This window comes from Alnus glutinosa, chromosome 7 (assembly GCF_958979055.1).
Source record: "Alnus glutinosa chromosome 7, dhAlnGlut1.1, whole genome shotgun sequence".
Lineage (NCBI taxonomy): Eukaryota > Viridiplantae > Streptophyta > Magnoliopsida > Fagales > Betulaceae > Alnus > Alnus glutinosa.
The window spans coordinates 5,735,002-5,788,549 of NC_084892.1; the positions used below are offsets into that span (position 1 = coordinate 5,735,002).

Here is a 53,548-nt window from a genome sequence, read left to right on the forward strand (position 1 = left end):
TAAAGGTTAGGTGCTTTGGATAAGCTAGCTCCACAGATGTGGCCTCCAAAACTAGGTGTCCATTAGATTAGCAAATAACAAGGCTATTTTATGCACTGTGGAGCAAAAAATAACACAAAATATTATTCCCACTGGGGCCCTAAATAAAGATCACTTTCTCTTAAAAAAAAAAAAAAAGAAAGAAAAAAAGATCACTTTAAATGAAGTGATGGTTCTTGTCTAAAAGACATGTAGGTTATCAAAAGTATTATGGTTAGGTAAAGGGTTAATGATTAGCATAATTTTTGCTGCTCATGAGCCTTACTTTTTCTAAACCTTCAATTGGGTGTCATAAAGCAGTTTCTATAATCCAACCCCCCCAAGAGTCAACAAAAAAGAAAAAGAAAACAAATTGGTTACCATGTAAATTTGCAGAAATCAAGCAAATTGATAATTAAAACAAACCTCCGCCTCTGACTTTCGTCGGAAATTAAAATGGGACTTCACTTCCGTCTCCGCCTATCGTCGAAAGCTGGCGTATGTGGTCGAAACACCAAAAATCTACACACCCTTAATCAAGCTCCGGAGATGGTACTTACAAAAAAGAAAAGAAAAGAAAAAGAAGAAGGTGGTCTGGAGATGGTAATTTGGATGTGAAATGATTTTGTTTATTTTACCCTGTTGACTCAAATCATTTGTTTCCACGTAAGAGAAGTGATTTTTGCACATCACTTGTACATCACTCTTTAAATTAATCATTAGATCTGTAGGACTCACAAAGATTCATATGTGGGTCTTACAGATCCAATGATTGATTTAAAAATCACACGTAGGTCTTACAGATCTAATGATTGATTTAAAAAGTGATATACAAATGATGTACATATAATATATCCCTTTCTTAGCAGAGTGGCAGTAGAAGCCTAAAACTAAAAGGCCACTTGCAGAGATAAGTTGAGGAGGCACATGGACCACAGCATGTTCATAAACATACAAAAAAGGAATAGGAATGTTGCGCTTTGTTTGGGTGTGAACCTTTCCTTCCAAAATACAAATCAGGGTGGTCCATGAAAGATTATACCGGTTTTTTTTTGTGAAGGGGTGTTGTACATTTGTTGTACACTTGGTGTACAACTATCACTATTCTTTTTTTTGGGGGGTATCTTCCAAAAATAGTAGTTTACAAAGGAAATATCCTGAAATTTCAAATCCTATTGCTTCACCCGATAAAATCCTGAAATTTCAAATCCTAACTGACCCTAATGCGCCACTTCTACCTTTTCACAATGCCCCCTTCCACCACGCATGCGTCCCACGCACTGCCATGGCGACCATGACCTGCACGCACCGTTTTCCTTTTTTTGGTTCTCACGGCATCTCTTACTCTCTCCTCTAGCTCTCCATAATTGGTACCCTTCTTTTGCCTATGAAGGTCTCCAGATCTAATTGCATATCTAAATGCGGTGTCCACTTTGCCTTCATCACTGGATACTTCTATTGTCAGACATCGTGGTGGTGCTCCTCTTTGGTATCCAGTTATTATCAGTGCTCCCCTCTATCATGTGGTTCTCAAATTTGCTTGCCGTTGTAGTATGAGTTACTAATGGCAGCTCCTCCTCTAGACTACCCCCAAAAATTGCCGTTTCAAGGGCCCTTTCTTTGGCTGCTGTGCCAAGATTCTAATGGGCTGAACAATTTATTTGGCCAATTTCTAGTAGTTTTTAGGTTTTTATTTCACTGTAACGGTTGTATTAGGGTTTAATGTACTCAATCTCTTCTGTCCCCTTTGTATTTGAAATTGAACGAGGATAATATACTAAAAGGAATTAGAAGTTTGTGAGCTACTTGGTAATGCAAGGATACATATCAAAATATAAGTTTAAATTCCTTCAAAGCCAAAAAAAAAAAGATAAAAAAAAAAAAGAAGAAAAAAAGGTGATAAATGGCAACCAACAAACAAATTTCCATTCCATATATTAGAATCGAGTATAAATGCAATACATATTACATATACACCCCCCCCCCCCCCCTTTTGACAAAATAAAAGATGACTGACAGTCAAATAACCACAAAAAGAAATACATAACTGACCAAATAAAAGAATTTGACATGCCTAAAGTCTTTAAACTAGAATCTGTGTGACCATTACAAAAGGCAGCAGCAGTTAAAAAAAGGATAAAAATAAAAGAATCACTCTTCAGATGCCATCACAATCAATACCGATGCTATCACAGCTATTTCAACAAGGGCAGATAGCAAAATGCTAACACATTGCAAACCAGGAATGTTCTACCAATCAACATAATTGGGGAACAAAGAAGCAAAAGGTGGAAGATTCACTCTTTCAGTGAGTTTGGTCTCTAAAATAAATCAAATTTCCTCTTATGCATGTCTTGCTTCCACTTGGGCAATTTATAGAATGCTTCTTTGGTTATCCCAAATATAGTCTGGAACTCCTCGTCTGACAGATAGAACTGGATATTCAGAAAAAAAAAAAAAAAAAAAAAAAAAAAAAAAAAAAACATTAATACCAATTCCGCGTATGAACTAAAATGAAAACATTTATAAGAGAACCAACCTCCCTCCGTTTAAAATCAATTCCAGTCGCTGGATTATCAGATTTTGCCTTCAGTTGATCATAACTGAATGTTTTACTACTTCCACTATCATGCTGCTCCTGCCCTTGCTTTGGTTCAGAATCCTCTCCATTGCTTTCAGATACAGCTGCAACTTCCTGTGTCTCCTTGACTTCTGCAACTTCTTCAGGAACCTCTGTTTCAGAATGCACATTTTCACTTTTTGCTTCTGCTGCAAGTGCTCAAAATTTTTGGATACAATTGAACAAACATGAGGCTATTTGCTTGTCAAGGAAAAACAGATGTGAGGTGGTGGTTACAGTATTTTTTTTTTATTATTATTATTAATAAATAATCTTCTAAGAGAATAGGTTAACCTAAGTTCGTGGTTACTACATGTTTTGAAAAACATTTTAAACATCTTTTTTCAATTAATGAGATTAACACGAGAACTACCCATCCCTCTACCACCTGAGCTAAACCATGAACTGAAAGGGGGAAAAGGAATTTAAAAAGGCTGTTTTTTTGGGTAGGAGAGGGGGGTTCCTTGATGGGAAACATTGTAAAATAGCACATTTGGATGACTTTATGCAAACAATTCAGAGGTTTAATGTACTTCCACAATGTATTCCATACCAGGAGCATTACTTTCTGGGGGAGGACTGCTACTGGATCGAGTAGGAGAAGCATCAGGTGATCGCTTTTTTTCAGCAGTAAGGACTGATGAAAGAGCAGCTACTGCTGCTGCTCTTTGTGATCCTTGACCTGCGGCGGATGCCTTGGGAGCAGCAGTTTTGGCTCCAGAGGATGAATTAAATGCAGAGTTTAGGGCAGCCAGAGCTTCGGCCCTTTGCCTAGGTCCTTGATTTGACCCATTGGATTTGTCCTGACCATAAGTTAGCACAGAAGTTGATCAAGTATAAAAACGTCTCAAAGATGTGTAGAAACATATAATAAGAACAAAAACAATTCAAAAGGACGAAAAGATATAGCAAGACAGCAACGACAACTATAATTGCACCAAAAACCATGAGCTGAATGCTATCATCGGATTTTCGTAAAAACCAACAAGACCGCATAGTACACAGCTGAAGTTGATCTAGTATAAGAACATCTCAAAGAAATGCAGACACATTGCCACAATCATCATCATCAGCTATAAACTTGATACCACTTTGCTGTAAATTAAGAACAAAGCAATGCAGAAGCACGAAAAATATAGCAATGCAACAACGACAACAGTAATTGCACCAAAATCATGAGTGAGCTTTAGGTTACAACTAAGAGTGCAGATTAAATGTAACCATTGGATGATTGCAAAAACCAACAACACCACATTGTACACTGAGCTGAAGTAGGTTTAGTATAAGACATACAAACACATTGCCATGATCATCATCATAAGCTATAAACTTGATACAACTTGGCGTGTATAATAAGAACAAAACAATGCAGGAATAGGAAAGATGAAGCATAATTGCACCAAAATTATTAGGCTACAACTTGCAGTGCAGATTCAATGCTACCATCAGATGTTCTGAAAACCAACAAGACCACATTGTACAAGAGCTGTCACAATTGAACCGTCCACAGAGAAAGAGGGAAGAGCAATGACCTTTCCAATTAACTAAAGCGTGCCTTAGGTTTCCTTACTAGTACCCCATTTTGACCACTCTCATATTACCCAAGTATATTGCTGATAGAAAGAAAGCAACAACTAACATGCATGGAATACAAGTCAAATATCTTATCTCAGAAATCACAGCTATTTTCAAGGAAAATGCTTTTGTTACAAATAAATTTGTGAAACTTCTCATACTTGCTAACAATAGAATTTTTTTTGATGACGAGAAATCCAAGGCAGGGTTACTTCGTGTACCCACCCCTGTCGGGTAAACCTCAGACCCATGCAAAACGCTCCCTCCACACAGATCGGGTAATACTCTGACTTCGCCGGTAGGCTGTCCCAAGGAATTGTTTGCACCCAATGGGGATTCAAACCTTAGAGCTGATGGAAATGCCACCAAGTCCAAGGCCCTTTCCACTTGAGACAACCCCTTGGGGTTTACTAATAATAGAATATTACAAGTAATAAATGATTTGGGAGAAATATTTTCAGGTCACGTGTAATAGATGGCTCCAACGTGTGCATCCAACACCCGGAGCATACTCCCACATAATTTCCTAAGAACTTTTTGTACAAATGTTTGGTATGTATAGCATTCCTCTATTTCCAAAGGCCCAAAACTGCTGGCCTCACCACTAATAGGATTAAATTACTTCCTTGCAGAGTTACAAACTGGAGATCTTGTTTCCCCTCAAACTCATACACAGTATCGCTAAACAAATCCTTTCTTGTTCTGTTTCCATTGAGCTAAAAAGATTTTCCTTCAAAACTTTCAAATACAATCAGACAAATTAATTTAACCCCTCCAAATAGAATGGTGGCTTCTGATCCCTTTGACATCAGATATATTTCAGAAAGTGAGACCAGTGAAACAGACATCTCTAAAGATGAAAATCCCTCGAACGGAATGCTGACTACCCATTTAAGTATTGCTTGCTATCCATTTATTTTATTATTTTGGCAAAGAAATTGAAGCTAAGACCAACCTGCACCCCACTTCTCCCCTTACCACCTGACCTAAGGTTCAAGGGCACAATATAGCTTGCTATTACTTTCAACCAGGATGTAACATTAAGTGGCACATGCACAAAGCTTCCTCCACAGTTCCACAGAGAGGGGATCATTATTGTCATGATAATAATAATAATAATAATATATTTTTTTTCCTTTGAAATTGCAATTTTGACGAGTAAGAATTATTTAAGTACATGAGACATGCAAAAGTGATTAACGAAATACTATATTATTCTAGTGACAGTTTTCATGCCACAGGAAGCAACATGAAGACATTACACTACCAGTTTACATTTCTCCAAGGCATGCATCTCCTACTTTCGACTAAAGAGTATACAAATGCACCCTTTTCCACAATGCTTCAAGAACTTCCAGAAGTGGGCCTGCTGGGCCCACATTCCTCAAACTATCAAATAACAAGAGATATCCAACTAATCCTTAAATTTCAAACCTCTTGATACCCCAATTTAATTCAAATTCGCTGCCTTTACACTAGATTGCTCACATTATTCTACAATGGCTGCTTGTTTAAACAGATTCAATTGAGCCTCCTCAGACTACCGTCAAGACACCATTATTTATACAGCTAAAAGAAAAGGTGAAAAGAATTTTAGTGAACCAATAGAGGCATTTGCAGTTTTTTTACCACATAGCCTGATTTCCCAGAGGATGGATGGAATGCAGAAGATAAGGCAGCTAAAGCTGAAGCCCTTTGAGTTGGTCCTCCTTGATTTCCGGGGGATTTATCCTGGCCCAGTAGCATAGAATATCATACCGTCACTTCATTAGCAAAGAATTTGATTTAACAAAGTATCAATAGAACCCACATATGCACAAACTTGGAGACACAAACATAGAAACAGTTTATCATTTTATCACATCAGCAGCAAGAAAATTTACATCATATATGAGGCTATATGCATCCAAGTTAACTTGTTGGAATGAATGATACACAAAGAAACAAGGATAACCAGTAAAGATAAAAATAATAACAACAACAACAGCAACAATAAAAATAAGAATAGCAATGGCGTGTGTAATAACAATAGAGTGGTAAAAGTTATAGTTAATCGTGAAAGTTGTCAAGGTTTAGATTAGAACCATGAATGCGAATCTCAAGATAACACATATACTTAATTGATTTGCATTTGCATTGACATAAGGTTCTACCTCAAAGACACTCTAAATGCAGCTGAATAATGATCTAAGGGAAAGAAATTTTCAATAGTAACAGCATAGGAAATAATAGTACCTCACATGTAAGGCATCAAGTAATAAATTGTCACATTATATTACTTAAAAAAGATACAGTATGAGTTAAACCCCTACATTTTAATTTCTAACACACACCAAAAAAAAAAAAAAAAGATCTCTAGTATAAGTAACTCTTAAATTTTTCAAAAAAATAGTCTTCCACATTGTCTTGTGTACACGTCACTCATTTCAGTTTCCAAGGTCCATGTGCCCAAACAGGGGGGGAAAGGAAGATTAAAGTCCTACCACTTTCATACCATATTGAAGAAACAAAAATACTTTACTCAGATAACAAAACATGGTGTAGCTTTGGATTATCATAGTGCTCACAGATATTATAAAATCTAACATCATTAAGGGGGTGTTTGGCAAATCAAGAAGTTGGTATGGTCTAGTACTTAACCCAACTTTGAAATGGTCTGAGTTCAGATGCAGTTTGTCTTAGCGACTTAGTTAACATAATGTTTAAAAAACAAATGCTTTGGTTCAGTCTGGTTCTAATTTTAAACATAAAACATCAAATTAAGAACCAGGTCTTTGGTATAAAATTTTTACCAAACAGTAAAAGTTAAGAACTAGTCCCACAATTCATAGCTGGAAAAATTCATGGTTTGCCAAACACCTCCTAATACACAAGAATTTATCAAAACACATCATTAGAAAGCCAGGAAAAAAAAAAATTATAATGCAATATTGTAATAAAAGTAAGAAAAATTATATGGAGATAAAAAGAACCTAGAAAGTCAAATACTAATTTGAAAGGTACGATAACAAAGGATCTTTGCCACTAAAGAGACTATGGTTACAATTTATAGGCAGTCAAAATGAACTTCTGACCACGTGTTGTATGAATTAGATCAAGTTCATTTCACAAACAGAATACTGAATACCAGTTAGAGGAGGTTAAGTTAAATCGGCAAATACCTCCACAGCATGGCCAATCCCAAGCAACTGCGCCACCTTCTTCTGGAATGAGTTTCCTTGAACCTGTATTTCATGAAGAGATATTCCCAGGACAATTTTTAAATGAAAGTAATCAAACCGATACAAATGTGAAAAGAAAGACTAAAAACAGATTGATGACCTCTAAATCAAAACAAAAATAGGAAAGTTTTTAACTTGCAACCATGTCATCATAAGTTTGTTTCAAACATAATACTATTCCTTTTATCATTTATTTTTTAGCAAGTTATTCGTTTTCTCATTTTTCACACCTTAAGTAACTGTTAATACTTCTGAATATGCAGTCGTAACTCTAACAAGTTTAGCATTTGGAAATGTACTTCCAAGATTTTTAAAAGCTAATTTGTCCTTTTATAAGGAAAATCATTCTTAAGATTAGTTGATTAATCATTACATTGTACAAATGGCAACTGGTAATATTAGTATGTAAATACCATACCCTAGTTTCACTTATATACTACCACTTCAGTGAGGATGTCACGAATTCTTACAATTAGCAAACTGTGTTTTCAATTATTTCCTACTTGACAGAAAGATGCCACATAATTTCATCCATATGGGGTATATAAAGTGTGTTATTCTCAACTTTGCATATACATGCAAAATTAATTTCATCCACATGGCGTGTACAGAGTGTTCTATTCTCAACTTTCAAATATATATATTTGCCTTCATTGTCAACAAAGAAAACAGAGGATTCCAAGATTTTTTATTTTAAAGAAAAAAAGTGTAAAAAATAATGCTAAAAGAGAGAGATCTGTCTTTCAACACATACAACAGCTTTTGTGTGATCCCACTGAAAGTAAGTTGTGAAAAAGCATGGTTCATTTCCTTCAGTAACTTTGTATAGTGGTACTTGTGGAGACAACCCCTCGAGAGAAGTAGCCACCTCTATATATTTCTGGAAAGAACAAAAAAAAGAAGAAAGAAACATTCCGACTCTTGAGTACATAATAAAAGGGGGAAAATGACAAAAGCATAAACAGTATAAAAGCAGAACCTGGCCAATTTCGAAAGTATTTTGCTTTTCTTTTGAGTCTACTGACCAACCGACCCAAACAAAGACTTCAGCATGTGTGTCGAGTATCAAGATATCCTCTGTCAACAAATCGTCCTGACAAAAGTTGTAAACTTCCTCTACCTGCCCAACAATAATTAAAAATGAATATAGAAATCAATGAAAACCTGAGCCAAGATATAAGGAAGTCTAAAACTCACCTGAAACTTTCCTGGGTGGTTCCACATGACAACAAAAATGATCAAAATAAGAAGAGTTAGAATGGATGATGAGCGCTATCAACAATGTATTAAACTTGGATTGGTCATGTCAGTTAATGGGAGAAGAAAATTTAACGTGCAAGCATCAATTTAACTTATGGAAAAGAAATGTTACCTTTGTTGACTGAGAATGTGAACAAGTGGGGATCTCTGACAATCTCCTGAGCAACTTTTTTGCTGGTGTAACTTTGTTTGCCTCCAAGGGCAAACCAGAAGGATGAGCTCTCTGTTCCTTCTTTGGCATGTTTCAGAGCAACTCCTGGCTGAATAAGGAAAATAATTGTTAAGTTGATTATCAAGGATTTATAAGGAAACAGAAGAAACTGATGTCTGTAATAAGCTCAAAAAATTCAGCTTAAGACTGCTAGAAACTATGTCAAGCATGAGTATACTATGATGCCGTCCAACAAATAAATTCCAAATGCACAACCATTTGGTTTTTTGTGTACCTATCATCAAATTGTCCTACCGAGGGAAGCAATGCCAAGACTCTGGTGAAGTGTTGAAAATATCTAGACATCTTCAATAAATTAATTAAAAAGTTGTAATGTATTCTAGATTCAACCATAACAATCTATTCAGTTGAAAATAACTTGGAACAGCATATAGTAGACATCTAATACTATTATCGTCTATTGGGAACATAAAAGAAATCAGTTTCAAAATTATGTCAACGTCATAGGTCTAGTTCTGCCAGCTAACATTCATAAACTACGGACTTCAAAAGAAGGAGCCATGAATTCTCACTATAACCTTCAATTTCTCACAACACAAACTTAAAAATAGTAGGGGAAGAAAGGAAAAAAAAAAAAAAAAAGAAGCAGGGAAAAGACGACTAAACCAACCCAAACCACCCAATGCTGTGTCTGGCAGCCAAGAAAAGGTAGAAACATGTAAATATATTAGTCTGGTTAATTTTCTTCTGGGAAAAGAAAGTTAAATCCAAACCTAAAAACACATGAATACTTAAATAGAAAAGTTTTGACATTAGAAAATTCATTCTTTATTCATTCTCTTATAAAAAATCGAAAAAACAAAAGATCAGTTCATTCAAATTAGTAGTTTGTTTGGGGCTTTACTGAACCATGTTCAAGTTATTAACAGATTGGCCCAGGTTGGCCATGCTTCAAAATGATGCATCTACATTTCAAACCCACAATATGTTCGAGAAAAGCCAAATAGAGAACACTTTTCAGTCAGAAGTATACCTTCAAAAACTCTGCAACTTTTGCAGCTAGCTGTTGCTGCTCAAAGGTACATTGATTTCCGTGCCAGGTGAAAATCGAAGACCCAGATTGCAGAATAAAACACTCCATAGAGTTCAAAGATGTTGCGACCTAAACAAGATAAATAATTTATGTATGTACATTTCTGTTATAATAACAACTAGATGACTCAAATGATGATCAATGTCTTGCAAATGACGTAACTTAAGAATGTTTTGCATTCGCAGGAGAAGGGAAAAGGGAGTTAATAAAAAAATAGTATTTCTTTTGCTGTTAGCCTGTTCATGCCACAATTATATCTACTCCACTTACCATTTATAATTATATTTCAAAAAGCTCAAATAAATTTATATTATCATTCTTAAGAAATTCTACATTGATGGGTGTATGCTAGACTCCACATGCTAAACCTGTTTGTCCTTGTTTCAGTTTCAGGTGGGTCATCGAACCCATTTGTGTTGGTTGTGGTTTCTGTTGGGCCTGGACATAAAGAGGGGTGTAAAGGAATCTCACGTTGGATGGGTGTTAACTTGATTATAGTTATATGTATTTATTTGACCTCTCCACCTGATAACTTAAGCATTTGGGTTGGATACTCCAATAATCATGCCATAGTATGCCAATAGAACAGAATAAGAGATGAAAATTCTAGATGTTATATAATGTTAATAAAAGAAAAAATTTACGAAGTAACATGACCAATGATATTCAACAATCAAAACACTGACCACAGTAATCAAAACAACAGGCAATTACAGTTTCCAAGTTGCTAAGATGCAAACCAACATCAAAGAAGCCAGTATATTCGAGACTTGACCATTATTATAATATGTTAAAAGCATATAAAATCAAATTAAAGTATAATGAAGAAGAAACCCAATGAGCACATACTGCATCAACTTGCATTGCTTTATTGTTATGAACAGAAGTTCCAGATATCTGAATGAGTGCAACAGAATCTGCCGTGTAAGTTTCATCCGCCAAACCTTTGTCAGCTATAAATTTTTTGTAACCAGAGCTCAGACCACCCTAAAGATAAACCAATCAATTATAACAGTTAGCTAGAAAACCACTAGTTCAGATAAAACATCTTATCATAACGATTATAATTAAATATTGATGTACATGGTGAATTTCTCACGCAAGCTTAAGCATGATACCTTGAGGACCAACATAGGTTGAAAAAGTGCAACAAATTGTGGTGGTTCTTTACCTTGAAATATGCGACCCTGCAAGAAGCATTCATTATATGCAGGTTTCAGGTCACATTCCCCAACTTGAAGAAAAACAATATTTTACCTGAACAGGTCTCCCCTTTAATGAGTTGAACATTGTACTAGCCAAACGAGTAGCCATTTTTTGGTCCTCCTGAATTTTGTAATATAATCAAGTCATCATTCTTATAGCCGTAAAAGCTAAAAAGAAAACATAATAAAAAAACCATCTAAAAATGTCCAGCAAAGGAGAGTCAGAGAACCAAATGCAAGTATAGCACTCTTTTCTTGCATCAGTAAAATGTAATGGATGAAAGTTAAGAGATGAATAACAAATGATTATGCAGATAACCATCTAAAATGTGTAGACAACCTTAGATTATTCAGATAACATATTCTTAGTTGAGGATACACAAAATTTACCTTAGTGGAGGATAAATCATCTAAACCCCAAACAGTGTACTATATCTTTGGTAGGAATAAAAATACAGAAATAATGAAATCTGACAAAGAAGTATGTAAATCCAAACTTAGACAAGAAAAACAACTGCCTTTGTTTCTCTGTCCAATAAAATAGTACTTGTATTGGTCTATGACCTCTAGACCAAATGGCACCTTCTCCTTCTTGTAAGAACGGGGTAGAAGGTGAAGTCTTGGTTTTAAGATCTATTGGTACTTGTGTAACTTACCGAGTAAAAAAAGAATCTTGCATAGTGAATTACTTATAACACAAGAAAGGGTTTGAGGATACAACTCTCTGCAGAGTATATTACAAGAACTGTATAAAGCAATTCTTTAAAAAAAAATTCAAATACAAACTAGAACGATGTAATTTACCTCGATGCTATCCTTTCCAAACCAACAGCACAAAAGGTAATCTTCTTTCCTGTCCCCGGAGTGGTAGGTATAGAGAACAATGTAGCAATCTCCGCTATAAAATTTACCAATATCCTCTCTGGGCAATGGAGTCTTTGCACTGCCATTGATGCGCCATACCTGGGGAAAAAGCAATGGCCAATATTTTGAAAGATACTTGATTTGAACCAACTTAATTAATCAACTCATTTCCAAAAGCAATGATGAAAAGTTATCAACTAGACCTCCATCTTTCCACCTCCCTCAAGCAAAGGCGGGACTTCCTCGTTTACGGGAGCACTTTTTGTCATGCCCTTGACACCAACCCCTTGTTGCTTCAACAAAGCTAGTAGTGCACAAAATACAATACTTCATAAGGTTTACCAGAAAAGAAATTCCTGTTTAATTTACACACAAGAATATGAAGACTACCTGCTACTTTGCCTCTTCCTTCCTCGTTGCCAGGAGTAGCAGAGCCCAAGGGCCAAGAATCAAAGTTGGACTTAAATGAATGCGTCTCATAACCTTGAATAACCCGAGTAATACGAGTAGATTTTGGCCTATTTTGACTAGCAACAAATTCCTGGAGATAAAATCTGAAGTTAAGAATCCCTGTTTTTATTAAAGATATGACTAACTGGATGCTACGACACTACCTCAGCCATTTGGATGGCGGTTTTTCTCTCCTCCACTTGCGTCACCCGGCCAACCCAAATAAATACCTCAGAACCGCAGTCTAGTAGATAGCACCTGTTGTTTTCCAACAGGGATTTGGATAGTTCACCTTCCATTATCTTCACCTGTCCATCAGTAATGCTGTAGAAACCAGCAAAAACAAGTTAACATTATGTTGATAATGGGAGACATCATGAAACACGGCTGTGCAAAATAACATGCACTATCTTTCAAACCAGAACAAAAACCTCAATGAGGAGAGAAACATATAGCTTTAGAAATCATACTCCCTCGATCTTAGTTTGAAATGACATGATGGTTAATGAAGAAGAAAAAGTATACCACCCTTACAGAAATGGTCAAAGGTGGCACAACTTCTAATGAGTGTCTTGATTGGCTTTTTGAAATAGGATGGGGAATATATGGTAAGATGTAGGTATAAATGCTTTTACTTTCTGTAAGTGTACACGTTTTGGAACATTCCAAAAAGGAAAGCAAGAAACTCAATATGAAAAGGAGTAACAAAATTATTAAAGGAAAAAAAAAAACGAAATTTAACAAGTTGATATATAGAACTATCAGCTTCTTCGTTAGATGTTTGACCGTAAGAACAAGGACACTAATGAAAATGTATGTAGTTTCATTTACCCTAATCCCTTTAAGTCATTAATGCAAGCATATTTATATCCTTGAAGTTGCCTGATCAAATGTTTAAAATCAAAAGGTGATCTTTTTCATTTTTTGAAAAGCTTGATTGAATATTATTTAATGACCAATGATAAGTAAAGATACCAATAAATAATCCTCGAAAACCTCATAGCTTCCAATGGCAGCATAAGGAGGGGGAAAAACACACACACACAAACACACAAACACACAGAGCAACCTCTCCGCAGAATCTGCAACACATTAAGCTAATTACACTATTTTCTCCTTTTAAGAAAGTAATTACAGTATTAGCTAAGCTTTAGAGACCTACGACTTCAGTAGACCTTCTAGAAAGCAGGAAACAGACAATTCCATACAAAATAAATCAACATCCTCCCACTGCTGCCATAGTTATCATCTGTATTAGCAACATAAAACTCTTCATCTATGTATGCAGAACTATATAACGAGAGAAATATGTTTTTTGCTGTCACTTTCTTCACTATTTGTATTCAATAATAATAGTGAGTTAAAGACCCATCTGAAAGTGCTATTTGATAGTTAGGATATATAGTATGTGTATATGTATATATTCATAGACACTTATGTATGTGTATATAAAAATATAAATACGTACATATAAATAAATATTATGTATAGATAGATAGATAGATAGAGAGAGAGAGAGAGAGAGAGAGAGAGAGAGAGAGAGAGAGAGGGCACATAGGGATAGGGATGAAAAGAAGATGAAGATGGAAAATCAACTGGGTGAAAAGAACAGTTAATGATCAAGCTGTCTGTAGATATCCATGCATTTAGGGAGAACACACAGACACGTAGACAGAGATGCAGACTAAAGCCAGTGAGCCAAACTCATTGTATCTTGCACTCAGAATGGTACTACTAACTGCCCTACTCGCAAGAAAAAGGAAACGATTTCCCACCTGGGGTAATACTCACACTTACAAGTAAATTATGGAACTGGCAGATACCACATAAATGCAAAATTACAGTTTCCAAGTGTCTGCTCTCCCAAAGGACCAAAATGATATAAAATGAAATAAGTTACAAATATTTGTTTTTTCCTTTTTTGGGGAGAGTGGGAAGACGTATACATAAGCACCACAAACTCTTAAATTCCAATTCTTGAACCACAGGGCACAAAGTGAAGGATAACAAATTTAGACAAATTAAAATCCGCTTCACATTTCCAAATGTTGCTACCACTACTCACAAAAATAATGCTTTTCAATCGGAAGTAAAAATCAAATAGAAAAGAGGAAATTCATTAAAGAAAGCCTCACTTTTGCACAGAAATAAAATAGTGGAAGAGGAAAATACCTATGAAGTTTTGCAGGAGTGGCCTCAGGAATAATGTCATCTTCACTAGCGACCTTCTTGCCAATTGGAGCAAAACCACCAAAGAGGACCCAGAACTCACCTGAGTCTGACTCAGTATCCAACTTCCCATCATCTGGCATGGCAGTACAATTTAGAAATCAAATGAAGAACCATGGATACAAATACATATGAACGACAAGAAAATATGGTAGGATAACGTAGGCTTGTTGAGAGTAGTAGACAGAAATAAGGCATCATAACAATTTTATATACATGTTCTCTTACCAACAATTGCAACATCACACTTCCCCTCATGATACTTTTCCTTCAAAAACTGAATTACTTCCAATGCTTTGGCCCTCTCCTGGATATTGGAATTTGCACCATTGAACTGATAAATCTTATTCTGAGTGTCCAGGATAAATACATCATCGTGATTCAGTGATGACCGGGCAAAAGGAACCTGCACAAGAAAAATGGAGAGTGATAATTCCTTGATCCATGCAAATCCATTTCTAAAGAATTTTTGTTGAACTCGTGAAGTTAGTTGGCCCTGCCTGTTTCATTCTGACAACTCGTTTTCCTCTACAAACATACAGACGTGTTTCAAATTCTTCTTCCTCGGGTGTTTTAAATCCTGATGCGACACCGCCCTCCAATGGTATAATACAAGGTTTAAAGTATGATAAAAATTTGTCAGATTCATGTCCTTGTAATTCCCTGTGCTGTACTGCACGTCCTCCAAGAACCGCATCAAGTTCAACAGTTTTTATAGCTGCCGTTCCGGATTCATCCTATAAGAAGTTACCAAGTTTAGAACCCATATTTTTAGGCCAATTCTTATCTTTATATGAGCACAAACATTTAAAGTCAAGTCTAAGCGATGATTGACGAAAAATAGAAAAAGGCACACCTGACTCGAATCTTTCCCAATCCAGAAGTGTATGTCAAGGAGATAAGCACCTCCTTTGCCTTGTGTTGTCTACAGAAATGCTTGACAAGTAAGCGCGTGAAGAAATATGAAAGGCATAGAATCTATACATTCCAGAAGAATACAAGGCCTCTTTTTCTCATACGTATCTGTAGTTATTTGCTTTGAATTCCTGACCCCCCCCCTCTTTGGTGGAACAACCAACAAAAGGGCAGACAAAGAAGAATTGAAAATTTAAGTAATTTGGGTCATATGTAATATCATGTACCATATTATGACTCCTAATTGGTGCATACATCCCACCAAACTTTCTATCGAACTTTTTAACCCCAAAACAGAAGCCACTTCGTCCTTATGTCCACTCCAAGTAACTTAGGAGAATAAAAGAAATAGTCCAGAATAATGGCTTAGGACAAACAGTTCTATATGTACTTTTTTCAAGAGAAAATTATAAAGCACAAAGTACATAGACATTGAAGTTTAATTCAGGATTCATGTGAAGTAAAAAATATAAATACCAAATATAAGAATTGAGAGAGAGAGAGAGAGAGAGAGAGAGAGAGAGAGAGAGAGAAGAGCATTGAATACAGTTTGCACAACCTGCAAGACAATGTAGCAATCCCCCATGTAGAATTTTCCATATTCAGACTTTGGCAATGGAACAGGCTGAAAGCTCTCAATTCGCCAAATTTCAGCCCCTCTATAAGATGTTAAGTTCAACATCTAAATGTAAAAAGGCAGCATGTTCAACATATAAAAAAATAACCAGGAAAAGTCAGACATACACACAAGTGAAAGTGAATTATAATCCATAATATTCTGTTTGCAGTGGAAGTAAATCTATATAATGTTTGCTCCTCTCTTGTACCCAAGACTATAAACAAACAGTGTCCACAAGTTCAATTCTTATGTCACAGCTCATAGTAAGGATACACTCTCTGACCCGCTCCCTGAAATGCAGGATCCAACTTTGCAGAGCTAGACATTGCCTCAAAGCCTTCTCTATCACAGTTTCAGGAAAAGCCAAAAAGGATAATCTTTGAACTCCTACGTTCTGGTGTCTAGAAATTCCACAAGAGTCAACTGCATGACAGGAAATATGGGAGATTGAAAAGATGTCAAGACCAAACGCAACAAATCAGGAGCCTACTATCTATGTTGTAGCCATAGCTAACATAATAACTTTATAATGTCAGTTAACCCCATTAGCCGCTTTAGATGATCCCTATGCATTAGATAAGCAGGTTAAAAAAAGACAGAAGTTTACCAATAACAAAAAACAAAAACAAAAGAAAAATTAGAAGACCCTAAATATAATCAGGCAAGAATGTCATTCATTTTGCTTTGAATGGTGCTGCTACATACAGAGAAGTGACAGCTTCACAAAAAATAAAGTCAATTTGTGCAACTGCGTAGTTAAGTAACCTCAAGGTCAACAAAAAAAGAACTGCCCAGACAAAAGTTTAAAATTTTAAAATTTTTTGAATCAGTCATAACTCAATGTGGATCAGCATAGATACTTGGAGAAGATTTCATAGAGATCCTTAAAAGTTATCTTAGCTCTATGACTCTCATTATTATTGGAGTATCTACTCATAATGGTTTACGTGTTTGAATTGCCAGTACTAACTACATCTGGGTTAAGCCTACATCCCCATAAAGCTGAAATATCAAATTACTGATTTTTCAAGTACAGAAAACCTCCATAACAGACACATTTGCCACTATAGCAGATATCTAGTATGCAACAAGCACATGTGTGTGTATGCCTAATGCTTCCATGTATCCGATATATTGTGGTTTGGATTGAAACATCTAAACCCATAGTGTCAGGTCTAGCATTTGCATTGGATTTGGTATCTTGACTCTGCTCTGCACGCTCCATCATATCTTTGTTTCAGTTTTCAAAATCAGAAGCAATGGTGGACCCAAGAATATTTTCCAAGGGGACAGTAGTTAAATATATCAGGTGGTGGATAAGATTCCACAAATATATATATATGGGGAGGGGGGCATTTATGTAAAATTCTGTATGCATACATTTCAACAGAGAAGTATAGAGGGATTTCTAAGACCCAGGGGGAGCATAGCCTCCTGCCCCCTATTCCATTGCCCACTTCACAATTGATCACAAGCCATGCTGCAGTTGGCAATATTAGAGAACCCTTCCCTTACCCTCATCAGATGAGTAGAATTTGACTCACACATGTACTCAGCTTCCATCTCATTGCTTCCTATAGTGCAGAAATTCAGTCCTTTATACTCTTTCAATGAATTTAAAAATAATTGGCTTTCTTACCCCAAATATGCTCCAAGATACTTCTCTTCAAGATTCAGTTGTTGCTTAGATTTTTCAATGGCCTTCCATTCACGGTGATATATCAGCTAGGAAATAATGAAATTCCACCCCTTGACACCCTAAACATGTCCATATAAGTGCTTTTTTTCTTTGTTTCTTTCTTCATGTCAGCATGTGAACATTTGAGAGTGGACATGCATGACAAGATCCCATTGAAATTATCCTTGAGAATGGTCATAGCGTCCTATGATTCCCATTGCTTCTTCACTCCACAGATATATTACCCTTTTTTCAATATGTTACTCCACAGCCGTATTACCTGTTGCTCTACCAATTGAAGCCACTAATCCATTATGAAAATAATAATAATAATAATGGCAATAATTAGAGCAACTGTGTAGATATTATAACTTGAATTCTTAACAATCCAAGTACCATTTCAAATGGTCCTTCCAAAGAGTTCAGACTTAGCTTATCCTGCTTTAATCACTAAAGGCCGGATGAATTCCAGAGGAGAGGTTTTCTTTAGAGTCAATCTCATTGTTGGAATTTCAAATTACTTGCCGCAACCAACTTGTGAACTAGTCCCACTAAAAAACTCGTCAAATACAGTAACATCAGATTTTGTGTGTTTTGTTACCATATCTTGCATGCAAAGCTTACCAAAGCACTAAATTGAAGAAGACACAAGTGCCGGAAAATCAACAATGAGCATTCTCATTCAGTTGCCAAAGTGATGACCCTTTTGAATGTGCATACTGCTTATCCTTGGTAACCTCCATATAGTTCTGCGACCAATCTATTATCCAAACTAAATATCCATATTCCGCATATCAGGTAGACAAGACCTGTCAAAGCATGTACTGAAGTTGCCTACTGTCCCAATCCCAAATTAACACCTCAAACAAAATGCAATAAAACCAAGTTGTAAATTTCATCATGAAATCACTGCAAACACTTAATAGGATGAGCCTCCATCCATTCTTGCACCAAATCACATTATCCCTATAACAAGCTCATTGAAATCAATATGGGAAAGCATTTCATGTCTTCAAAGTCTGGCCAGTACTCCCATCACTTAAAAAACTAACGAAAATCTCTAAAATAATTCGAGTATGCAATACTAAAACAATTTAATGACTATTTACGGCTGAATCGAAACTCTAACCCGCAATCAGATTTTCTTAGTGATTATGTTCAAGACACTGACCTGGAAATTGTCAATCACAATACATCAAGACAACGAAAACCAAAAAATAATAATAAATCACTTGATTTACTCCTAGGCACAGCTCAATATTTTGATCTCCTTGTTTTCTCGACTTAGTTTTGAATTGATTCACCCTTTAACAAAGACAAAAGCTTCGAAACAAATTTAAGTGAAGAAAAAATTAAATATAAAATGAAAGATCAGACAACTAACAGACGAACAACAAACTCAGACACACGATCAGGCAAGTAGCCAATGACAAACAATCCACGAACCCACATACCCATCACACCAAAGCTCAAATTCAATACAAAAGATGAAAACAATCAAAACCCATTAGAATGAGCAGAATATCGCATAGACCCAGATCAAGAAACACAATTCTAAATCACAATAACGATCCGATAAAGGGATCGGAACACAAACATGGAGAGAAAGAGATCTCCTAAATTGCAGTAATGGTAGGATTGAAAAGGCTGATCAGAGTATGAGAATTGCGGGAGTGATGGTCAGAGGTAATCGACGTACCTGAGATCGGTCTCTCTGTGAAGGTAATGATGGGGTTGAGAAAGATGAAAAATGGGTGTTAAGGGAAGGACGAGCTCGCAGAGCTGGCAATAAAGAGAGAAAGAGAGAGAGAGAGAGAGAGAGAAGGAGATACTTGGAAAGAAAAAGTGAATTATTGCTCTGTGCGTGTGTTTCTCTCTCTAACTTTTTAGGCTTTTGAGATTTGTATTTCAGAGAGAGGGAGAAAAGAGAAGGGTGTGAATGAAATGAATGAATTATGAGGATGAAGATGAAGATGACGATGAAGATGGCAGGAGAAAAGAAGAAAAGGAGTGTTGTAAAGGGTATGGCCAGACAAAGTCGTTATTTTAAGGCAAAGATCCGGTGACGATGGCACCGGCCATGAAATGTTGGCCTTCTCTTTGCTTATATGGATTTTTGTTTCTTTTTTTTTTTTGGATTTGCCTTTCATTTCACTCAATTCTTCAGCACTTATAATTTTTTTTTATTAAATTCCTCTAATGCCTTGCGTCCCGAAAAGTTAATTTTATATATATATATAAATAATATATTCTAAATTTTTGAGTTTAAAAATGTATAAAGGAAAATTTCCACTAAACGGCACATAAATCTAAGAAATAATGGAAATTATTTCGATATTTTCCTATTTTCAGAATTTTTAAATTGATATTCTGTCGTTGATTGAGATTCCTTCTGTGTAAGCCTGCTTAATTGTAGGAAAAACTGTTAAGGGTGTTCCCTCGTAACATGTCTTATACTACAGTCTACAGATATATAATGGGCCACCTTATCTACTTTGTTCTTCTAGATACTTTGTACCGCACCTATACATTTACAGATTACGATTTTCTGTTTTTATTAGTCTTATCTAGATTTTATAGAAATTCAAAAAAATCCAAGAAAAAGGATATGCAGTTTTATCTACGGAGATTTTTGTTTCCTTTCTTGTCCTTATAAAGATGACATAATTTTTAAAATTATTATTTGATGAAAATATAATAGTGACTCATACTAAATTCGATAGTAATTTTAAAAGTCACATCATCTTTATAGGGATAAAAAATGGACAAAAATTTTCATTTTAGCATTACTCGATATGCAACCCAATGCCCAAATTTCAAATAATGTTACACTTCATACCCATTTTATCACGCTTACTTTACACCGGAGACGTAGCATGAGCCGAATAAAAATAGAAAGTTTTTTTTTTTAAGCAGTCGTTCAACCCATATCATGTCGAGAAATGATTGTTGTACAATTCTTGACACAACTCTTATCTAACTTTGCCTAGTTTTTTCATTTTTTTTTTTTCAAAAAATGATGAAACCACTATGGGAAAAATGCTAGGTCATTTTCTTTGAAAAAAAATGAAAAAAATAAAATAAAATGCCACGTAGATAAAGTTGGACAAGAATTATGTTAAGAGTTGTACAACAATCATTTATCTATCATGTGAGCCAATGTGAAGTGTGTGTAAAGATTAGATTTATTTCATACCACTTTATCTACTCCATTGAGGCCCTTAAGTTATAAAGAGTAATATTATAGATTACACTTTTATTTAATCATTGTCATATCTTATTTATATGGTATTATCAATTAATTATTAATTTTTTTTTTTGTTAAAAAAAAAAAAAGCATGGCAAATTCAATGGCCTATTAATACTGTCATATCAGTTAAAAAAATTTAAAAAGTATAATTTTTAGACTTATATAGCATAATTTACTAGGATGCAAATAGGGAAGTTTTTGGCTCTCTCTAATGGATAATCTTTTTCCTCTTGATTTTTAGTCCAGCACGAGTTTATCAAAAGCGTACTAAAAAGTAGTTGTAGGAGTCATATCTTTGTTGACACTTTATAGGACGAATTGACCTATCTAGTTTGGGCTGGTCCCAACCCCACTGACCCAACCTTGCCTTATTTAATTTACGAGATAATTGTAATATTGGTCCTCGTAGTATGTTGTAATTATTTTTTATTTTTTATGGTTTAAAAAATTCATGGAAGGTCCTTATAGTAAACAATAATTACAAATCGATCACTGACGTCAAATTCCGTTAAAATTTTTAACAGGTTTTGTTAAATGCCACGTCAGACCAATAAAAATAAGTTTATTTATTTATTTTTTAATAATATATTTTTTTATTAAGATGGACACGTGTCGCATTCTTATTGGTCTGACGTGGCATTTAACAGAATCTGTCAAAGAATTTAACTAAATTTGACGCCATTGATCGATTTGTAATTATTGCTTACCACAAAGACCTCCCATGAACTTTTTAAACTATAGGGAGTGAAAAATAATTATGGCATACCACAGGGACCAGTGGTGCAATTATCTCTTAATTCATTGAGTTCTGAACCACGCTACATTTTAATCTTATAATTATTTGTGATTGCAATTTCGTAAGCAAAAAGTACGATTTTAAACCAACTTCGTAAAAAATAAACAGTTTGAAAATTGTGTTTTTAAAAAATTACGATTTGAAAACGCAAAAAACTACTTTTTCAAATCGTGGGCAAAGGTTTTTTTTTTTTTGAAAACGCAAAATTCTAAAGGTTAAACTCATATTTTACCGAACGCTTGATTGCGTTTTTAAAAACTACTTTTTCAAATCGTATGTTTTAAAATCGTTATTTTTAAATCACACTTTTTAAAATCGCAAGCTTAAACAGACCTTTAAGCTCTTAGTATATTCAGTTAATGTGGCATGATCAAGCAACACTTGGTTTTTTTTTTTAATTAATATTGATTTAAATGTGCATCGAGCATGTTACGGTATGTTGAAAAAATACAAAATAATACTTTTAACAAAAAAAAAAAAAAATAATAATAATAATAATAATAATAATAATAATAATTAACACTATTAAATTAACAAGGTAAAATAGCAATAAAATAAAATAAAAGTGTAGTTTCTCGGGTTTGGAAAATCAATGAAGGAAGATCAGTTCGTACAGAGACACGAAATTCTCAAATTCTATTTATCTCTTCCCCAGTTGCATTATATGTCCGAATTCTCTCAAATTGCAAGTAATTTGAGAGAATCCTAATCTGTTATTTTCTTTCTTTCTTTTTTTTTTCTTTTTTTTTTTTTGTGTAGAACGGCTTGAAAAAATTTACTTATAAAAAATGTTGCTTGTTACCAATGAGAATTGAGTATATTTTCAATAGGTTATTGTGCTTTATGTTGTAAAAAAACTTTGAGATAAAAGTTATATTTTGATTTTATAAATAAGAAGCGTCTCTTCAAAAGTTAAAGAAGAAATTAGCCTTTTGAGAGGAAAATTCTTTTTGACTACCTCGATAACAAGTGACCTTTTTAATATATAGTATTTTTCAACCCGTTCAATGTAAGGAACGACCTAAATTCACATCATTTTAGAATATGCAATTTCTTTAAAATTGTAGAGAATTTTGATCCCAATTAGTGAGGAATAAAGTTTATTTTTAAAGTCAGTTAAAGGAATTTTATTTAACTGACATTTGTCTTTAGAGTACGAAATTTAAAAAGGAAAAACCGTAACGAAGATTTAAGACCAATTAACAAACAAATTAAACTTAGGTAGTTAGAGGTTGACTACACTTTATTTCTTACTAATAATTGCATTTTGTGTACAAATCTTGAAGAAATAGATAATCATATTGTTGTTATTTATTGTCTTCTAATTTTATGATTTTCAGTAATTACAAGCTCGTACACCAAACTCGAAGCAGTAGAAACATATGGGTAAAAAATAAATGAAAAATTAATCTATTACTTAGCATCATAATGGCAGTTGTAAAATAGTAGAAAAATTCATAACTTAGAGATATAAAATATATACAACTAAATTCGACGGTTGACTGAAAAAAAAAAAAGAAAAAAAAGAAAAAAAAGCAGGCTTAAGATGCCATTCTTGAACACTAATTCATGTTTAAAAACTAGTAATAAAAGGCTTTAATGGGTCCAGCCTCTCTTGCAACCTCGTTCTCTGAGAACATGTATGCCAACATCGTAGGGCTCAAAGAGAGAGTGAGAAGAGCATTGGTGGGGCACTAGGCCGATTAAAAAATAACCAAGCAACCATGTTCACTTAAATATTCCAAAACCTTTGGTTATTGAGAAATGTTAAACATTCAAATATATATATATATTTTTTTTAAATTTAGTTTTAACATGATGTGTCACAATCTCATGAGATTTATTATTTTGAAAAATATACCACAATCTCATCAGAATTGTGACACATCAGGTTGGAACCAAATTCTAGAAAAATGTGTTGAGAAATCAAGCATTTCTCTTGGTTATTTAATGCTGATTTGGTAAGAAAGAAAAGACCCAAAAATGAAATTGTTATTCCGTTATTTGGTTGTGTTATTATTATTAGAAATATTTCTTCTGATAAAATAGTTATTCCCTTAAAATAGGAATAATTGTTCCTCTAAAACAAGACAAGGAGTAGTTATTCTCTTAAGAATTAAAAAGTTCTATAAGTCATTTCTTTTAGCACCGAAAAAAAAAAAAAAAAAAAAAAAACGTCCCCATTGGTGGTCAACTACCCCCATCACCCTCGATGCCATTGAAAGTGATTGCGACCACCCTCGGGCTCCTTAGAGTGGTGCTCCTAGAGGTTCCGTTGGAGGACGAAGATTTTTTTTTTGTGCCAAAAAAAAGAATGTTTTATAGGGAAATGATTTTTATAGTTAAGGTATTTTATAAAATTTGGTTGAATTTTGATTCAATTCCTAATAGAAAATTATGATATTCATGTATTATCACCAAATAAATATAGCCATTCAATTATAACTTCTTATATTTCTAGTAATATCCATACCTGTTTCTAAGTATTCATCATTTTAGTGTATCAAAAACATTTATTAGATAAGTACGTGAACATAGAAAGTAAAAGGGAAAAGTATACATATCCCCCTCAAATTATTATTCAATTGTCAATATTCTCATAAATTACCAATTGTGTCAATGTCTCTTCTCAAACTACAAAAACATATCAATGTCCTCCCTAAGACCAACGAAAAGAAAAAAATGACCATAAATTTTTTTCAATACGACAAAAATGTCTTTGTAAATTCAGAAAAAAAAAAGAAGCTAAAACTAAAATATAAAAACTAAAAATTAAAAAGAAAAAAGAAAAAAAACTGAAAAATAATAAAACAATTTAAAAAAAAACGAAAAAAGAAGAAGAAAAACCAGATTTTATTTTGTTTGTATAACTTTTTGTTATTTTATTTTTTTAATAATTTTATCAAGGTATATTTGTCATTGGGAAAATATTGTCATTTTTTAGTAGTTTAAGGAGGACATTAACACAATTAATAGTTTGAGGGGGACATGTATTGACAAATTATGTATACTTTTTTCAAAGTAAAATATATTGGTGCCCATGAATTGTGGGAATTATAAATATAAAGCAACGACAAATGGATAAATTTTTTTCTTTAAATTGAATAAGAAGAAATTATTATTTTTTTAAATGATTGGTAGAATTTAATCCAACTCAAGTTTGAAGAAATTTTATTTTTTAATCTAATTAATTTTCAACCGTCCGATTGACCGACTGGAGATATGAATGAATGAGGTCATACTATTGTATGTTAGGTAAGATGTTTGCATCTAAGCCTATAATATTTCAGTTTGCGGACTCCCCAGCTTTTGGTGAAGGGTGATGTTAACATGCATTAGTTGGGAACCACAGACAAACAATCCAACAAGAGGAAATGATTTGGAATTTTGGCATAATTTTAACCAGATTTTCACATCTCTTTATTGTTTGGGATACCTTCACTAAAAGGTATCAAATTTTTATCATTTTAGAGAGAAGGTACCTAAACTTCAAAACGTCCCAATTTAAGGTATCAATTTTTTGAAAAGTTTCAATTAGAGGTCCTCCGTTAGAATTTTCCGTTAAATTTTATCAAATTTTCCAAAATACTCGTGTGTTTGTTTTTTTGTTTTTTTTTTAAATATATATATATATATATATATATATAAATTTTTTCAAAGATTCAGTTAAATTCTAACCATGGGTATTTTTGTAAATTTCGTTAAATTTTAACCAATACTTAAATTCTAGCAATTTTCTTTTTCTTTTTCTTTTTTTCCTAAAAAAAAAATTGATATTTTGAGAATTTTGATAAAATTTAAAGGAAAATCCTAACGGAAGATTCATAATTGAGACTTTTCAAAAAATGAATACCTTAAATTTAGATGTTTTGAAGTTTAAGTATCATCTCAAAAAAGGTAGAAATTTGTTACTCTTAAGTGAAATTTTTACTTATTATTTCAATTTTCTTAGCATTTACATTCCGCTGGCGGCTAAAGGTTTGCTAAGTCATAGTGTAAATTTGGTTGCAAAAATAATTGCATTCCATTAGCTATTTTAACCCAAAAATTTGTGTGCAACTTAATGGAAGAAAAAAGAGTAAATATTTAGCTAAAAAAAAAAAATTAAGCCAAATGTAAATACTCATATGTGAAAAATTAGATTGACTTGGATAATTTTAAAATGTCCCGTATTTTATTATTATTTTTTTTTTTAGTGCACGAATGGTAGAAATTTACACCCCCAAACCACATTATTGTAGGTTGAAGACCAAATTTCAATTCCCAAGAAAAATGAGCCTTAATGGTTCGTTTGGGTGTTAAATTTTTTAAAATCAAAATTCAATTTTAATTTACTATACGAATTTCGAGGTTTGATTTTGTGAGATAAAATTTAAAAAAAATTTAAAAAATTGAATAAAATATGATTTGTTTTAAAAAAAAGTAGAGAAGAATCAATATTCAAGTTGGTTCCTAAACGAACTAGTGATTCCAAATGACAAATTATCCCATGAATTGTTAAGAATTCAATAAGGCCAAATTGATTTCTTCAAATGTGTCAACCGGACAAATTCGTAGTATAAACTCGTGTCTCATTTAAATTGAAGTGTCTATCAAATATGATAATTTGTCGGTGAATAATAAAACATATGGTTTTGGTGGAAAACAAATTATAATTATTTAATTAATGTTTTGTCCAACTAGGAATACCGTCACAGTGTATGGATATGGACAGTGCATGAGCTACAGTGCCAGCATGCCACTGGCAGTATTAATGGAAGCGCCTGTGGATGGGGTTGGCAGGGCCAGGGCCAGGCCCATCCAAAAGTATTGGAATCTTATTTATCGACTTGGGCACCCGCAAGCTAAAAACACCCACGATATTTACCAAAAAAAACAAAACACAAAAATCAGTTTTTGGCCTCAATTGATTTCTAGAATAGTCAAATTTTTTTTTTTGGTTTAGTAGGGTCTATATTTTATAATAATTATTCAAACAGAAATAATTATTCATTTACGAAGATGAATACCTCTTACTCTAAAAAAAAAGGAATAAACTACATTTTCTAGAGAAAATAATTCATTATTTTCTATTTCATCTTTTTTTTTTTTTTTTTTTTTTTTTTGTGTGGAATATATTACATTTTCTAGAAAAAACAACTCATTGTATTTTAGGAAAAGTACACATATCCCCTCAAAGTACCGCTCAATTGTCAATGTCCCTCTAAACTATCAATTGTGTTAATATCCTCCCTCAAACTATCAAAACATGTCAATGTCCCCCCTAATATCAACAAAAAGATAAAAATGACCATAAAAGTTTTTCAATAAGAGTCATAAGACAAAAAAATGTCCTTATAAAATTTTTTAAAAATAAAACTAAAAAATAAAAAACAAAAAAAAACTTTTTAGGTATAATTTTTTGTTATTTTAGATTTTTTTAAATAATTTTTTAGTTTTTTTTTTTAAAAATTTTAATAATTTTATGAAATGTATGTTTGTCATTAGGGGGACATTGACATTTTTCTATAATTTAAGGGGGAATTGACACAATTGATAATTTAGGTGGGCATTGACAATGGTATGGTAGTTTGAGGGGGTTATGTATACTTTTCCCTTATATTTTTTTATTTCCTCTCATTTTTTTATTATTATTTTTTTTTTAAAAAAAAAAAACATACGTTACATCTATGGAGTGGTCGGCTAGTCACGAAAGGAGCCGGGGGTGGTCGCACCATCCTCGGAAAGTCTCGTGGTGGACCCCTGAGGCGTTCCAGGGGTGGCCGGCCACCCACCAGTTTTCAATATATATTTTTTTTAATAATTTGATGTTTTTTTTTAAAAAAAATAAAATAAATAATGTAGGGAGTTTTTAGTAATTTTGATTCGATTCCAATTAAAATATATGTGTTGTTACCAAACTAACGAGTAGGAATAACTATTACATTCCACTCTCTTTTATTATCAGTAATAATTATTATATTTCCTATTGAAATATTCATTTCACAAACCAAAACGAAGCCTTAGGGTTTGCCGCTGCATAATCAGAACATCCAACTCCGGTTTAGTAAATATTTAATTAAAATTTAGTTTTTTTTTTTTTTAAAAAAAAAATACACTAGCTATCTACTTTTTTAAAGTATATACATTCCTCCTCTCATTTACTAAGGAATTATAAGATTTGTGATTCTTTTATGAACCAAAGTTTTTCAATAAATCAGCTTAAATTGATATGTCTTTAAAATGTATGGGATTCTTATACGTATATTTCACATGCATTTGAGATACGTGTCTGTTAATAAACTCGGTTGGAGGAATTAGAAGAAAACTTCATCATTTTATCGATTTTTTTTTTTTTTTTTTTTTTGAGTCACAGATTGATTGAGTTATATTCTATAGGCTTCTACGAATAAGAAAATGACAGAGAAGCACACTTTTTTTGGTAGGCAACTTTGGTCTCGTGGACAGCTTTAAGAGCACCAAATGAACCGATCATGTGGCTTGTGGTATTATATCTCTACAAATCTTGCTTGGTCCCCTATAAAATTGTTATTGGCCCACGCCCTCTCTCATGTGGGAAGTTATCAAATCTATAAACAGGGGAAAATATGCTTACAACTCATTGTCACTAAAATAACAAATTATGGGTCCTCAAAACATAAATGTGGCCACGTGGGCACTATTTTAAGGCCCTCACTAATGTCCCCCAATAGAAATTGTTAGCACCCAATATCTTTTATAATTATTTACAACTTGCTCATATGTGTCAACATTTGATAAAGTCACGTCAATCATTAAAAAAAAATTAACACCATTTAATCACTAAATAACCACGTTAACAAATGGTAAAAAAAGTTATAGGTCTAATATTTTTCATTTCAAGCAATAATAGGGGTGGAGCTATCCAAAATGTTTTTTCAAAATTTTGTAGGATTCAAGCAGAATTCATATACAGGTCTTACAAATTTAATAATTAATTTTTAAAAATAGAAGATAAGAGAAAAATAAGAGAATATGAAATTGAGTAATGAAATACTCTTCTTTAACAAAAAGCTATAACGACATTTTGGTGAAAATTTGGAAACGATATTACAACTGAAGGACATTTTCGTCAACACGGTATTTCAACGGCTCTCTCAGGCCGTTGCGAACTTGCGAGAGTTGCGACTTTCCCGAATCTCCGTCTACGAAGTTCTTCTTCTTCTTCAATTTTTTTTTTTTTTTTCTGAGCATTTACGTAAACCCTCTTGCATTGTTATTAGATCCAATGAAGAACTCTCTCTCTCTCTCTCTCTCCAAACTATTCATTGCTAGAGTCGCTCTTCATTTTTGGTTTTAGCGGCCTGCTCCAATTAACTGTTCAAACACTATGCGCTTGATTTAGATGATCTACAAGCCAGTAATTCATTCGTTTATTTACTTTGCCCTTGAAATTTGTTTCTTGTTATTAGTCTCATTTCTCAACCCTAATCTCTCTCTTTTTCTCTCAGACGACGCACTTCTCCAAAGCGCTCAAAGATCGACGACAACATTCACACCTTTCAATTCTCTCTCTCTCTCTCTCTCTCTCTCTTTACATTTTGTTTCAAAATTATTTTATCTGAAATAGGTGCTATATTTATCTGAAATAGGTGCAACATGAACCGAAGGCGAGAGTTCGCCTTCCAGAACAAGCAGTCTCGGTGCGCACTTCAAGAACAGTATATGCAGAGAAAGAATGCTCGAGAAAACGTAATTTCGTAATTCTTGGCTTTATTTTGCGTATATCTTTGCTATTGCTTCAAATTAGCACTATCTTATTATTATTATTTTTTAATCAGTTTGGTTCCTTAATTAGGGTTTCTTAAGTAGGGATTAAAAAACAATTCTATTGAAATTAGGGATTTGTGATTAAATTGACTGCCAAATGTCATTACGTGTTTTGCACTTGAAACCACATTTGAAAAATTGTGTGAATAATGACTGTTATTGCAAGTGTCTCATACAATTTTCTTCACCTATAAGCAGTTGGATAGATTCATTCCAAACCGATCAGCGATGGACTTCGATTTCGCACATTACATGCTGACAGAAGGGAGGAAAGCCAAGGAGAAGCCGCCTGCAAGCTCACCAGCAGTGGAGGCCTACCGGAAGCGGTTGGCTGAGGTCTTTAACATGAATAGGACTCGAATTTTCGCGTTCAAGAACAAGCCGCCTGCCCCCGTGGAGTTGATCCCACGTGAATTATCCTCTTCTCTCTACAGTGATAAGCCAATGAAGCCCTGGCGACATATTTGTCAGGTGGGTATATGATTTTAGTCTTTCGTCATGGATTCTTGTCTCATAGAAATTATGGACTTGAGTAAATTTAGTACCTAGTTAGGCAGATTATTGTTAATTATGGATTATTAGGGTGGAGCTCTGAATTGAACTGCTGAAATTTTAGCTGAGGAATGAAAAAACATGGAGTCTTTTGGCACTATATTGGAAAGCTTGGGCCATATTCCAAATGCTGTTTGATCACGTACACCTTTGGTTTGCTACTACAATATCCACATTGTGGTCTTAATTGTAGTACCGGCGCGCTAAATTAGTCTATTAAACTGACCCATTTTTCTCCTAAAGATTGCACATTTTTGGCTTTTATAATGCTGCCATTTAAATTTTATTATGTGTGCGAACATCATAAAGAGTTGGGGATTATCTGCATATAGGATATGGCGCCTTTTTAGAATGAGCGTGATTTATGCTCTCAGTTTTTGATTAATTAAATTCATGGAATCATGTTACCTTTCTGGTTTAATCTTATTGCTTTGTTGATTTAATAATTACCTATAGTTCTCCTTCTGTCTTTTGAAAGCTGTGGTCTAATTAATTTGGTTTGATTGTATGCAGGCTTCTGAGAGGACATTAGGTGCTCCTGACCTTGTGGATGATTATTACCTGAATTTACTGGATTGGGGGAGCTGCAACTTTCTCGCAATTGCGCTTGGAAATACAGTTCATCTGTGGGATGCTTCAAATGGTTCAGCTTCTGAACTTGTCAGCATTGATGAGGAAGATGGCCCCGTTACAAGTGTTAGCTGGGCTCCTGATGGCCAGCACATTGCCGTTGGATTGAACAATTCTGAGGTGCAGTTGTGGGATTCAACAACTAATCGACAGGTTCTTCAATTTTTCATTGTTCTTTCATATTCTTTACTAATTTTCTGATATTAAATTTTGTTAATGCTTATAATTGTTGTATTGTTGCTTTTGCAGCTAAGAACCTTGAGAGGTGGTCACAGAATGCGAGTGGGGACGCTGGCATGGAACGATCATATCCTTACAACTGGAGGAATGGACGGTCTGATCATCAACAATGACATAAGAGTCAGAGCACACATTGTTGAAACCTACAGAGGCCACAACCAAGAGGTTTGTGGGCTAAAATGGTCGGCCTCAGGCCAGCAATTGGCGAGTGGAGGTAATGATAATCTCCTCCACATCTGGGACAGATCAATGGCATCTTCACGTTTAGTGACACGGTGGCTTCAGAGGCTTGAGGACCATACATCTGCCGTGAAAGCCCTTGCTTGGTATCCTTTTCAGAGCAATTTGCTAGCTTCTGGTGGAGGAGGAGGTGATAGGTGCATAAAGTTCTGGAACACCCTCACTGGTGCTTGCTTGAACTCGGTTGACACTGGCTCTCAGGTTTGTGCTCTGCTGTGGAGCAAGAATGAGAGAGAGCTGCTTAGCTCTCATGGTTTTACTCAGAATGAGCTCGTTCTTTGGAAATACCCATCAATGGTGAAGATGGCAGAGCTGAAAGGCCATACCTCTAGGGTTCTATTTTTGGCTCAGGTATTGTATCTACTTGAATGAGTTTTTAATCTTCTTACTAAATTTCTCCTGACCACAATTTTTGTCCTTATTCATAGCCTAATATTTTTCATCCTATACTTGCTTCAGAGTCCGGATGGTTGCACCGTAGCATCCGCAGCAGGGGACGAAACACTGAGAATCTGGAATGTTTTTGGAGTCCCGGAAGTTGCTCCCAAACCAAACCCTGAGCCTTTTGCTCATGTGAATCGCATCCGATAATCAGGATAAAGCTGCAGATTTCAAAGCTTCAGTGTGATGAGTACAACAGTTAGTTGTGTCATAATCACTTGGTACTCTAAAGTTGTTGTACTAGATGTTTTTGTTATTAGGATCTGAAGGCAAGTGACAAGCCCAATTATTTGTCCTGTAAAGTCCACTTGATGTGTAGAGTTTTCACATACAAACTTGCTTATTGAGAGTTCATGTACAGGGAATTTGGGAAATCTTTAATTGATAACAATTTTTCACATACAAACGTGCTTCTTGAGAATTCATCAACAGGAAATGAGTTGAATCGTATTTCTAATTCTTTAGAAATAAATTAACCTTGTGAATAGTTTTGGTGTATTGTTATTTATAGTCAGCAGCGACCTCAATCAGAACCATAAATCGCAGAGTTAGACACGGAACAATAGGAATAAATGAGTTAAGTTTCTGTCAACAGTCAATTTGATAATTTAAGTATAAATAATATAAAAAATTCAACTTATTACCAATATTGACAAGACAAAACCTATCAATATCAATATTGATTAGACAAGACCTATCATAATTTATTAAAAATAGAAGACCAATGCATTAGAGATTCAATGAAATACAATACAACGTAGTCAGGTCCGAATTCTCTCACTCTTCTAGTTCTAACTCTTCTCCATCAACTCCTTTTTCTCCTTGCCCTTCTTCAACAACTTGGGCCGGGGCTTCATGGGCTTCAAGTACCGAGCCTGCAATCTCACCATCTCCCTCAAAACCTCGATTAGTTGGCTCTCAATCTCCGGCCCATTGGGCTCCAGCACCCTCAGGGCCCTGGCGACCGCCTCCATGGTACTCACGCACCCGCCGCACGGCTCCTTCCTCAGAATCAACTCCGAGTCGTATATGCTCCCACCACTCACGCTCTCGTCGTAGTCCAAGCAAACCCTAGTCGCGAACCTCGACAGGAACCCCTCGCTCGCGCTCACCATCTCCTTGGCGTGCTTCCAGGTCCCGTCGAAGACGATCAGGACTGGAGGGGTGTGTTGGGGATCTAGGGAGGAGAGGAGGTGGGATAGGGTGACGGCGGGTGAGGAAGGGGTGGGGGGGAAGAGGTAGATGGCAGGAAGGGATTGGTCGAGGAGAGCGGACAGGCCATGGCGGAGGCGGCGGGTGACGATGGTGGTGGAGTTGAGGAGGCATTTGGTGAGGACTGGGACTGTGGAGAGCTTGTGGTGGGCCTCGTGGGGGTGGTGGACGATCACAATCTGGGTCCTGGTTGGAATGGGCCGGGTCGGGAGGCTCTGGCAGAGACAGACTGGGCTGGGCCGCGAGCAGTTCGCGCAGATGGGCCGCCGTGCTGGCTCTGGTTCCGCGGTCGCGGAGAGGTGGTCGGTGGGGTTTTCTGGGTCCATTATCCATGAATGGGGTACGCTGGGGTTAGCCGGTTAGTGTGGTTTTCTTTTAGTACGAGTTACTAGAACTCCTTCAAAACGACGTCGTTTTTTACGGATAGCACATAAAACACACTTGGAATGGTACGCGGCGTCGAAACGTTTCCTGAACGGTGTAAATTGATGTCGTTTGGGGCTTTATTGGATCTAAACGTCACATCAGAAAATGGTGTACTTCAAGTATGTGAGTGAGAGAGCATTTATCGGTCGGGGAATACAAACAGACGGCATTTTGAGAACCCAAAACGGTGTCGTATCCTGTTTGGGGATTTCTTTTTCCGTAACAAAAACATCGTGGCGGCCATCGATGAATGATTGAAGAGCTGAGTTTGATCAAATAAACAAGACTTTGATTGCGTCGAAGAGGAGGAGGAAGGCTGCAACGTTCAAGTGTTTGTTTAGGGACCGAAAGTGGGGGCTAGAACAGCGATGACGACCTTAACGCCCGAAATAAGCAGTTTGGACATTTCTGAGTTCCATCACACTCCTTTTTACTGGTAATTACTAGGCTCCAAAGCGTTTGTGAAATTTCTTGAACGTTTTCTGTGATTAGAGTAGTAATCAGAGTTCTTCACTAAACTAAGCTTACACGCTTTTTTATGATTTTTTCTTTTTTTTTTTTATTTTTTTTTATTTTTTATTTTTTTGGGGTTTTTCAAGTGAGGAGAATGTATTCTTTCTTTGCAAGAAATTATGCACCAGTGGAATAGCAGATGCGAGGGGATCTGATCTTTTTGTTGCTTTCATTTCCAACGAGAAGAAACAGGCATGTATGGTGTTTTGAATGTGCTCTTTGTCTCTCCTTTGAATATTATACTTAATTACTTAATGTGACTTGACAGAAAGCCTTAATGGTAGGTTCCTGGGGTTAATATTGGTTAAAATATTAATTAATTAATTAAATTTACTCCTTTCCTATAACCTCAAGAGACAATTGCCGATTTAACATAGTATCAAAGATTAAGCAAATGTTTTGAGCTTGAACCTTCTCTTTGTAACGAGGGGAGTTTGAGCCCACACGTGACCAAGAGTGTAAGAATATTACTTGAATGATTATATTCATGATTTCTTAAGAACTTAACTTTTGGGATAATTAGTGATTTAACAATGTTTTATTGAGTTCAACTCGTTATTCTTCTTGCTAGTTTCTTGGTGTAATCAACTATTCCTTGTCCAAGAAATATTGTGAAGGACATCCATGGTTTGATGTTAGATTTAGGCCAAGTACTAGTCTGGAGCTACTAGTGAGGAACCGCTTATTAATTGTTATTCTCCTCCACCAGTTGCACACATCACTCTTGGAATACTCGTGAGCTCAATCTGCAGTTTTGGGAATGTTTCATGGATCGCTAATGTCTTCAAACTTGTTGATTGATTTATGGACTTCGTTGGACAAGCATTGATGGTCGTTTCATATTTTGCAGTTGGATTTTACTTTTTCTTATTACTGAGCTTCTTTCTTGCAACTAAAATGCTAGTTTGGCAGGATCCAGATTACTCTTTGTAGCCTTCTTTTAGGACAATGAGAGTGTGTTTTATCATTGCCTGTGTAGATTTTACTTAAGTAAAGAATTTTGTTGTGTGTAAGTTTTCCTGAGAATGGAACCTTTTGTTGATTTTTATCATAGCTTTTTAAGAAAATTTTGTAGACTCCATTGTGGCATCAAAAGGCCAGCAAAAGGGCAGGCGGGGTTATTCTCTGGGACTATCATGTGATTTGCATTCAGGTGAGAGCTAAATCCCCTTTACTGTAATATCGGTTGGTACGGTCTGTATACAAGTAACATTGGAACTTTTATCAACGGTACTACTATTTGATATGTTTCCACAAATAATTTACAGAAAAGAAGAAAAGGTGACACTCCTTGGTTAGTGTGGGATTTAGATTCAAGTCTTCCATTTCCTTCTCCTTTAACGTCCTATGTGTCAGAAACTATCCGGCCATCGTTTGAGCTCTTTTCTGAGTATCAGAGGTGATTTGTAGTTTGCTGCATTACTTATTGTTAATATTTTCTAAAAAAGTTATGGTTCATGCTTTTGCACTTTCTTGACAAGTATGTCAATGCTTCATTGTTAAAAAGATTAGCTGATATTGGTTTTGAATCTCTATATTACCCAAAATTTCTGTACTACATTCCTGGAGCAATGAAACTATATTCTTATGTTGGCCAATGAAGTGTAATATTAAAACCTAGTGTGAAATTATTCGATTTCATTGTAAGAAACTGTTGCTTTTGCTATCAGGTTTTTCCGGATTGTGCATGCTCCAATGTTTCTTCGATGCTTTGCATCTGATAGAAGGCACATGAAAGATTCTGTTGGGAACTGGACTGCTGAACCTCCTGCATATGAACCCATAATTGCTGAAGGTAAATGCTAAGAAGAACTCTTAGAATAGAGAAAGCAGCGTTTCTTTACACCTTTAAGCTAAACTGAAAGGATAGAGAATTTTTTAAGTAAACTAGATATACATAATTATATGCTTTTATATATACTTGCCTATTCCAAAAATATAAAGGGAGATGTCAAAACTTGAAACCTGATGTGTGTGTGTGTGTGTGTGTGAGAGAGAGAGAGAGAGAGAGAGAGAGAGAGAAAGAGAGAGAGTTTCTGTGAGTGTCAGTACTTAGGGTTGACATCAGAGAGAAATTCTGTAGTAGAAGTTTTTGAACAGACTGCTGCCTAATTCAGCGGTGGGACCTGAAGATGAATGAGCTGTGGCATGGAGGATCTCTATCCTTTAATCTATTTGATGATATGGAGAAATGATGTTGTTAATCGTGATAAAAAAGATATAAACTATTTTCCTTGATACCACTTTGCGAATATTATTTCCTCTCTCTCTCTCTCTCTCTCTCTCTCTCTCTCTCTCTCTCTCTATATATATATATATATATATATATATCTTAGTAATTATATCTGTATATTGTTGTTGGTGGTATGTCATACTTAATTTATATAGCTTTTGAGGTAAAATTGAATGACGAGGCTTTCTTTTTCTCTTTCCCTGTATCTGGTGGTGCAGATGGAGCTGTGCACAACTTGAATGAGTACAATGAGATCTGTGCTGCAGATGTCATGACAAATGCAGGAAGCGACTTGATCAATGCGGTCTTCACCCAGAAACTTGGTGTGGTGGCAAACGAAGGTCAGCTGGAGGATTTCTTTTCTCAAATCCCTTGATGTATGGGTGAATCTCTTACCACCTATAACTCACATGTAATGCTTTTTTCTTTGTCAAAGTATATATAAATCACATGTAATGCTAGTTTCCTTTGTTTTAGAAGGAAAGAAAGAATATATGGGATCAATTTGCCAGCATACCCTTGTTAAAAACCAATGCGAAAGCAATATCAGAGAATGGGGTATCTCTCCACTTATGCCCATCTCATTCTCCTACTCATTGCCCCTCTATTCTCTTATACTAAATAGGATAAAATTTCAATTCCCTCTCCCTCATGTTTTCCTTCTTCTCCATCCTTTCTAAAATCTCTTCTACCAAACACAGACGATTGATTATGTTTTTGGTGTAACAGTTGATTAATAAAAGGCAAAGCTTTGGTTACAAAGGGGGATGGCAAGACTTTTTTTTTTTTTTTTTTGGTAATTGATAAGGGGAAAGGGTTACAAAGAGGGATGGAAAGACAGTATTAGCTATGTTCCCAGTTGGATTAAGATTAGCAGCCAATCTAAACCAAGCTTGGAATCCTTATCATTGGGAAGCATCACTGAAACCTATTCAAATGGCCACAAGACAAGTTCCGAACATTCATCTATGTGGTCTAACGTTGGATTTCATTCTTAGGTCGAGAAGCTTTGGTAGATTCAAATTGCACAAGCCTGTGATTAAGAAAAGATATTGCGATGATCATGCTTTATTAGCGACAACCATTGGTCTCATCAGAAATTTTCTTCATTTCCTCAAATATTGTAGATATTATTACTTAGTTTTAAAACCAATTGTATAGTCTCACTTGCATCATTCTTAATGCATGTTGATGCAAATTTCCATACAGCCAGACCGGCAATGGGGCTCCTTCAAAATAAGGTACAAAAAGTCATCAGAACTGTTGTTCTCAAGGAAGCCTCTGATACTTAAGTCAATAAAAATAATTCTACGAGAGAAAACTTTTTAGTGAGAGTAAAAGAGAGAGGGAGGAGAACGTTTGTCGGGAGAATAAAGAGTATACTTGAATTTGGGGATGTGTGCCCCTTTTAATGGGAGGCTATCTAGTCCTTTCTAAATCAATGCATATATTACATAAGGATCTCTTTTTATGAAATGAATAATTTAAAAATTGTTAAAATTCGAGGGATAAAAAAATAGGATAAAGTTTTCTTTAAAATTTGTCCAACTCAATAATGAAATAAAAATTTATTAAAAAAATATAACTGTTATTTACAATTGTTGTGGGGTGGCTAAAACTCAATAATGAAAGAAAGCTTCTATTAAAAATATATCACAACAATTATTTACAATTGTTATGGGGTGGTTAAAACCTTTTCGGTGTATAAATGAACCCTCAAATGATTCTTTTATTACCTAATTTACAATATGACATTTAAAAACTTCATAAATTCTATTTCTAGGTTGGTTCATAAAATTGACTAGATGTAGGTGACCGATCACACCAAAAAAAAAAATCTTTGACTAGTGTCCACTCATAACATGTGCTCATCTGGATAAAGGATTGGTCCTAGATTATTATTAACAGTTAATAGTATATATATATATATATATTATTTCTTTATTTTTGTGTATTTTAACAGTATTGAATTATTTACCACCTTATGGGGGTGAAGTGATCGTACATGTAGGTCACAATGAGCTAACTTATTATCCTTCTCCGAATGCTTACTATGCACATCTAATATTCCCACCATAAATCTAGTGTTCCTCCCACTTGAGTATTTAAAGACTATTGGATTAACCAATGACATTCTATTAATCTAGTGTTTCTTCCACATTACCATTTATAATCATTAAAGTTAATTCGTGACCTTGTGTGATAAGCATCATTGATTCATTTACCAATGGCTAGGACACAGCGTGAAAAGAGCACTTTCAGCATGAGGAAGTGGGATATCTTTAGGATCTACTCCAGCATTTAGAAAGATATTTTAGAGGCTCATAAAGGTCCATTTACAGGCCAGGGCCATAAAGGCCTATATGAGATCCTAACAACATCATGGCATGCTCAATTATCTATTAACCTAGCTATGTTAGGTTCGGGACAATGTTTTTATTCAAATTAGGTTTCAGTCTATTAAACAGATGTACGTAAAAATGCATGTGAGAATTATAAGTTTTAAAAACACGCGATGGCGTGTCGCTACAACTATGAATTCCAAAATGGTAGCGTGGTCAAAACTTAAATCAATGTATGTTATATAGTGCGCACATCCAATATACTCTCCACTGACAGAAGACTATGCAAAGAAGTTTATATAAATGGTGTCCTTGAATCCATCCGATAGCTGAAAATATTTGTCAATCTGCATTTGGAACCTTGATTGCAGTAATATGACAAGGAAGTTCTTTTTCTTAGTTTTAATTGCTGTTGGATCAATCTCTTTTCTATGTCTAGAAGCTGATGCCAAGAAAGTAGTTTCAAAAGTGGGGAGGAAAGAAAAAATTGGCAATCAGCATGTAGTGGTGGCACAAAGCAGCAGAAGGCTAGAAAATGAAGATGAAGAGAAAGTAGGAAAGTTTGGACATGGACCAGGTGTTAGTTGTGAAGAGAATGAAGAAACTGGTGATGATGAAGATGGAGAGAATGACAAAGATGGTGATGGTGAATGCAGCGAAGATGAAGAGTGCGGCAAAGAAGATCATGATGGAGATGATGAAGATGGAAAGTGTGAAGAAGATGAGTGTGACAAAGATGCTGATGATGGAGACAATGAAGATGGAGACAATGAAGACGGAGACAGCGAAGAAGACGGTGACGAAAATGGGGGAGGAGATGAAGACGACGAGGACGAAAATGGGGGAGGAGATGAAGACAACGAGGACGAAAATGGGGGAGGAGATGAAGATCTTGGAGTTGCTAATCTTAAAAGACCTCCATCTTCAAGGGAGGTTCATGGCCCTCCCAAATAAGTTTCTATGAAGAAAGACATCCACTTACAGGAAATGGTACTGTGGTATGTATATGTATCTAGAACTAATAAATTAGCAGTATGGACTGCTCAGACTCACCATGTTACTCCAAATATTCATCGGACTTCCCCACTGAGCTTTTATGAAGAAGAAATGTATCAATGCTATGCTTAAGCCAAAAAGAATAATCTTTCATTGAGTCAAACTTTTTATTTAAATTATATCCACTTCACAAAAATATGTCTCTTTCAATCACAAAGGATTATATAGGTTGGAAACTAGTAAGCATTGCAACCAACCAATAATATCTTTCCAATTCCAAACTTCATATACATAAGATTTAAATCCTAAGTTTGGATTCATCTTGGACTATAAAAAAGCTAATTGATGTCAGCACTTACTTTCAGATCATTGTTTGTTTGTTGCTGCAGTTGAAGCCATCTTTTCGAAGAGTCTAACCGAGCAATATGCCTTAGCACCTCAACACCATACAATGAATTATATGTTTCAAAAATTGAGGACCCAAAGAATGAGCAAGTCAATTCAACTTTCATCTTCACTGTCTGAAATCAAGCAATCTTGTATCTGCTCCCTGAAAAGAACAATTATCACAAAAAAAGGGTTAAGACTTTAAAGAGGTACTGTGAAGCCTGATATATTCCATATAGATAAAATTTAAGGGAACATACTGTAGAAATCATTGTGGTTTGACCTTTTATCAAATTACTCAATATAGTTTAAAACACATCAAATCACTCCTTAAGGTATGCACAATTATCAAATGACTTCCTCTATTATATCTTCTAACGGTTTGTAATAACACAGGCTAATGGCCAAATCATGTTCAATAACATTTTGACACGTGTACATGTCATTTTACAATACCAATTCTTTTCACCAAATCAGGAAAAACAAAACAAATAAAAAATGAGAGAGAGAGAGAGAGAGAGAGAGAGAGATAGAGAGAGAGAGAGAGAGAGAGAGAGAGAGAGAGAGAGGTGCTTGGGGGTGGTTTGGCCACCCCCAACCACTTTCTTTCTTTCTTTTCTTTTCTTTTTTTTTTTTTTTTTTTTTTCCTGATGTGGTGTTTTCAAAATTGCGTGGCGAACTTATTTGGTGCTGACTCAATGACATGTACACGTGTCAAAATGTTACTGAATATGATGTGATCATTAGCCTATGTGTCATTATTCAATGTTTAAACCTTATAGAGTGATTTGATAAGAGGTCAAACCATTACGAGCTCTACAATTTTTTTTTTTTTTTTTTGTTGCAAAATTTAAAGTCATGTTGTACCCATAATTTGGGCGCTGATGCCACTAATTTTATGCTCCTTGAATTGGTACAGGGCCCCTTGTTAAAGTTACCACAACGATGCAATGAGTAGGATACAACCTAAGTAACAAGGAGTTGTAGGGCAGACAAAATTTAGCAAATGTCTTGCATATGATCGCTGCATACAAACTGCAGACAAGTAATGCCCATTCTATAGCAGACCAATAACTAGATTGCCTCCATTAAAAAATTTCCATCTTCATAAATCATTGGGCTTGTTTGGTAAGGGAGTGTGAGTTGGGAGTAGTAGTAAGAAGTGATAGATGTGATATAAAGTAAAAAAAATTTGTATGGAAAAGTGAAAAAATTTTGTATTGTAGTGAATTTTTTTTATTTAAATAATAATAAAAAATTATTGATGTGATATAAAGTTAGAATGTTTTGAAGTCGATTGTTTTTGGGAAAAATAAAGAGGGGGAGGGAGAATTTTCTTTCTTTTACCAAACAAGCCCATTATCTGATGATTATGAATGATCCAATTTTAGAACTTTCTTTCCTCATCTTCTCAAGTGTTGCAGTTAAAAACATCAAAAAGATATAATAAGCTCCAATATTTCTTCTTGATATTTTTTAATTGTTTTAACGTAGTATTAAATCTGCTCCAATTCATCTAACTATCCTACATTATTCTTTCATTTTTCACTTAGCATATCTATATCTATTTGTCTATCTATCCTCTATGGTGCCTAATGCATGGTTTCAATGTGCTTATAAAGGTACCAAGGACTTAGACACAAGTTATCCCCAAAAATCTAAAATAGTTAATGCTGATGGTAAATGAAAATTCTCACCTAAGCAAACTGAGATTTCCATAGCTGCTATGCTTTGCTCTGGCAATCAATGGCTGGGGTAAAAGCGTATAGAAGTGCTCCATTGATGGGGGATTCTTCGGAAGTATCTGAAAGCGACAACTTGAACAGCAGGCAGCACCAAAACTATCAGAACTTGTTTGGCAACTCCCCAGATTGCTCAATCTTAGTAAGTCAGGTTTGTTGAGTGGGCTATTGCAGATAGGACAGAATGACTCTGAGGATATCGCCTCGTTAGGCTTGAGATTAAATCTCTTTTGACGCCTTCGGCTTGCCGAAAGGAGGTTAGAGTCATTGTTCTCAGGAATCCTGTTGAAATGAAATGGAGTAAGCTTTCCAGCTGTTCTCACAATCGTGCACTCTCGAGAAGGATTTTCTTCCTGAAAAAAACAAGTTTTATGAAGACTTGCTAATTAAAAAGAGAAAAAATAAAAATAAAAAAGTAAAAAATGAAAAATAAAAAATAAAATAAAATAAAGGAGCTAGGATGGCTGGCCATATTTATATTTCTAATGGGCTCAAAAGGTGTTTGTTTTCAAAGGTGTAAAAGTTATATACAAGCAAATAGCACTTAACTTAAGCAAGTTATCCATATAACCTCTAAAGCAAAGCTTTGAATACCTACTTTTACAATGACATCCTCTGTTATGTTTAAACAAATAATCTTTTTATTGGTCCTAAGGCAACACCGAATGTTACAGTGGGGTAGCCTCTTTATACCCATAGACCCCTCGCCACCGTGCTGAAGGACACAAGGATAATGCACTTCAACTGGTAACAAGAAGTTAATCTTCCTGTGAGTTTCCGTTAAAGACACACTAACAGATAATTCAGCCTAACAATAAAAGGAATAAGAGATAACCAAGCCCTAGTATCTACCTGCAATAGTGTCACAAACGATGATACCAAGCCATTGATGCCAGCGCAAGAACCTTTAAGCAACTCCACAGTCTTTAGACTGCCCTGTCAAGATGAGATAAAAATCATCAATTAGTAATAGACTAGATTTATCCAAACTCCTGTTTGATGTGTATGTGTGTATTTGCTTGTATTATTCTATTAAATGAAATATATAAGAGCAATAGAACTGAAATACATAGATATGTAGAGCTAATATGAATAGATGATTTCAATTATAATCATATACAGAACGAACTGAAAAGGCAAAAGATTACAAAGAAAAATAGAAAAAGGCATGAATTACAAACCCATCAAGTTGGCAAACCATGTTGAGCTCTTGTGCAAGACAGTCGCGAAGCGGAAGCACTGTTGGGACCTCCCACCTTGAATCAACGTATTGCATATCCGCAGGCAAGGAATATCCTTGGCCCTGTTAGAAGAAAATGTAATTATAAATTTTATAACAGCACAAGATGCCTTCTGACAATGACCTGTATCTTCTAAATGAGCTGAAAATTTAACTAGTGCTTATTAAAGATTCTGTTCTTTTTTCTTTTTCTTTTTCTTTTCCATTTGATATTTGATATTTGGTGAAAAAGCAAAGCAATATATTTTTTTTTTTTAAAAAAATGAAATTAAAATATGATGATGCGGTCTTCCTGAAAAAAGTCAGACAAAAAGAAAAGCCAATTGAAGAGTTTTAAAACAATGCATTACATCATTTCCATGGAAAGAAGGCATTATATTTACATCACTTCTATATAAAATTAATTTCAAAGGTGGTGCTTGCAATGAATCCTCACAAATGTGCCCTCTTAGATGTGTCAATGAATGGAGTTTCTTTCCTAAATGTTAAGTTGAAGTTGAAAATACTGAAAAACATAATTGGCAGGTTATCAATCACCACTGCACTGTAGACAAGATGAAAGTGGAAATATTTGCAATGAGAAAATAGAATCCATGTCTGACAGAAAAATGAAAAAATTGCATTTTTATAGAAAAATGAAAAATGCATCTTACAAAGCGACACTAAACTGCAGTAGTCATATATCAACTGTGAGAGAAGAATGTGTGTTATTCAAGTACCAGTAAATTAACCAGGTCTTTAATTGGTCTCATATGGCATTACAACTTATAATTAGTTCACAGGCTATTTTATCAGTGGAAAATTTAGGAAGGGAAGCCCTAAAGAGATCCTACAGGATGTCGCTTCCTGGAATGACCTATATCACTCCCTTCATTTGAATGCTTTAAGGTGCAATATATATTCAAAATTATACAATCTCATAAATACTCAGAAGAATTCTTTAATTACAGCTATGTGGTTAATAATCCCTGAAGTGATAATTTCTCTGCAGTTTATAGAACATTGCTCGATTAGCCATCCACGTGATACACCCTTCCTGCTTCAAGTAGAAAAGACTAACTGAGGGACGCCAGTGATGAGTGGTTGACAGGGAATAGAGATGATTTAAAATATCATGGTTTACTTAGAATCAGAGACAACCCACGTCAAAACCATAATTACTCTATTGTTTGAGTAGCAATATAGTAACATATGGAAGTGTTCCCATTCACCAAAATAAGAAATATCCTTCTTTTTTTTTTTTCAAGAGAAATGACAAATAAGCAGAAGCGTATATTAAACAAACCTTCACAGTGGCTGAAATAACATGGCAAGCAATCCTTGATGTGCATGATCCTAGTACAAGCCTGTTGTATCCATTCTCAGAGGCAATCTGCACCATAGGAAAAAAATATTGGATGAGTCAACTCTCCTTCCCTTTCTAATATGCTTGTAGTTGAGATATCTAGAAGTGAACCTTTTGCAAGGACAGCATCCGTAGATGCAGCAAAAGATCCTCTTTTCCAGTGGCATCACTAACAACATCCAGTAGACTTTTCAATCTGTCCCTCCCGTCACTGGAATTAGAAGAGCAGATATTTTCAATTGGAACCACATGCAACTCTTTTCTTGGCGGGGCTAGATTGGACACAATCAATCGGATTTCTTGAATTGCTTTGTCAATTTCATGAGAAGGAACTGGAAAAATGGAGCTTTCATCAATAAATGCAACTCCAACACCAAACACTGGTAAAGATCTATCTCTACTTGCATCAAAATTCTTCTGGGACTTATTTTGCATCTCATGCACAAACTGTAGAGCCACCCTGAAACCCAAAATAAAAATCTGCCCGCTTAGAAGATGAATCTACATGCTGTAAGATCATCACAAGTTTTATGACACAGAAACTTCCAATATGAAACCTTTTCGAAGATTTTTTTTTTTTCCATCACAGATAATTGAATGGGCAACAAACAAAAGAGAGCCTAGTCTAGCTATAAACCCAAAGAAACTGATCCACAACTTGATTAAATCAGTTGAAAGTTCATACTATTTGACAGCATCTTGTAAAGTCAAATTATAAATTGTACAGGCTTCTTGTAATTCCTGTTTATCTAGATAGTCTAAGTGAATCCAAACGGGTACGAATTCTCATTGCAAGTCCCTCTATGAGAAGAATTGTCCATGATTACTTGGGGCTTAGGACCAAAGGCCTATTAACGCCCGCGTTCGTACACTCTTGACCAGTAACAAATACATATATAGCTTCCCATAGTTTTCTTTTCAAAACCAAAACCAAACGCTAAAATTCCAAAAAACAAAAAGCAAAAGCAAAGAAAAATTAAACTCAAAATAAGTATATGCATTTTGTCATAACATTTTCTTTCCAAACAAATCACCGGCCATTACTGCTTTTATTCAAAGATACGTTTGTTTTAGTTTACAATTTTGGAGAGAGAGAGAGAGGGGGGGGACCTGGAGGAAGTGCCGCCAGAGAAGGCGACGAGGACGTTATCGGTGGGAGAAATCATGGCGTAGGAGGTGACGGCGAGCCTGAACTTTCCGTAGAGGTTACTCCGGAAGCAGTCGGCGCAGAAGCGCCCATCGTCGCCGCCGGTGGCAGAAATGGGCTCGTTGAACTTGCACTTGACGCACACATTCTGGTTCTGATTATTGTCATCAGCAATTGGATTGGTTGAGCTATCTACTGCTTTTTCTTGTGCTTGTTCTTCGTTTCTGTAGCAATTGGACTGGCAGGTTGATGTGTTGCACGCCATAGCTATTTGCTTCTCGTTCTCAATGTGAAATACTGAAATTGGCACTGGTAGGGTTTTAGGCTTTCGGCTCCTCGCACCGGATTCGCGAGTGTGAGCCTCTTCAAAAGTCTTTCACAAGCACCTTTCGAAAGCGTTTGTTTGACACCACCGCCAAGGTTGTGTGAAAATTAAATTTGACAAACCAAATTTCGATAATACCCTTACTTTACCCGTTGAAAAACCAAAATTACCGTTTGTATTTTAGTTTTTCAATGGTCAAAATAGGAATATTTTTCAAAACTTTATGGTCAAATTTGATTTTTCAAATAAGATAATGGTTAAGACTGACGGATGAGATTAAGTTGCAACGAATTAGTATTTTAAAAGGCCAAATCATAACACTTGTCATTTCGTGATGTTTAATAAAAAATAGTTATTAGCTGAGGGGGTTAAATAATATTTAACCATTTTCTCAAAATTGAGTGAGAGGAATTTTCTCTAATTTCGTCTATAAAATTGTTATATGCTCCGTAAATGTCCAAGGATGATCGAATCACCTCATCAACCACAAATATAGGTTGCTCTAATGCCATTTGGGTAGTTGCTATAAATTGGAAGAAATCAAATGTTGGGAAAACTTTTAAATAATGGAAAAAAAAACATCAATCTTAACACTTCTCTTGAATACTTTGAAAAAGAGGAAACTGTTATATTAATGTCAGATAATTAGAGTGACGTAACAGTAAAAATTAGTTTTTTTTTTTACTAGTATTATCTAAAGGCAGATTTTTTTACCGATACGTCACTCTAATTATATGGCAGATGTATAAAAATCTACTAAATAACATTACTCTTTAAAAAATTGTTTTCAATATTACATTTAAACACTTTTAATTATTATTTTTTTTCCACTTTTAAGACATAGTTATTCAAACAAAATTGACAAAATTGATGATCAGGACATACAGTAGCCAAGTATGATTCCAACTTCACAGGAACATAATTCCATCTAAACGAGTTATTAATTATAGTTAGGGTTGAGCATGGGGCAGGGATGCCCATTTTTTGGCATCGCCCCGCACCCGCGAACCGCACAAAATAGGGAGAACTCGTGATGTGCGGAGTGATGCGGGGCGGGGGGGTGCGGGTTGTGCGGGGATATGCGGGTTTAATTCCTAGATACATGAGAAATCAAACCAAAGCTAGATTTTTCTCATGAACCAAACAAAAAAATCAGATTCAAACAAATCACAAAAGCCAGATTCTAACAAATCACAAAAAATGATGAGAGGTCAAAGGGGAATCATTCAATACCGGTCTTGAAGCGAGCGTCGACGATATTCCCGCCGTTCCCGGTCTCCTCGTCAACCTTGATCTGGAGCTTTATGACGTCCCCACAGGACTGGTGACTCGGCTAGGCCTATCAAGCTCTCCATGGTCATCTCTTCCCAAAGAAGAGATGAGAAGAACTAAAGAAGAATGAAAGAACTAAAGAAGAACGGGGCTCCATGGTTTGGGGCCGGGGATACGGGTTGTGACGGGTTCACAGGTGTTGGTACAGTTTCCGGTATGGTGACGTGTCGCCTTATGATTCGTCGTCTATTCCTCCTTGTGATGAATTGATTCACCTTGTAACCTGCAAAAATAATAAACGACTTGTCGGGGGTGCTGACTACGCCCACTTCGATGCCTAAGTCAGTTAAAATTTTCTGGAGAGTATTTGCAATCTCAAAGCTCAAAAGATGCGTCTCAAAAATACCTGGCGTAGTGGTCTTATTTATAGGCTTGTAGTTACAGACCCACTGGAACTCTTGAAGCCCAATTGGACTAGGAGTTTGAGTCCTAGTTTGCTCGAGTCTCAGCCTATCTTCAGGAAATTTGAATAAGGCAATAGAGTCCAGGTTATAGCACTCTGCCTCTTCAATCCTAGTTCCATATCATTAGCAGTCTTATCCCATTAATTATGGGATAAAGATTAGCCTCTAGGCTTCCGGGATATGGGCCTTATCACTTTGTGTAGCGCTCTAGCTTCGGGGATTTACTCATGCTCAGTGGTGGACCTAGCCTTGAGAATTTAGGGGGGCCAAATTAAAAAAAAAAAAATGTTATAATCCAAAACTAAAAAAATCTGAAAAATCATTTCTTCTAGTCTTCCACACCTTAACCTGATATATCATATATTGTATCTTCACAACCAGCAAAAATTTGATTGAGTGGAATCATCACAACTCTAAACCATCATACGCTTTTGAACAGAGAGATTTAAGATTACCTCGTAGACAAAACCAGCACTACTGTCTACTGAGCTTAGTGGAGAAGCAGTGCCAAAAAACGGTGAAAAACCTCTTCCCTCTTCAACACCTGCAAACATTAAAACCAACTTAAAAAAAAAAAAAAAAAAAAAAAAACCTTCTCATAGAACACTAAAAAAAAAAAAAATCTTCCATGTAATGCACTAAATGCCAATTTCCACAATTTCACTCCTAGCCGGAGACTTTCTTTTTCACTACAAGCAGTAGCACCTTGCACCCACACAAGAAGTTTTTATGTTTCCTCTTTTTGTGAGTATGTGACTTTGTCTCTTTTTCTTTTAGAAGTTCTTTTCTTTTTTTCTTTTTCATGAGGTCTATATGTCATTTCTTATTTTCTTATTTCCTGTCTTCTTGAGCCGTTGAGGTGCTGTCTACCAGTCGTCTTGTCAACTGTCATGCTAAGCTAGAGCCTAGAAGTATGGTGTATGGCTATGGGGATGGACCGGGTGGTTGTATGGACTAATGGAGAAAAAAAAAATTGAACGTGACTCTGACTTGGGGCTTTAATTGTTGCTTTGACATTTAAGACTCTTCTTGACTCTTAGGTAGAAAGTAGACTAAAGTCTAAATAGTACTTTGGTGGGGCCAACTACAAGAGTGCAAGTTTGCAAGACAAAAATAAGTAGTAATTTTTTTGTTTTGTTTTAGCAGCCAACAGGGGCCAAGACAAAAATAAATAGTAATTTTTTTTTTTTTTTTTTAGCAGCCAGCAGGGGCCGTGGCCCCTACGTAGGGGCCCTAAAAGAGATCCGCCCCTGCTCATGCTAGTGTTCTGTTAATACTTAATCACTTATTAGTCAAGTTCAAGAAGATACCTCCGAGACGATTGTAGTGTACTTTGACCAATCCTCCGAGGTGTAAATATCCGAGACATATTTGCTCCGATCAGACTAGGAGATCTCGGAATATCTCGCATTGTTGCTGAGTTTGGTAGGTCCGAGGTGTTATCATACCGAGACAATTTTCTTGTACAGGGTCATGATGAATGTCCGAGATGTAACACCGAGGTGACTCAAGGTTAGGATCCACGTGTCCTCGGAGTTGATTTTATCCCTAACAGTTACCCTCCTAATTCTCTAATTTCAAAAATAAATTGGAATTAAGGGAATTATTCGTTGCCCGTGAACCTGTACTTTTTGAAAGCTGTCATCACTTTTGTCATAAATGCCGCACCTTTTTGAAAGTTTGAACGTTTGAACTTTGCCGCTTCTTTTTCTCATAATGATGGAAGCCCACACGTTCCTGACGTCGCCGCCCTTTTGAAATCATGATGTGCTATTCTCGAGGTTGCGCCTTTTAATAATCATTTAATTTCTGGATTCGAAACGAACGCTCCTTCAGTTTTCGGAGATACTGAAATGATGGCGCCTCTTAACATCTTGGAAGCGTGGGGGGTATATTTAATGTTTCGACTGCTTTAACTATTCACCCTTTTAGATACTTCCATACTCTCTCACTATCCACCATTGTTGCCATCTTCTCGAATTTTTCCTTCTCTGAAACTTCCACTCTTCCTTTCTCTCTCTGAAATGGCCCCCAAGAAAGCTACCTCCAATATTCCCCCTACCTCACGGGCCCGAACCAAAAGGTCCGACGTCTCTATAGACCTTTCTCCCCTGGAGAGCAGGGTGGAGACCGCCCTCTTCGAAAGGCATGAAGGTGTACTATGGCTGAACTATGACATCCCTCCGATGGTGAGGATGTTCTATCAAACCCCAGGGGCTCGGGTTATTGATGACGGCGACGTCACTTTATTCAAAAGAATGTTCATAGCTGGACTCCGGCTACCCTTTCCGGAGATCGCCCGGGACTTTGTCCTTTTTTCTAACGGTTGCTCCTAGTCAGATCATGCCCAACGCTTGGAGATATCTATTTGCTTCCTACATCCTCTAAAGGCTAGTATTGAAGAAGGAGATGAAGATTCTTCAATTCTTGAACATCTATAGGCCAAGGCAGACTTCGGAGGGAATGATCGAGCTGTCTGTCTGTCACCCACTATATTCATCAAACTTAAGAGCGGGTTGACCAACAACGAGTTTTGGGAGCAACAGATCTTTCGAGTATCTGGGGAATGGGAATGCCCCGAAGGTATGATTTTACCCGAGAACCGCAGGATGTCTCGGACCTGGCAATTGCTGCGACCTGACCAAAGCGAACCCCCTTCAATTAGTATTTCTGATCGGGAAGATGTTATAAAGATAAGTGACTGGTTTGTAGCTAGGGTTAAAGCCGAGAAGTTCGAGGAAATTGATTTTGATAACCTTGTGACCGAGGAAAATTTGAGGCAATTTCTTGGATATAACATTCCGAGGAACAAGAAGACGATCACCAAAAGAGGAGCTGCTAAGAAAATAAGTGATGCCCCTCCATCTCCGAGGCCTGTCACCAAGAAGAGACCTTCTGAAAGAGTCGAGGAAACTCCCGAGGATGTTCCTTTTAGGAAGAAGCAGAACATTCCTCTGGCCGCCTCAAGTGCGAAGAGAACTTTTCCGAGGAGGTCCACGGCTGAAACCAACACTGAAGAGGGCTTAACGAGCTTTCGAGGTTTTGTTCCGGAAGTCTCCCCAGCCCGAGGAGCTGGTTCCCTGCCCCTTTTTGGCCTAAGAGATGAAACTAGCTCCGAGGCGTCACACCGAGGCTCAGACATTCCTCTCGAGGAAACCAATGCTGGTGCCTTTAGAACAACAAGTCCGGTGCCAGAAAGATCAGAAGGGGAGGGTGAACCGATACCTGAGGCCCGTACCGTGCCAGCCATGAGCCGAGTGAAGCATGCGGCAAGGAAAAAGAAATTCGGTGCCCGAGATTGCCTGGCAGAAATAATTTCGGAGGCTGAGCATATGTGGGGTAGGCCAGTCATAAGGCCCTCTGATGCTAAGGAGGTTTATTCCTCCGCAAGCGGGAGTTCAGAATAGGCCAGGTGCTAACCTTGAAGTAGGGGGCGCAAATCAGTCCGAAGCGACTCAACATCTTGAAGTGCCTGAAAGATCCAGAGTCAATACCGAGGCCAGCACTTCCGAGGCAACTCCACATTCCGAAGCTCCTGATAGAAACAGAGCCAACACCGAGGCTAGCACTTCTGAGGCAAGGCCTAATGAGTCTGAGGCAGCCCCGAATACGGAAGCTGCTCCTTCTGTGGGACCTAGCTCTTCTTCTAGATTTACAGCGGCCTTTGAAGTTTTGGGTAGAGGCCTTCCTGGTCATTCGATGGAGGCCATCAAAATCCTAATCCCCGAAGGGTTCCTGGAAAATGCAAGGACTACTTCCCCTGAGAGAATTGCCCAAGGCATTCTTATCTCCCATTATCAGGTGAGCTTCCGAAAACGAACCCTTGTTTGAAACAAATTTAAGCACATTATTCTAAATTTGCATTTTTCTTTGTAGCTTCTGGTGAAGATGATGGCCCTCTGGCAAAGGTACGAAAATCGTCAAGAAGTGCAGCCCACTGCTCCAACTCCCGAAGTGCAGGCTCGACTTTCTAGGCTAGAGAAGGAAGTAGTAAATTTGAAAGCTCTCCTTCAATCCCGGGACGAAGAGCTTGCTTCTCAGGACTTAATTATATCCGAGGAGTGTTCCGCCAAAGCTCGTTTAGAAAAGGAAGTGTTTGAGGCAAATGAGTGGTATACCCGCTCTGTCGCGGGTCTTTCTACTGAACTTGACCGTGCGGATCAACTGGCCTGCGGGTCGTGCAAAACGAATGCTCCACAGCGTGCAAGAATGCTGAAAGGGCTGAAGCCGAAAAGGAGAAACTCTCGACCGAGATTGAAAAACTTGAGGCTGAAAGAGACAAAGCTGTAAAAGCCCATGATCGGTCGGAGAGCCTGTTGATCAGGCTTAGAGCCAGGTATGACGCGGGCCAAGCCAAACTAAAGCGCTATCTGAAGCAACTGAGCTTCGTGCCATATCTTCGAGACCAGAGCTAGGGTCGGGGATTCAACTGGGGGTTTGACAATTTTAGAACTTTGGTGAAGAACCCTCAGTATAAGTTCGATCCTAAAACTGTTGGGCCGCTTCTAGTAGGAATTCCGGATGAAGCAATCCAAGAAATGGAAGACTTTGGTAAAGAATTCATGCTCGATGTTCCGAGTTGGGGTTCTGACACACCGGATCCCCGAGATGATCCTCTCGATGACGTTGCGGACTAAGAGTTATTTCCAGGGCCTGAATTTTTCTTTCCTTTTTTTTTTTTTTTTTTTTTTTTTTTTTTTTTGTTTTGAAAATTCTTGTAACCTGTGAAAGATTTTATAAATCAAGAAAAGTTTATACCTTTCATACTTCAGTCCTCAACAATTTATGATCTTTCAATTTATTCTTTGTGGAATTATATCTTGTGATGACTATAATTCAGAATATTCATATCCTTATCCTTATCCCTTCGGAAACCCCCAATCGAGGGGTTTCTTCCCTTGGTATCCTTTCTATAACCCTTTCGGGTTGTTCGAGGAAAGGAGCCGAGCGGATTCTTTCCTGGGTATCCTTATCCTTATCCTTATCCCTTCGGAAACCTTCAATCGAAGGGTTTCTTCCCTTGATATCCTTTTCATAACCCTTTCGGGTTGTCTGAGAAAAGGAGTCGGGCAGATTCTTTCCTGGGTATCCTTATCCTTATCCCTTCGAAAACCCCCAATTGAGGGGTTTCTGCCCTTGGTATCCTTGCCATAACCCTTTCGGGTTGTCCGAGGAAAGGAATAGGGCGGATTCTTTCCTAGGTATCATTATCCCTTCGGAAACCCCCAATCGAGGGATTTCTTCCCTTGGTATCCTTTCTATAACCCTTTTGGGTTGTCCGAGGAAATGAGTCGGGCGGATTCTTTCCTGGGTATCCTTATCCTTATCCCTTCAGAAACCCTCAATCGAGGGGTTTCTTCCCTTGGTATCCTTTTCATAACCCTTTCGGGTTGTTCGAGGAAAGGAATCAGACGGTTTCTTTCCTAGGTATCTGATAAGCGTCAAATGTTGCACATTCAAGCCCCTTAACTTATATATGTTAATTCCTTAGCATTGTTATTTGTTTGATTTTGTGTTGTTTTAATGTTTTCAGGTTTTAAATAAAGATGCAATTAATTCCATTAATTTTGGGCTTAAAGCACACTTTGAGAAGACCTAGAAGATATGTTTAAGCTTAACCAATCATAATAGAATACCTATATGATGTGGTTAAGGTTAATCAAATCAAATGAATGATTAAATCGAAATTTCTCCAACAAGAGTCAAAATCGGATTGGATTCAAATTTGGATTCTGCATATGTCTCAGTGTTTAGATCATAACTTTTGCGTCAGATATTGGATTACAATGAAATTGGTGGCGTTGGAAAGCTAATAAAATATTCAACAAATATATCAGAAATATCTTTTTTATAATTCGGACTTTTACTATGCCAAAATTGCCCCGCAATAAAAGACCACAATTCTGGCCGAATTTGGAATCCATTTCCTACCTGGATTGAAGTTTCAATCTCCTACTTGGACAAGAAGACTCAAGAGACGATTTTTCGGGAATTCCAAAGGCTTCTAAGACTTGTGTGCTCCCTATAAATAGACCCCTAAGCTTCAAG

At 36.0% G+C, this 53,548-nt stretch overlaps 6 protein-coding genes across 9 annotated transcripts; 3 read left to right on the forward strand and 3 right to left on the reverse strand.

Annotated features, from left to right (window-relative positions):
• Nucleotides 1-2,042: 2,042 nt before the first annotated feature.
• Nucleotides 2,043-20,023, reverse strand: LOC133874300 (villin-3). Of its 2 annotated transcripts, none has more exons than XM_062312188.1 (24): nt 19,619-20,023; nt 16,515-16,664; nt 16,182-16,281; nt 15,564-15,632; nt 15,208-15,444; nt 14,936-15,113; nt 14,651-14,783; nt 12,643-12,802; nt 12,419-12,569; nt 12,232-12,332; nt 11,969-12,127; nt 11,217-11,285; nt 11,078-11,146; nt 10,809-10,946; nt 9,900-10,028; nt 8,807-8,954; nt 8,632-8,642; nt 8,414-8,554; nt 8,189-8,314; nt 7,375-7,437; nt 5,843-5,944; nt 3,192-3,441; nt 2,558-2,787; nt 2,043-2,453 (listed from the first exon to the last, which is right to left on the reverse strand). In XM_062312188.1, exons 2-24 carry the CDS (start codon nt 16,565-16,567, stop codon nt 2,340-2,342), a joined length of 2,931 nt encoding a protein of 976 aa, XP_062168172.1. In that variant the 5' UTR covers nt 16,568-16,664; nt 19,619-20,023; the 3' UTR covers nt 2,043-2,339. The 2 variants fall into 2 exon arrangements, with proteins under 2 accessions (XP_062168172.1, XP_062168173.1); XM_062312189.1 differs by having other exon boundaries at nt 2,558-2,751; nt 19,619-20,021.
• Nucleotides 20,024-29,223: 9,200 nt separating this feature from the next.
• On the forward strand, nt 29,224-32,265 carry LOC133873707 (cell division cycle 20.2, cofactor of APC complex-like). The gene is made up of 6 exons (XM_062311451.1): nt 29,224-29,343; nt 29,435-29,675; nt 29,952-30,224; nt 30,819-31,088; nt 31,185-31,766; nt 31,875-32,265. Exons 2-6 carry the CDS (start codon nt 29,583-29,585, stop codon nt 32,004-32,006), a joined length of 1,350 nt encoding a protein of 449 aa, XP_062167435.1. The 5' UTR covers nt 29,224-29,343; nt 29,435-29,582; the 3' UTR covers nt 32,007-32,265.
• A 270-nt stretch (nt 32,266-32,535) lies between these two features.
• LOC133872622 (tRNA-uridine aminocarboxypropyltransferase A) lies at nt 32,536-33,432 on the reverse strand. The gene has a single exon (XM_062310197.1). It carries the CDS (start codon nt 33,392-33,394, stop codon nt 32,648-32,650), a length of 747 nt encoding a protein of 248 aa, XP_062166181.1. The 5' UTR covers nt 33,395-33,432; the 3' UTR covers nt 32,536-32,647.
• A 177-nt stretch (nt 33,433-33,609) lies between these two features.
• On the forward strand, nt 33,610-36,754 carry LOC133872623 (protein N-terminal glutamine amidohydrolase). Of its 3 annotated transcripts, none has more exons than XM_062310200.1 (6): nt 33,610-33,930; nt 34,122-34,203; nt 35,083-35,160; nt 35,276-35,406; nt 35,678-35,802; nt 36,459-36,754. In XM_062310200.1, the coding sequence occupies exons 2-6, from the start codon at nt 34,147-34,149 to the stop codon at nt 36,614-36,616; spliced, it is 549 nt and encodes a 182-aa protein (XP_062166184.1). In that variant the 5' UTR covers nt 33,610-33,930; nt 34,122-34,146; the 3' UTR covers nt 36,617-36,754. The 3 variants fall into 3 exon arrangements, with proteins under 3 accessions (XP_062166184.1, XP_062166182.1, XP_062166183.1); XM_062310198.1 differs by having other exon boundaries at nt 33,611-33,930; nt 34,094-34,199; XM_062310199.1 differs by having other exon boundaries at nt 33,612-33,930; nt 34,094-34,203.
• A 2,203-nt stretch (nt 36,755-38,957) lies between these two features.
• On the forward strand, nt 38,958-39,536 carry LOC133873181 (uncharacterized). Its single transcript, XM_062310911.1, has one exon. It carries the CDS (start codon nt 38,958-38,960, stop codon nt 39,534-39,536), a length of 579 nt encoding a protein of 192 aa, XP_062166895.1.
• Nucleotides 39,537-39,814: 278 nt separating this feature from the next.
• LOC133872621 (cytoplasmic tRNA 2-thiolation protein 2) lies at nt 39,815-45,833 on the reverse strand. Its single transcript, XM_062310196.1, has 7 exons — nt 45,403-45,833; nt 44,404-44,752; nt 44,233-44,319; nt 42,889-43,010; nt 42,560-42,638; nt 41,663-42,060; nt 39,815-40,128 (listed from the first exon to the last, which is right to left on the reverse strand). The coding sequence occupies exons 1-7, from the start codon at nt 45,702-45,704 to the stop codon at nt 40,080-40,082; spliced, it is 1,386 nt and encodes a 461-aa protein (XP_062166180.1). The 5' UTR covers nt 45,705-45,833; the 3' UTR covers nt 39,815-40,079.
• Between the last annotated feature and the right edge of the window lie 7,715 nt (nt 45,834-53,548).

Excerpts from the sequence above, each read along its gene's own strand:
- LOC133872621 (XM_062310196.1), bottom strand. The coding sequence starts at position 45,704 with ATGGCGTGCAACACATCAACCTGCCAGTCCAATTGCTACAGAAACGAA. Across the intron at positions 44,320-44,403 it reads GGATGCTGTCCTTGCAAAAG|ATTGCCTCTGAGAATGGATA; the intron begins GTTCACTTCTAG and ends CCTATGGTGCAG. Across the intron at positions 42,061-42,559 it reads CGTTTGTGACACTATTGCAG|GAAGAAAATCCTTCTCGAGA; the intron begins GTAGATACTAGG and ends TGTTTTTTTCAG.
- LOC133874300 (XM_062312188.1), bottom strand. The coding sequence starts at position 16,567 with ATGTCTAGCTCTGCAAAGTTGGATCCTGCATTTCAGGGAGCGGGTCAG. Across the intron at positions 8,315-8,413 it reads ATACTTTCGAAATTGGCCAG|AAATATATAGAGGTGGCTAC; the intron begins GTTCTGCTTTTA and ends TGTTCTTTCCAG. Across the intron at positions 2,454-2,557 it reads TTGATTTTAAACGGAGGGAG|TTCTATCTGTCAGACGAGGA; the intron begins GTTGGTTCTCTT and ends CTGAATATCCAG.
- LOC133873707 (XM_062311451.1), top strand. The coding sequence starts at position 29,583 with ATGAACCGAAGGCGAGAGTTCGCCTTCCAGAACAAGCAGTCTCGGTGC. Across the intron at positions 29,676-29,951 it reads GAAAGAATGCTCGAGAAAAC|TTGGATAGATTCATTCCAAA; the intron begins GTAATTTCGTAA and ends ACCTATAAGCAG. Across the intron at positions 31,089-31,184 it reads ATTCAACAACTAATCGACAG|CTAAGAACCTTGAGAGGTGG; the intron begins GTTCTTCAATTT and ends TTGCTTTTGCAG.
- LOC133872623 (XM_062310198.1), top strand. The coding sequence starts at position 33,863 with ATGACGACCTTAACGCCCGAAATAAGCAGTTTGGACATTTCTGAGTTC. Across the intron at positions 33,931-34,093 it reads CATCACACTCCTTTTTACTG|TGAGGAGAATGTATTCTTTC; the intron begins GTAATTACTAGG and ends GGGTTTTTCAAG. Across the intron at positions 35,803-36,458 it reads TGAACCCATAATTGCTGAAG|ATGGAGCTGTGCACAACTTG; the intron begins GTAAATGCTAAG and ends CTGGTGGTGCAG.
- LOC133872622 (XM_062310197.1), bottom strand. The coding sequence starts at position 33,394 with ATGGACCCAGAAAACCCCACCGACCACCTCTCCGCGACCGCGGAACCA.
- LOC133873181 (XM_062310911.1), top strand. The coding sequence starts at position 38,958 with ATGACAAGGAAGTTCTTTTTCTTAGTTTTAATTGCTGTTGGATCAATC.